The sequence below is a fragment of the Trichosurus vulpecula genome, chromosome 7, assembly GCF_011100635.1.
Source record: "Trichosurus vulpecula isolate mTriVul1 chromosome 7, mTriVul1.pri, whole genome shotgun sequence".
Taxonomy (NCBI): domain Eukaryota; kingdom Metazoa; phylum Chordata; class Mammalia; order Diprotodontia; family Phalangeridae; genus Trichosurus; species Trichosurus vulpecula.
Window position 1 is genome coordinate 252,913,973 of NC_050579.1, and position 72,089 is coordinate 252,986,061.

Sequence of the window (72,089 nt, forward strand, 5' to 3'; positions counted from 1 at the left end):
CTTGTAGCACAATAATATTCCATCACATTCATGTACTACAACTTGTTCTCCCTCTCCTTCCCCTCCCTTGTCCCCAAGACAGTTTGCAACCTGATATAGGCTCTACAAATACTTTCATATTAAATACATTTTTACATTAGTTATGTTGTAAAGAATAATTAGAACCAATGGGAGGAACCACAAGAAAGAAGAAACAAAACAAAATAACAACAAAAATAAGAGAGCAAATAGTATTCTTCCATCTGCATTTAGACTCCACAAAGTTCCTTCTCTGGATGTGGATAGCATTTTCCATCATGAGCCTTTTGGACTTGTCTTAGAACCTTGCATTCCTGGGAAGAGCCAAGTCTATCAAAGTCAGTTATCACACACTGTGGCTGTAACTGTGTACAATGTTCTCCTGGTTCTGCTCCCCTCACTCAGCATCAGTTCATGTAAGTCTTTCCAGGTTTTTCTGAAGTCTGCCTGCTCATCATTTCTTATAGTATAATAGTATTCCATTACATTCACATACCAATTGATTGGCATTGCTTCGATTTCCAATTCTTTGCCACCACAAAAATAGCTGCTATAAATATTTTTATACATGTGGGTCCTTTTCCCTTTTTTCTGATGTCTTTGGGATATAGATGTAGAAGTGGTATTGCTGGGTCAAAGGGTATGCACAGTTTTATAGCCCTTTGGACACGGCAGAATCCTAGTTCTTTTGCTCTTGGATATATAGTTCCATGACCTGCAGTCTTTTTGTGTCACTAAGTCTTATGTGATTCTAATTGTGGTAAGGCCATATTTAAATTGTCTTTTTTTTCTTGTTGTTCATAATATTTTATCCTTGAGCTGGAGGTTTTGGAATTTGATTATAATATTGCTGTAGGTTTTCTTCATAGGATCTTTTTCAGGTGGTGACTGGTGGATTTTTTCTATTTCTACTTTCCCCTCTTGTTCTAATGCTTGAGGACAATTTTCTTTAATTATTTCTTGTATTATTGTATCAAGATTCTCTTTTTGATCATAGCTTTCAGGTAGTCTGATTATTCTTATGTTTTCTCTTCCTGATCTGTTCTCCAGATCAGTTGTTTTTCTTATGAGATGTTTCACATTCTCTTCTGTTTTTTCACTCTTTATATTTTATTTTATTATTTCTTAATCTCTTATAACTTCACTGGCTTCTTCTTGCCCAATTCTGATTTTCAAGGAGTTGTTTTCTTCCTTAACATTCTCCTTTTCTAATTGGTCGACTTTCTTTTCATAATCTTCTTTTTTTTAAGTTTTTCCTCAATCTCTTTCATTTGATTTTTAAAGTCTTTTTTAAGTTCTATGAATTCTTTTTGGGCAGGTGACCATTTGATGTTACTCTTTGGAGTAGAAGAGGGTTTCTTTGCTTCAATATCCTCCTCTAAAGACAGTCTTTTCTATTCTCAGTAACTCTCTATGATCGTATCTTTCTCCTTTGTCTCTTCATTTTTTAAAAAAAATTTAATAGCTTAGTTTTTGTAATCACCTCTAGTCCCGGGGTATGGAGGATAGTACCTCTGGCCTCAGATCCTTCTCTAGTTATCCCCTTTGGCCTGGAACTGAAACCAAGATCTCCAGCCTCCTGTAAGTGCCCACAGTGTCCCTGCCCCACTGCTTCTGCATTCACCAGGTGGATGTGTTCTGATTCCTTCTCACTCCTGGCCATGTCTCTGAAGCATAGCTGGGTCTGGCATTTCTTGTCATCAGAAGTTCCCTTGATCTTCCTTCCCCTGCTCAGATGCCCAATTCCTCTCACTGTCCCAGGGATAAAAGTTCCTGTGGCTGGGGTGAGGCAGCCTCCCAGCCCAGCTAACTCCAGGGCAACTTGCTGCTTGTTGTTTAAGCAGTCCCTGGCCTGGAGGTGTTTTCTCTTCACAGGTTCAAAACCTTGTCCTGGGATTTTTCTTCAGCTCTTCTCTGATTGTCTCAGAAGGACCCTGTTCTACCCTAGTCTTATTTATTTGCACCCACTCTATATTCACCCTAAGGTGCTATTTCATCTCTTTTGTGGGGGGAAATCTTGAGTGCTTGGAATTTCCTGGCCTATTCCACCATATTCCCAGAATCCTCTCACAAATACCTGTTTCTCAAAGCTAATTAAGTCTGGTTGACTAACTGATATCAACTAATAATGGGAAAAGCACACTGATTGGTGTTGGTGAGCTCGAATATAGCTCCCTACCCCTGCCTTTCAGAGTTGGCCATAAAACCCTAAAGGGAAGAAGTAGTAACTGCTCTCCAGAATACCAGTGTTAGTAAGCACTGGTTGGAGAAGCCCAGAGAGTCTATAAAAAGTGCTGTAAGTGCCATGCTCTCTCTAGTTTCCAGAGAATTGGTGATCTATCCCTTAGCTTCACTTCTTTCTATGGGACAGCACGGGCTTATTACCAAGGGGTTATGGCTTTAGGTCTGAGCCCCCACCTACTGTTGTAACAGGAACACGTCAGCCATTTCCTGTAACTGCCAAAACTCCACCATCCCTTTCTTGAATTTTCTGTATTTCAGAGAGTCCTAGTCATATGACTTTAGCTGTTGGCTCTTTGCGGATACAGACGTACATGCTTGTGTACTGTATGTAGCATTTATTCAGCACAGCATCAAACATGTTAAATAAACAAACTAACAAGCAACACTTTCTGGGTTTTTCCAGATCTTGGAAGTCTCCCAGACATAGGATTCGTCTGGACCCAGTTCTAGGAAATGTATCATTTGAATTTGTCTAGCTCCCCACTATTACCCCTTCCTTTCTGCTTTGAGTGTTGACAAAGAGGTAGAAACACTGGAGGATCTCTTTACAAATATCTCATTTGATCCGCAAAACAACCCTGTGAGATAGGTGCTATTATCTTCATTTTACAGCTGAGGAAACTGAGGCAGAGATTGTGACTGTAGGATTGTGACACAGGAGGCCTGGCTCATCAGGATATTTAAATCCTTAGCCTCCAATTACTCTCTTGCTGTGCCCTCCACTAATCTAGATAAGCTACAGCTAATCCCAGATAGCGCTGACACAGGTCTGTACATATCGAGGCCACAATTTCTACCTTCTTGCTGATTTCTACAGCTTCTCCAGGAAACTCCACTCACCCTGACATAACCCCAAAATGGGTAGTCCTCACACAGAGGCCAAGTCCCTATATATGGTCTTCATCTTCTGACAAACCAAAGCTAAATTTTCTTCTTGAATGTATACAGCCCATCTTGTTCCCTCTTTGGGTGCACTCAGTCAATGCTGTTCCCAATGTCAATCTCAGGTCCCAAGACCATTTGTCCCTCTTAGAGGAGGGGCTTTTGGCAACCTTGACATGACCTTTCTTGGTGGTATGTGATTGGTCTGAATAGGACTTTCTTTTTTGTCTATGGCTCATATTTGAGATGTTTTAGAGCCACATAGATCAAATGTTAGTTGTTTTGGTGTAGCCAGAATGGACTTTGTTTTCTTTGAATGACTCAGCTCGCCTCGTTGAGCTTCCCTGGTAGCTGGGGCTTGCTCTTCCGGGGCAGGACCAGAGCTTCCTGTGTGATGAGTCGTGGTGCTGGCTGAGGGGAGGTGTGTTAACGTGGTCTACGCTGGGGGAGGGGCCAAGTCAAGAACCAATCGGCCCTGGTCATTCAGGCAGCGCTTGATGATGTCAAAAACTCTATAAGAGGGGAGAGGACAGCTTGAAGATCCTCCTTTCCTTTTCCGGTTGGAGCCAGAGACACCTACAGCCGAAGCTGAGCTGCCGGTAGCAGAGCTGACTAGAGGCTAGTGGGTAATCTTCTTACCGTAGAGGGGAAGCATGTATACGATTTTGCCTTATACCATCTCGCTTCTCTGTGGCCTTCTGATTACCCTTGTAAGGCGGACTTATTGGGCCTGGAAGCTTTTGATGAAAATATCAAAATGGGGATGCTGGTTTGTGGGCTTGTTATTGTGGAGTGTAAATACATGCTTTAGTTCTCCTGCCTTCTGCCTAGAGAATTCCTTATATCCTGCGGTTCTGGACCTTTTAGGCACATATGAGATTCTCTTTGAAATCATAAATTCTGCCTTCCTAATATAATAGATCGAATGTTAGTTGTTTTGGTTAACTCTGTTAATCATTGTTATCCTGACCAGCTGCACCAACTCTACTGTATTTAGTGGGCACATATCACTAGTCACACCTATATTGTTTGAGGTATACCAGAGCCCTGATCACTTGAACCAATTTAGTGTAGCCCATAGTCTCCATATATTTTTTTATTACTACTCTTTGAAGCAGGCCCTCCAATCCTATCACAAAGTCAGAATCGTTTTTCCATTCATCTTGAAGCTTATCATTCTTTCTATGTATGCTCTTAGTTTGACCAAATTGGTTTCAACCATTTAAATATCATGACATGGGGGTACTACATCTTGCAAGAGCAGGTGAGATTAAAGGCATGTTCCCTGAGGCTCTTCACTGGTCTCTCACATTTCTTTGCAATGGTCACCTGCCATTCTTGAATCACTTCCATGGCATGTTCTACCTGGGCCTTGAAGGATTTCTCTGGTGATAGATCTGAAAATTACCAAGTCTTTCCAGATTGAGTCCCTTGTATTTATTGATTGTATTGGTTCATCTGTTCCTGCGACTAGCTCCTGACATCATTGGCAGGGGTTCATCAGTTGCTGAAGAGGGCTGTTCTCAGTAAGGCCTTTTATATCATACCCAGTCCATCTTGCTCTTATTGCGTGGGTATTAAACTTGTTCATAAGTTTCTATTTAGCAATTGGAAGATTTAATAATGAAATTCCAAGTATCCCCATTACCAGTTCTCTCTTTGGGGATTTAGTAATGCCTCATAGTTCCAGGCAACTCAAGTAATGTTGGGGCTGCCCCATCTTTTCTCTTGATGGATAGCTGTCAAATCTAATACTTAAACAGCTGTCACTGTCCTATATCATCACTGGTTTTCTGATCAAAAGAGGCCTGTATCTCAGATACAGTTATGGTAGACAAGATATGGCCTTGGCACCAGGAGACTCAGGTCCAAGTTCCTGACTCTGACATGTATGACTCTGGCCAAATCACCCAACATCTCTCCGATCTAGGCAACTCTCCTAAGACTACAACTTGCAGAGAATGACAACATCCATTGGTAGAGGGAATTTCTCATCCAGGGAGTTATCCACACCAATGCAATCATAGGTCCAATCCTATCCCTATCTGAATCAAAACTCTGAAATGTTTTTCTCTAATCTGAAGCTTTCTGACCTCTGCTCCCACCTTTCCTCCTCCATGGTCTTCACTTTACTGGCTGTACTGTTAGATATATCTTCATGTATGTCCTACCTCTTTCTCTACTAGCCTGTAGCAAGCTCCTTGAGGAAAGTGACTGTGACTAACTAAAGCCTTCCGTGAAGACCATCCTCTCCCTGCCCCATAGCTGAAAGCATTCTCTCCCTCCAAGTTTCTTAAAGCCTGTCAAATGGATCACTCCTTTGCTTTTTTGACATTCCACGTTATATCATATTTCCTGTGTGTATGCTATTTCCCAACTATTATATTTTGAGCTCCTTGACAGCAAGGAACTATGTCATCTTTCATTTCTGAAATGCCAACATTGAGTAGAATGCTTGACATGCACAGAGTAGGTGCTTAATAAGTGATTTTGAATTACTTTAGTGTTTTTGGATGCCTTGACCTGTGATTTAATTGCCACATGAACTCCTAATGTGGAAACATCCTCCACTGATGGAGATGCATCTCATTTGATGCACTGAGAAGTTAATTGACCACGTCAGAAGCAGGTGTTAAAACCACACTTTCTTGACTCTAGTGACAGCCCTCTATCCACCAGGACATTTCTAAGTGTCTACTCTGTCAAGAATTGTGTGAAAACCTGTCAGATTGGCTAACATGACAAAACAGGAAAATTATAAATGCTGGAGATGTGGGAAAATTGAGACATTAATCCGTTGGTGGTGGAGTTGTGAACTGATTCAACCATTCTGGAGAGTAATTTGGAACTATGCCCTAACGGCTATAAAAATGTGCATACCCTTTAACCCAGCAATACCACTTCTAGGGTTGTATCCCAAAGAGATCATAAAAATGGGAAAAGGACCCACACATACAAAAATATTTATAGCAGCTCTTTTTGTGGTGGCATGCAAATGTGATGGAATACTATTATACTATAAGAAATGATGAGCAGGCAGACTTCAGCAAAACCTGGAAAGACTTATGTGAACTGATGCTGAGTGAGGGGAGCAGAGCCAGGAGAACATTGTACACAGTTACAGCCACAGTGTGTGATAACTGACTTTGATAGACTTGGCTCTTCTCAGGAATGCAAGGTTCTAAGACAAGTCCAAAAGGCTCATAATGGAAAATGCTGTCCACATCCAGAGAAAGAACTTTGGCATCTGAATGCAGATGGAAGCAGGCTATTTGCTCTTTTTTTTTGTTTTATTGTTTTGTTTCTTCTTTCTCATGGTTCATTCCATTGGTTATAATTCTTCTTTACAACATGACTAATGTGAAAACATGTTTAATACGAATGTATATGTAGAGCCTATATCAGATTGCATACCATCTTGGGGAGGGAGGAGGAGGGGGAGAAAATTTAAAACTCCAAAGGTTGTGGAACTGAATGTTGTAAACTAAAAATAAATAAAATTTTAAAATAAATTAATTTTAAAAAAAGAATTGTGTGAGAATTTCCGAGCAAAGTTTGGATAAGATACGATTACCATGTAGATGACAGAGACTTTTAAAAAAAGTTCTATTTTATTTTCAGTTCCAAATCTTCTCCCTCCCTCCTCCCCCTGCTATTAAGAATGCAAGAAAAATAAAGCCTATTACAAATTATAAATATGTCTAGCCAGTGCAAAACAAATTTTTGCACTGGCCATGTTCCAAAGTCCAAAACAGAAAGAAAAAGAGCAAAAAAACCCATGCTTCAAACTGCACTCTGAGTGCATCAGTTCTTTTTCTGGAGGTAGATGGCACATTTTTTTAAAAAGTCAGTTCATTTCATTTAAAAATTAGCAGGGAGCATTGAACATTATTCATTAATGATAACAAATGTTCTAAAAGGTACTTATAATCTGGTCAGTTAAGCCGGGGTGGGGGCAAAAGATGAGTGCTAGAGAGATAGGAAGGGGGGGATGAAAGAAACAAGGGGCAAAGTGAGGGAGCCAATACAGGGAGAGACAGGCACAGAAGCTACGGGAGAGAAGGCAAAGGAAAGAGAAGCAGGAACACAGAAGCAGGTTCAGAATTTAGTGTTGGTGACGATTTGGCTGACTTGATCAGCTGTTTACTTGAGGTGGGAGGGGTCCTGAATAAGTTATAATTTCTCACTGAAATAATTATTTACTGTTTATCTACTACTTATAGACTTTTAAATGTTTTGTTTATTCCCAATCCCTTTGGAATTCTGAAATTCAGTGGCATGAGCAGAGAGGTACTACCCTCAGAACAGATGAGCGGACACCATGAGCCAGGCATCCTAGAGTCTCCTACCCACCCCAAGTTCTGCTATTCTTTTTCTCTGCTACCTGGGATGAATCTTTAGGCCTCAATATCCTGGTCTACAAAAATCAATGAGAGCTTTCTTAGAGATCTCTAAATTTCCTTCTAGCCCTAGACCTTATGCCAGTGTCCTAGGACAGATAAAAGAAGAGGTCTTGCTCACAGTTAAGAACCTGAGCCCACAGCCATAAGACAGAGTCCCCCGAGTTCTCAAAAGGGAGCAAGCCATCAATAGCAGGAAGGTTGCTAACTGACTTGCCAGTACTGTCTTCAGGGACACAGTGAGTCTAGAAGTCTAGGAATCTATGTAGTAAGAAGTACCTTCTTCCATCCCAGACATAGTTGGCGTCCCCAAAGGTCCAGTCCCAAAGGCTTAGCCCCACACCCTGAGCAGCACTAGGGCTTTTTGGCCTCCAACTTTAGAAGGCTCCAGGGCCCACTCCTCCCACTTGGTGCAGTGGGAGCCTAGCATTATCTGCCTGGAAACTGCTACTTGGGCCAACAGGCTCAGTTGACAGAAGATCTGGAGGAAAGCTGACCTGGGCAGAAGTTTCCAGAAGCCTGTTTTTCAGAAAAAGTTTTCTTTTTCAAACAACTAGTAGTTCTAATGTGAATTTTCCTATATCTTCATTTATCTCTACAACAGAAAGCAACAGAGGAAACAAGAGCCATGGCCTCCAAACCCATCTAGTCTCTACTCAATTTTCTCTTTTGTTAATCCTCAAAATCCAAACCACCTAGTCCAGATCTTTACTGACTCCTGTATGACCTCTCTTTCCATCTCTGGGATTTCCTCTTCGCCTGAAATGCAAACTCTCCGGCCCTCTGGCTCTCCATAATCCTAGTTTATCCTTCAAGATACAAGACCCTGTCCCCTTCATGAAGCTGTCCCCAACAGCTCTAGACCTTCTTAATCTCTCCCTCCTTTCAACTCTCACAGACTTCCTTATGCCTCAGTAATTCTCTCAGTGTGCCCTCAGCCTTCTTGAAGGGCTGCATGTGCATGTGTCTTATTTTGTCCTGGGATTCAGGAGACCTCCGTCCTAGTTCTAACACTCATGCTGTGACCTTGGAGTCCCTTCTCTGGGCCTCAATTTCCTTACCAGAAAATGAGGGGGCTGGCCTACATGAGCTCTAACCTTCCAGCTCTGACACTCTTTTAAGTCTATGATTATGTCTTCTGCTTTTGCTGTATGCCTAGAGGGCCAAACTCCATGCTAGACCCAAAATACCAATGCTGTAACTGGGAATTCTTGCAGTACCTGGAGCAGACTGGCATGGGGTGTATGGCAGCAGTGGCAGGCATAGAGGACAAGATCATGAATGATACCAAAAGGAGGGTAGTTTTCTTCACCCTGAAGTGTCTTCCCCAAGCCTCTCTGGGGGTTGAAGGGAAGGTAGGCCTTGGGAGGAGGGTGTCATCAAGGCTGTGCTGGTAAATATTTAAACTGGCTCTCAAACCAAAAAAAAAAAAAGGGCACAGAACACTTTTAAGTTTGATCTGCATCATTAACAAATATTTCCTCCAACACCTTCTGAAATCTAGAAAATTCACAATTCAAGCCCTGATTTGCAGCTTTTGCCACAGATTTCTGAGTAGTGAATATTGATAATGAAAATTTAGCAATCAGCTCATGAGCCCAGTTTGAGCTGACTCCATCAAGTCAGGCCGGTGGCATAGACTGGTATATGGCAAAGTGCTTCATGGAATGGAGTGGCTTGGGTCTGCCCAAGTGGAAGGCTTGGGTTCAAGTCCTGCCTCGGACAAACACGGCGTACATGGCCATGGATATTTCTTTCATTTAAACTCTTAATGTCTTAGGTAATTGTCAAAGACTACAAATTGCTGGAGAGTCAACAAATCTGCTTTGGTGGAGGGAGTTCCCACAAAACTTCGAGTTCCTGACATACTGATGAAGTCAAGGCTCTGGAAAAAAAAGGGGAAGATCATAAAACTTGTACCACTTGCCTAACAGGGGTTGTTGTGAGGAAAGTTGTTTGTAAATTTCAAAGTATTATTTAAATGCAAATTATTTTAAACTATTAAAAATCAAGATGTTTAGCTTCAGTTTTCTAACTGTGGATCTGTGTTTTCCAGAAACATGCTTTATGAAAACAGAGCATTAATTGATGAGTTAAAAGACCTATTAGCCCCTTTTTCTCAATGCAAGTTTGTGTATACTAAATCAAGAACTTACATTTCAGAAAGTGCAAACGTTCAAAGAAATGAAAAGAATTGTGGAATAAAGTGCATTGGGAGGAATGAGCATTGACTTTCACCAAACAATAACTGCTTTCTGTAGAAAATTTTGAGTAATCTTCATGACTTGTAATATAAATCAGGATTTCACCTCATTTGAAACTGAATCCATGCTGGCCCCAAATAGTTCTTTGAGACTGTGGGTAACCACTGAGGACTGAAAAGTAGTATCTAGTGACAGTCAGGGCTGGTATGAGTGCAGAGGGTGAATTTGTGGTGAGTGAGAAAAATTGGTCCAGGATTTTAGAATACTTACATAGAACTTGTGTGAGTGAGAACTGAGGTAATAGGTGATAATGGTGAGAAGGTAGAAGGTCGATAGGGACATTGGTTCGAGTAGGAAACATTTAAAAAACTTATTAGAGGTAAACAGAACTTTTAAGAATACAGTAATACTAACAGATTAAAACTCACAGGGTACGCAGATGGCTGATTCTGTGACACAAGAGTTGGATCAGAGAATTAGAGGAACACAAAGAATAGTAGTGATTTATTGTAAAGCCCAGACTGTTGCCACACGGCACCTTGTGAACCAAGAGGGAGGTAGCTGAAATTCCCAAAGTCAAGGAAAAATGATAAAATGGATGTGGAAACTGAGCCATGTATCACAGGTGATTTGTTAAGCTAGAAATTAAAGAGTCGAGTAAACCACTGAAAACATTTACCACCATATGCATTTTAATCACAAAAAGTAAAAACAAACTTTACATAAAATTTTGATTTATATACATACATTCTTTACAAGATGAAAGTATTTACAAGTTTGCAATATATTAAGTTACTGTAAATAAAATTTTGTTAGGTGTGTATTTGATTAACAACCACAAATATTCATAGCATATGGAGTTCTAACACTTAAGTCACTAACTATGCACAAATTACTACCACCTTACTAAGTTCTCAGTTTTCACAACACACCCAACTTCTCCAAACAAAACAGAGTACTGAAAATGAACTGCAGCTGCTTCCAGGCTCCAAAGCAAAGCAAGGGCCCTGACCTAGAAACACACAGAAGAAACCAGTTCTGGAGCTACACTCCCTGCCAGGTACCCTCTTCCCTGCTTGATTTCTGAGGGGCTGATAATTCAGTCTGGATTTTCTAGGGCTTCTCAAATTCCTCTCCTTCATTCTGCATGCCACAGAAAGGCCAGGCACCAGAGGGGCAGGAAAAAGGTGGGCAAATCCCACTGCTTTTGCCACATGTTCAAAACTGATCAGGTAGCTTTGGAAGGGGAAGAAGGTTGAAGCCTTATCTGTTTAAAATGAGACTAGGGATTATCTGTGGCTTCCATTGATCTGTCACTCATACCACAGATTACAACAGGAAGTTGGCAATACCTAGCTGACTGGAAGGGAACCAAGTACAGTGACAGGAAAAAGGCCACTCACTGTAGGTGGATAAAGGTGGCTTACTGGATGCCTTTTCTAACATCACCATTCATGAGCTTGTTTCCTCTTTCTGTTCAAGAGCCTTTGCAGCAGTGAGTTGGTAAGTGTCTGTTGACTGACACACACCAAAAGGTAGAGAAGTGGTAATTATATAAGCAGAATCACAATACCACATGTATCTACTTACCAAAATTATTTAATAACCCTCACTAAAAAAGCATGGAAGTTTTGAGGTCTCAAGAGAAAGGAATAGCAGACCAAAAGAACTCTCACATTATCCAGGCCATTATGGGGCCAGATGTCTAGAAGTGCTGGGTGGTGGATGATTTCTGAGCATGACTAGCTGACTAGCACTTAAGCCCTCACTGCTCACAGGGTGTGGTGCACTTGGATGTGGTGCATAAGAAACACCACCTGTTAAGTCTTCCAAAACTCACTCCCCTTCCCCAGGAATGTTTTTACAGTTACAGGATCTCAGTGAGGAAGAGGTTTGCTAGGATAGTTAATATATGCCTCCCATTTCCATAGATTCTGCTTACCTGACTCCCATACTTTAGTAACCATGACAGGCAGCTTGAAGTTGTGCCTGGAGTCCAGAGGTGAGTCTGTCTGTCTGAACCACTTGGGAATCCTAGTTTACAGATCTACTGTGGCCTTGCTAGGTTTTTTTTTTTGATGTGCTGGTCAGTTTTCCTGAATTATGTTTTTCCCCTTTAAAAATTGTTATATAAAGGAAAACTCTCTGAGAAGGGATGGGAAGGCTATATTGGGAAAAGTAGGTGATGTTAAAACAAAAAGTATTAATAACAATTTCTCATTAAAAAAACCTAGTGTGGCAAGGCCCCGCTGGGAAGAAGACTCAAATCCCTCAGGATGAAGGGGCAGTGTGATCGCCTGACAGATGGGCACCATCTAAATTTTTCTCCATCTTGCCAGAGAGGTTGCTCAGGCCTTCACCGTTTCAATCCACGACAAGAGTTGGCTGAAGTTAAGGAAAAGGAGGGTGTGCAACAGTTTGCAGGAGTCTCTTTCTAAAATTTTGTCTTTCTATACACAAACATTCTGGAATTGCAGTCTCTTGGAATCAGTGCCATGCAAAGAGCAACAGCTTTTGGGGGGGAAGAGTGGGTAGAGAAATGAATGCTGATGGCAGTGGGGAGAAGTATATTATAGTACCACAGCCTTCCCATTTAACATCAACTTCAAAGGTTGTACACCCACTCTCATATTTTCCTCCAGGCCCTGACTCTTAAGTGTTTCATGTATAAACTTTTCAGGGATCAGACATGAGAAGAATCATTAATTTAAAATCCTCCAAAGCAATTTAGAAGTAGAACCCTGTTAAGCTACAGAACCACCACTGGGAGACGCAAAGGGGATGATAAAACTTGAAAAGTGAGGAGATCTCTTCAGTTTCTAACAGAGGCTCCAAAGGAGAAACACACCCCATTGCCTAACTGCCAGGAAGTACTGTTAAATCTCTATGCAACTAGGGCTAGGCAGAGCTTTCTACCTCTGACTTCACCAACTCTCCTCCTTTCCCAATGTGGCCTTTTTCAGCTATGTAAAGCAAAAGAGAAAGAGAAGGAAAGAGACTAGACTTTGAATGATCAGTATAAAAACTGTAAAAGCCCCACCCTTTTAACATTTATTAAATGATACAACAATGACAGAAGGGAAAAAACCCCAAAGCTATGGATTTCAGTGTTGACTTCCTAGTGCCATTCCTATAGCAAGATACTTTTGGTTTTGAAAGCACTGCTCCTGCCTCAAGTCCTGAAGAGGACCCTGGTCATGGAAGGTTCCCCTCCTTTGCAGAAGGGAACAGGGAATTGAGTGTTGAAAAACCAATCTTGAGAGGACCACAACTAAAACCGGGCCATAACCTTGCCTGGTGACATATCTGAAAGCACCTGGGTCTGGAGAATTGTCTTGGACAAGCTCATCTTCTAACTACCATATTGTGTGATTAAATTTAAAACTGATCGTCATAAAAGACAAAGAGCCTGTTTTCACCTGTTTTCCTTTGTATTCCTTCCTAGAAGATTCTTGTAAAAACAATTTTTAATAATTTTTTTTGATCCTCTTCCCCCCACCCTCTTTTCAGCTTCTTCCCTTTGTATATTGTCTTCACCTATTAGATTGTAAAGTCCTTGAGGGCAGGGACTTCTGTTTTATATTTGTATTTGTATCCCCAGCACTTGGTACAGTGCCTGACATATAGTACGTACTTAATAAATGCTACTGACTGACTAATACATTTTAAAGCTTAGGAGCCTCCGTGCCTTTCCCCCCAGATAGCCTAATTCCAAGGTATACAAAAGTAGGTACACAAAAAAGTAAAATAAGCTCACCTAAGCCTCTGGCAGTGGCCATCTGAGAGCTGCAGATGTCCTGTTTGTAGATGTCCTCTAATACCAACTAACACTGTGACCTTAAGAATCAGTATTTTCCAACACCACAGTTCTTTTCTCCACCAAAGCAGATCATGGTCGCTTCTCCCCACACCTTAGTGGATAGTTTTTGGGGGTTGCTATGGTCAAAAAGGAAAATCACTTGGTGGTCAGTCCTCTGATGACAAGGTGTTTAGGTCTTTTCCTAGACCTGATTCTTCTAAGTAGAAGGCTCTGGAAACCAGCTATATGTCCCCCTTGCCATCCTCATCTTTTCTCTCAATAGAGATATTTAATGTAGTAAAAGGGACCAAGCTGGAACTAACCGGATTCCATACTAAAGTAGCTAATATCCAAAGTCAGTCAGAGATAAAGACAGTTTCTAGTGATGAAATTATCTCCGCTGTGAGAAAACAAAAGCCTGATCTTGTAACACGTATAGGTCTCAGTGTGCAGCTTAGTCTGTACAATGGCCACCTCATTTCTGGATAATTGTACCTCCAGAAGCCAGGAACAGCCAACTCAGTCTGGCTCAGTCAATTCCAATTGTGAATTTCAGAGGTCTTAGGCAGATGCTTCACCATGGCATGGAGGTGACTCCAGGTGAACTCAAAGGTATTGTTAACAAAGGCAGGTATTCCCAGGTTGATAAGGCTTTGAAGATGGTCCCAGGTTTGGAACAAAGTTTATTTCCTGAGGACCAGCCTAGGAATAGAGAGGCACAGCAGCCAAAGGCTGGCCAACAAAGCTTTTTTTGGCCACAGCAAGCCATGAAACTGGTAAAATTTAAATGGGCCTTCAGCCTAGTCCTTAAGACTTACAGTTTTCAGACCATCAAACAGCTTCAAAACAATGGTACAATTTAGAGGTCTACATTATTTCTAATAACTTGTTGCAATGGTCCTTTGTGGAAGTGGCAAAACTACAGCCACTGGAATATCCTGGTGGGTCACCGTTTAGTGATGAGTCTGCTAAGACCTCCATTGCTTAGTCCTTCAAGGTCACTGCTTCATGTAAATGTGATGTTCCCCAGAGCCTTTGAGCTCTAGTCGGACCTCCTCTGGGTGGAGGAAGAAAGCTGGGGTCTGGAGTGAGAGCTCCTGAGTTCAACTCGTGCCTCTGCCCCTGACTGTCTAGGTGACTATGGGCAAGTCACCGTGCACTGTGGGCCCCTCCATCTCTTCCATAATCTCTGGGGACTGGATGAAAGGGTCTCTAAGGTCCCTTTCAGTTCTGAATAGGCTCTAAGAGCCTATGATGTGGCTACGTTCTTATCAGCTCCTCCAAGAGACAAACCTAGGAGTCCCATCTACCAGAACAATTGTTGTGAAGTAGCCCTTTGAAAGCAGGGAGAAGATGGGCATACACTTGGCCAGAGGTGCCAAAGACATCTAAAGCTGAGTCAATAAGTTTTATTCCCCTTCACGCTCCATATGGAGTAAGCCACAAGGAACTTTGTATGTTTGCCTAAGTTCCCATCCGACCTTCTCTTCTGAATTCTAAAGCATACCCAAGTCATGATTCTAAAAGGACTGTATCTTCTATAAGGAGATATTGGTTTGAGTTTTCACATACTGATATAAAAAGTGGCTGCTTCTTTTAACCAATGGCGCCACTGAATATAATCCATTATTTTTTCTAGTCTAGGGCAGTTTATCAAGAACAATCTAGGATGGTTAAAAATGACTCATCTACACAGCAGCTATGGAACTACCACTCTAAATTCTTATGTCCCTTTATAAAACAATAGGTAGAACTATAATATAGGAAATCATGTTAAGTAGAAAAGAAGGGACCACATGATTCATAAGACTGACAGAAGAACCTGGAGCTTTGAGCTTTATAGGGTTTCTCCTGATGTTGAGAATGAGGCCTTGCAGGCAGCTCCTGAGGTGGACATCAGGATGAACTGCCCTCAACACTAGTCTCTCTAGTCAGTAACATTAGTCTCGAGAAAAAAGATCCGTTCTAGACACTGACTTTCTGCAGCTCCAAATACAGTCACAGAATGGTTAGTCTTGTCTCTTTCTGAGCAATGGCCTGCCTACCCACTGGGTACCGTAGGTGTCTTAACATTTTCAAGAAAGGCAGCAGAACAAGAAATGAACCTTACCATTTACACTGTATTGTTGGTGCTGAATTACAGCATTTCAGAAAATTTTTTACTAGACTCAAATGCCCAATGAAAACAAAACAGCTTTACGAGACTGAAAAAAAGCAACAACCCACCTTATTTCTCAGTAAAACAGCAGCCTCACACCCCACCAACATTAGGCAGCCAACAACGCATGTCCTGAGTTCCTCCCCTAACCACACTATGACATCAGCTTGACACATCTGTAAACCATCTTTCATAGAAGAAATTCAAATCCTAAAGATCAAGGCCAGGAAGCAAACTGCTTCCCAGGCTGGCCTACTTTAGCAATACTCTCCCTCTGAAAGACATTTTGGTAAAGCAAAACAGAATCTCTTGACACAGGTGGGATTATGAGATGTGTTACTGAGAAAAAAACCAGATACAGAAGAAAAAGAGAAGAAAAAAAAATAGAATCTGAACAATTTGGGAGAATACTGCCCCTAGGAACTGCCCAATCAAATTACCATCATGCTCTAGTCAGTGTCTGAAGTTCCTAAGGTCGCTAGGAAGGATACTGGGAAAGAAGTATACTTGCTAAGTATGCTATCTGAGGACATGTTGGTTGCTCAGGGTTTATCTTGCTAACGTGGGCTACTCTATAGTCAATATTACTGAGGATAATGATGAAAGCATCCCTGAGGGAGCCTCTATTATAGATCTGTAAAATACAGAAGCCTAAATAGGAGAGAGAGTCAGGAGAGAGGGGCCTAAATATGCTTGGGCTCTGCTCTCAGGAGGATGGTCTTGTAGCCTCTATGGCAGAAAGTTGTAAACTTAGAGTTAGCAAAAAGGGCAGAATCTACTCCTTTTTTCTATGCAGAGCCCCTTCAGTGGGACAGTGGTAGGGCTCAGCTGCCAGATGTCAGGTCAGACGGGTGCCATCTTTTTGAGTGTTCCCTTTTCTTGAGAATTCTCCAAGGAGTCAGACAATCTGGAGCTCACCAGGAACATAGGATTTAGCCTGAGCAGCCTATGGGGGAAGTGAATTCTTCAGAGTCTGTCTATAGAGTGAGTATGACTATGTCATACACAAGGCTACATAGATCACATCAACTACCTGAATCACAGAATCACACATGCAAAGGGTAAACTACTAAGGAACCAACCCCTGAAAAGAAATTTCATTGTTTCGGTCTTTTTTTTATTTCCCGCCCCGCCCACCCAATCAACCTGATCTTCTCTTCAGCTCTACCAGGTTCTCCTGGGACAGAATCCTGTTTCTCTACATTTCTGAGTTGGTAGTTCCATCACAGATCACCAAGGGCTCTGTTCCTCTTGGCCCAACACTTATCTTCCAATAATCCACACTGGCATAGCCTTTGGGAGCAAGCAACAACAGGGGATCGTATCATCATTTGTTGGTATAAAGATGGGTACAACATCAAAATCAAACTGAAAAAGCCAGTAGTCAATGCTGAATGATCCTCCAGTACATTACAAGATATTGCTTCTGAGTCTATTTGGATTTAAATAAGCACAGCATGTGAAGAAATTATTTGCTAACCTTGTTTATTTACCTCTTATAGTTGTCTGCAGGACCGTGCAGAGCCCTGAATTTCCTGTTAGAATTTACAAAGTAGAATGGGCTGGTACAGGAAGTAACAGCATTATTCTCAAAGGAGGTCTTTGAGCAAATTCTGGGTAACCTCTTATCAGTTATGATGCTGTAGAAAGGAAGCCTGTTGAGGTATGAGTTGGACTGGATGGCCTCTAGGTCCCTTGCAGTTCTGAGATTCTATATGATTCTGATTCTGGATCAGAAGACTTGGGTCCAAGTTTCAGCTGTGATAATGACAAATTCTGTGACTTTAGGAAAGGTTATTATTTGGACCTCTACAAATAAGGGTTAAAATCTCTGACCCCCCTACCTCACAGGGTGATCAAATGAGTTAAGAAATGTAGTATTCTCTAAATGGGAAATCACTATGTAAATATTAATCTACTATTATTATATGTTCTCAAATTCAACAAGAAACCTTTTAAACTAAAACATTTAATTACAATTAATCCAGGTAAAGTGTAAACTACAAATATAGCAATTTGAGAGGGGCACGCTTAGAGTAATCCTGTACTTATAATTTATAATCATGTAAGAATGTTTGAGATCATCTACCCCCTCATTTTACAGGTGAGAAAACTGAGGCCTAGAGAAGTTAAGAGTTCATTCCTTTCCTTTCTGGGCCCTTTTGCAGCTGCCTGTGAATTTGGGAAACATTCTCTATATCAGGTGTGATATAACATCTTTTGTTTGAAGTGCTATAAATTCTCAGAACATAAAGACACTACATTCAAATGTATTCAGGTACAAAAATTTAATATTCCAGACTGAAATATACCATTGTCATCATGAACTAGAGGTCATTTTCAGTGTGGAGAAAATTAGTTTGAAAACTTGAAATCTCCTATATTTAGGTCCTTTCTATTACAGTAATCCCTGGTTATCTCTATCACATCTATGCCATTTTTTTCCCACTAGATGTTCCTGATCTAGTGTCACTGGCAAACATCAGTCCAATCAATGTTCATACTGTGTTGTCATTGTTATGATTTAATTTTTAAATCTGAAATAAAATTTCAAATCTGATTAGATTGTGTGCACTTAAAATTCTCCCTGACAGTGGTAGCCTACATGTGATAATGTGAAGGATAAATTTTTCCTCAATCCCATCCTTCCAAGAGAATCACAGTATCTCAGAGTTAAAAGTTAAAATGGAACTCAGAGAGATACCTAAACAGGTGCAATGTGTGTGACAAGTACAGCTTTCTCCCAAAGACCTCAAGTGAAGAGAGGAATCCCACACCAACAAAAAGACAATAATAATAATAATCTAAAAAACCTGAAAAGACAGTAACAACAGGGTCATGTAACAGTGTAACTGACATCAGGTGCTTTTTGTGCAATTACGCATCTGGATTGCATTTATTTTTGTAACGACTATCCTCACAAAAAAGTTGCACCTCTTTTCTCAACCTCCCCCCCAATCAATAAAAATTCATGATGAAAAAATACTTATTTAGGGAGATAGAAACTCAATTGATCTCTCTCTCTCCCCTCTCTCCCTCCCTCTTCCTCTCTCCCTCTCCCAGCATAAAATATGTTCCCTCCTGTCTAAAAGAGTAAGTAAGTAAGGCTCAATGATCTTCCCACAGAGCTCCATACATACCGATGTCCCCTGGCTCCAGCTGCATCACCACAGTATTACAGTGCCTTCTGCACTCAACAGGAGGAGTGAGGTACATGATGCCCTCACCACTGCCGATGACAAATAGGTCATGAACTGCACGCATCTGCAGAAGGAAGAGTACAACATAAGGGAAACAAATGGGGGCAAGGTGCATTGGACAACTTGAATGCTACCCGATTAAGAGCTAGGCACTGAAAATGAAAGATGTAATTCTTCTACCTAGGAGGACGTTATAATCTGGTTGAAGAGACAGAGGCAGCACTGCACAGTGGAAAAAAACACTGGGCTTGGGAGTTGGGAGAGATCTGGGCTTGAATTCTAGCTAAGATTTAAAAGTTTTGTAATCATGGGCAAGTCCTTATGGAAACTGAGAATAAAAATCCTTGCTCTCCGGGTTATTGTACTATAGAACTGTGAGTGACACAATCAAGACTCACTGTATAACCCAAGCCTCAGGCTCAGAATCTGTAAAACAAGGGATATTCAGGCTATCTAACTCATAGATACTACTGTGGAAAGAAGACTCTTACTTCTGATATTCAGTATCTTTGTGACCTTAGGCAAGTCACTGAAGCACCATGAACCTCAGTCTCCTTATCTGTAAAATGACAGGGGGTTGGGGGGGAGGCTGGCCTAGTTGACCTGAGGTCCCACACAACTCTAGGTCTATAAGCCATTAATATACAGCGCTACAGAAATATGACCAACGATCACTGTAAGAAACTAAGAACAAATACGACAGAACCTCACCTACTCAGCTCCTGCTCTTTCGGAGATCTGGAACAACAGGGCAGGAGCCATTGACTTGTGGTTCCCACCCATCACCCTCCCCCCACAGCCATGGGCCTCAGCTCCTGCCCTGTTTACCATACCACCACCACCACCACCACCACCACCACTACTACTACTAAAGCCCACTGTAAGCTAGGCCAGAAAACCCCATTCCTACTGCTGTTGCCAAGGCAACATTAGGAACAATAGGTGCGACTATAGCAGCAGGACTGAAGCTAACAATGATGAGGGACAGGAAGTAGGGCTGGGGGCAGTGGGGAACAGGAAGATAAGAAGTGCACTGGGACAAGAGCTGGGAAAAGAGGAATTATCTGCTGTAGAGAGAAACAGACCATGTTTAGAATGTTTGCCCTTTGGTTCGCTCCTCTTACTCTGCTTAGTAATTTAACAGGCAAGATTCTACAACTGAGTGGAATGTGATGAAGGCCCTCTGTTATCTACAGGGATCCTGCAGTCAGGCTTCTCAGCATCCTTATAAGGCAGGTTGGTGTGACTGATCCTAATTTTCAAGTAAGAAAAATGAGGTAAAAACAGTCACTCATTCAGAAATACACAGTAATTACGGAGAAGAATTTATTATGCTCAGGACCCTAAGTTCTGGCCTGTAGCAGCACGATGGACTCTTTTCAAAGCCTTGGCAACAGCTCAGCATAGCCATCTACTCTACCACTGGACAAAAAGAGGGACCCTACTCCTAGGCAACGTTTTCATGAGCTTTTCAGCTCCTCACATGGTGATACTTACTTTATCCACAATGATTCCTCTCCTCAATAATAGCTTTAGGGGATGGGCTGCAAGGAGGTCTTGGTGGTCTGGGGGCACTGCTATTCCCAAGGGTCCTGGGCTCAGGGTCCTAGAATATCTCCTTCGGGGTGGGGTGAATGAGAGGGGGAATTTAAGGGGAAATGGTATCCAAGGCAGTAGAGGTTTGATTTATCTGGCATGTGCTGGCTTCTATCTCTCCCTCGGGGAGCCTTGCTGCTCCAGTTAGGCTGGCCTGCCTGCCTTGTGGGTAGCAGTTGATGGCTGGCCACCTCTTAACGAGAATTAACATGGGTAAGGGAATGTTAGGTGCACTGACAGGCAACTGGAAGATATTCTTAGGCAGACCAAATTCAAACCACACATAGGAAATATGTCTTTAGTTCACATCTTAATACTGCTGCTTTGAAGTGGGCAGAAGAAAAGATTCCTTCCTTATTCACATATGTAGCTCTTCTACATTAATGAACTAAAATCAGTATATAATGATGAAACAGAAAATGTCAGCAAGAATGTAGTCCTCAGAAAAGATGTTATTAGAATCTGCATAAATGAAACCCAGTTAATGACAAAGAACCATCCTTGCTGACCCAATATATAGAAGATTTTCATTCTTCTAAGAGAGAGGTATACTCTATTTCTTAAAATTCCTAGTTTCTTTCAAGCCCTTCTCCATGAGGTTTCTCTTCATCTCCCAGCTGATGGGATCTCTCCTCTCCAAAAAAATGACTTTTATTTTTCTCTGATAGAAGGTAAGCCCTTCAGGGTGAAGGATCATTTTGCATTTTTTTCCTTTGTATTCTCTGGCACACAATAGACCTGTAACAAATGCTTACTGTTTGACTGACTTCTCACCTTACTCCCTAGTACAGGTGGTTGGTGGGCGACAAAGCAGCTTTTCAAGGAGGCATCTTTGGGAAATGGCAAGGAATTGAACACAGGGAAAAGCTGATGTAGAATGTTTGTTCTATTCAGAGGTTTGCTCCTGTGAAATAGCAGACAGAAAAAAAGGTCACATTGGGGGAGTGGAACTGTTGCCATGCTCTAAAAAAGCAAAATAAGGATTGGAATAATATAGGGTGGGTGGAAAAATTACAGAGCTTATCTCTAAAATCCATTCCATTAAAAAGAACGATTATAAATTATTTAACAAACGTAACACAAAGACACTCCACAACCACAATTTGTGTAAGCGAGTGGGATGTTGAAGAAGCCCAGTTAAAATAACATGAAGAAAGTAGCAAAAACAACTTATTCATCTCATTTTGGAAAACAGACAGAAGTAGTCAGGAAGGGGAGAGAGGCAAGAAGACAAAAGGGAAGAATGGTAGGGGAAAAAGAGAGGAAAGGAAGGAGTAAGGGAAAGGAGGAGGAAAGGGATACCCCACTGCACAGATAATACAAGCCTATCCCCTCTTTCTAACACTCTTCCTTGGGTGTGGTATACGAAGGGGAAAAAAAAGGAATTAAATCAGCTTGCTAAATGAAGTCAACTTGTACAACTGATGATGAAAACCCCAATTCTTTTTTAGGAGACACATTTATGAGACAGGAGGAAGAACAAATTAGCTGTAAATTTCACAAAAACAAATGGGGACAAAAAGCCATTTCACTCCATTTTCTTCTGAGGACATTTTCATTCTAGCAGAAAAATGGCTCGCCTCACCAAAAAGAAATAAAATGCCAAGGGCAAGGACCACTGTCTCTATCTGTCAAGGAGGCATCTTTGGGAAATGGCAAGGAACTGAACCCAGGGAAAAGTTGATGTAGAATGCTTTTTGCCAAGCAATTTCTAGCACTCTGAGCTCCACACAACGTGCAAACAGAAATTGGTACTGTGTCAAGTATTCCTCAGTTGTACTCTTCCTTCTCCTTCCTGGCCCTATTACTTCATACCACATCTTTTTCTGCTCATCAACTCTATCATTCATCACTATTTTTTAACTTTGCTTTTGAATATTATGCACTCAAATGTGTTCTTTCCCAGCACCCAGGGCTCAGCCCACTCATTCTTGAGACTCACCACGGGAAACTAAAAGGGAAACGCTGATGAGGGAAACAATTCCACCACCGGGTTAATATTCCTTCTGAGATCCCTTCTGTCAACTCCGGGTACTGGCACTGAAAAAGCTGAAGCTCCTTGGATGTCAGAGTCTGTCCAGTCTTTGGCAAAGCAAAAATAAAACAAAAAAACACAAAAGCCATTACTGGTTGTTGCTGGAAAGCACTGGGTACTCTCTCAGTTTTGACTAATTAATCAGCCAAAGAACCAGGCTTCTTTTTACCTTGATCAGCAGAGGCTGGAGTTTATCAAATTGGGAGGGTAACTCTGACATGAGTGGCACCACCTGGAGGCCTGTAAGCACTGCACAGCCAGTGCAGTTAGAAGGGATGGTAGAATTGTTTGGGTTGCAGTCTGTTTTCCACCAGTCATCACATTCTAGGTAAGGAAGGGAGAGGGAAGAAATACGTAAAGGGAGATCAACACCTTGTAAAGCCAAAAGTTTCACAAGTGAAAGCCAAATGTACAAATGCAAGTATCTGATTAAAAGCCAATGAGATGAAACTGAAGTCCAGGGGTGCTGTCAGGAGCAGGTGACACTGGCGCATGGCAGTGCTTTCCAACCTTTTCCATTACATGATGAGCCTATAAATTTCTCACACCACAAAGTGGGAAAATGAAAAGGTATACCTCCATGTGGATATGCATAGGAAGAAAGACTATGATAAGAGAAGAATGCATGAAAGAATAGAAAAAAGATGGAGAGAAAAGAGATTTGATTTACTAAAGACTTTTTGAGGATGAAACTTCTGGGTAAGAGGTACAGTACAGTTGATTAGACAAGAAGCCAGTTCACGGACAGCTAGTAGACCATACTTTGAAGAACTACTGCTTCCTAATTCAGACCCCAAACCATCTTTTCTCCAGCCCATCAGCTCAGACTGGATAGGTGAGAAAACACTCAAACTCTGATGAAAGAAGTGGTGTCTAACACCACTTCCTTGACAAGTAATCATCGACATTCCTTGCTCTGAGGTTGTAAACCTTTCCAAGATAATTCATCTGACCTTGCAAAAGCCTCACCACTGTTTCTGTCCTAATGTCAGACAATTTTGTTTATCAGGTTCTATTATTTTTGCCTATTTTTGTTCCACTCTGGGGTTCCTTGGTATTCCCTGAGGAACGATTTTGTGTTAAAATGTAACTCAGGTCCAAAATCCTTCAAAAGATGGTCTCATTAAAACCCAATGAAACAGAGGGAACATTAAGACCAAAAGATAACTGGTAGGTCAAATCTGGGTGATCTTAATTCCATTCTTAATTAATTAGCATGCTTTTAGCCTTTCTTACCTCCAAAACTTTCCGGAGTCTAAAAGCTATAAGGGCAGCAAATACTTTATTCTTTTTACTCCCTTTACAATAATAGTCAGTGTTCAATAAACATCTGTTAACTAAGACACAATTTTAATAATGTTACTTTTAAACTGCTCTGCTACAGCGAATAGCCTAGGTCTCCTGGGGATAGTATCCCTGTTCTCTGTCTTTCCAGCATGTCCTAAATTGCAGGCAGAACTCTTAAGCTCCCAAACTCCACATTGACAATGTCTTCTCTTATCAAATGGCCTTTCTTTCCACAATACCAGTAATGTCTAACATGTTCCTTCCAGGACAGAAACTTAAGGGAGATGACTACTGTCCAATCAAAGGAGATGTCAAATAAATGCCTAGAAAGATACTTCAGCAACTGTAATCTTCCCTGGTTTCTCCCTCCACCAAGCCTTTGTCAAACATATTGTGCCTTATGCCTGGAATAGGACGGCTGTGCCCTACTACACTTTTGCCTAAAGAAATGTTTCCCCTCCTTTAGGGTCCGGCAGAAGTATCACTTCCTTAAGAAAGCCTAGCTGCACCTGATACTTCCAGCTAGAAATTCTCTCTACTTCCAATCTCATAGAACCTGGGACTTATATTTTGCACTTAACTCTTTCTTATTTGCATTAACTTATTTATATGCATATCTTATCTCTTCTATTAGAAGATAAATCAAGTAAGGGCAGGGGTCCTGCTTATTTATCTTTGCATTCACCCAGTATAGGTGGCTGGGTGTATTAGACAGAGAGCTAGACTTGCAAACTAGAACCAAGCTACCCCTCTGCCTTACAACAAGAAGCATGATGATACTAGCAATTATATGGCACCTACTATGTGCCAGCTACAATGGGCAACTAGGTAGCAAAGTGGATAGAGTACTTGGCCTGGAGTTAGGAAGATTCATCTTCCTGAAACCAAATCTGGACACTGACTAGCTATACGACCCTGGGCAACAAGTACTGCAATGTCTGCCTCAGTAAAATGAACTGGAGAAGGAAATGGCAAACCACCCCCGTGTCTTTGCCAAGAAAAACCCAAAGAGGTCAGAAGAGCTGGACGTGATTAAAAAACAACCAACAATTACTATGTGCCAAGCACTGTGCTAAGCCCTTTACAAACGTCATCTCATCTGATCCTCACAACAAGCCTGGGCGGTAAGGGCTATTCTTATCCCCATTTTACAGATGAGGAAACTGAGGTAAAGAGTCGTTAGGGGTTACACAGGTACTAAGTATCTGAGGCTGAATTTGATCTCCTGACTCCAGGCCTGGTGCTCTAACCACTGCACTATCACTGTGACTGCACTGGCTACTGTGCCTGCCTATCCTATATGGCAAGTTACTTAACCTCTCAGTGCCATGGGCAACTCTTTGAGACGTTTTTGTTTTAGAGAGAGTGCCAACTTGCCCTGGGCAGAGAGAGTTCCTTTGCCATAAAGTATCAATTAAATGACAGATCAAGTTGCTCTCCCTATTGTGTCAGTGCCTGGCACACAGTAAGCAGGTTCTTAATGAGTGTGGACTTGAATTCCAGATGACGTTCTGGGTTCTACGCCAGACCCAAGATGAAAACGAATTTCTTTTTTCTGAATCTTTCCACATGTCTCTATGTCCATTTCACTGAGTTCTTGTCAAAATAAAAGAATATAATCTGAAAAATATATAATAAGGTATGCCTAGGAAGACTCCAGAAAAAGGAATATTGCTGATGCCATAGATTGGCTGATGGTTTCCTTCCTTCATTTAATGTGAAACTGGTTTGTACTATGTGTACATCAACCTTTATGAACCAACCACTTGATTTTCATGCAAATATATCTGTAATTACCTTTGCAATATGTAATGTGTTTCTGAGGCAAACATAAGATTCAGTTATATTTCGTTACCATGGTTTAAAAAAAAAAACCCTACCACAAAAAATGCTTCATCATCTCTTTTCTTTCTTGATCTAAAGTTTTATCCCAAGGGGAGTTAGGTGGCTCAGTTCAAATCTAGCTTCAGACACTTGACAGTTACTAGCTGTGAGACCCTGAGCAAGTCACTTAACCCTAACTGCCTTGAAAAAAAAGAAAATTGGAAAGGTGTTTCTGGACACAAGATAGAAAAAGAAGCATACATTTTTAGATAAGGCCACTTTGTGGATTTGATTGTTACAACCCCCCACCTCCCTTCTTGTGTTCTTAACGGGAGGAAGAAAGGGAGGTTAATGAAAGGTGGAGTTAGTAACAATGCAATATGTAATATAATAATAGGAAAAATGATATCTTAAAGGGCCATTGTAATGTTCTGTGCAAACATACACAAGGGAAGTCCAATTACTAACATGACAAGCAGAACTGTTTTGAAATGAAAGTAGTAGAATCTATAGTTTCATATGCAATCCTATTATTTTTGCATGTTTTGACTTACATATGGAAATCCTATTTATTGGTGTTTAAACTTAGTAACCAATTCAAAAAAGTTATAATTCAAAAAAATTAAAAAATAAGTTTTAGCCTGAACAATATAGCCATGCTATATTCTAAGGGTAATTCAAATAGAGGTTAAATTTTGCTGTTTCAGTACCCTCTAGTCTTAACTATGTAGGTCCAGCCACCAGTAGTTTAGTGGTCACAGTAACTCTCAGTAGAGATTTATTCCCTACATAAAGTGCTAGGTATCTCAGAGATTAACAAGGAAAACATGGTCGCTGACCTCAGGGGTTTCATATTATAAATATGAAACTGATATATTTGGTCACATAAGTTAGTTTCAAACAATGTAGAGAAGTGGACAGATTACTAGACTGTGAACCAGGAGGCTCAGATTCTAGGCCTGGCCCTGCCTCTGACTGGCACTTTGATACTGAGTGAGTCATTTTCCTCCATGAGCTTCAGTCTTCTCATCGTAAAGGTAAGAGGTTCACCTAGATGATTTCTAAGGAAGATCACAATTACAAAACCCTGACTCCAAGCTATTCTCACGTGGTACCTGTTAACAACGTAGAACGCAAGAGTCAAACAAAATAAGGAAAATGGGTAGTGCATTGTAAATATAGAGTCTAAATTTTGACCTTGGTGAAGTAACCAGCAGTCGTATGAGAAGAAAAAGGGGCTCTCTGACCATACTGGCTGCTGGGCATCAAGAAAATTGGGTTTTTCTCCTGGTTCTGCCACTAGTCTCTGGACCTGAGTTTCATTACCTGTTAAAATAAAAGGGTTGGATGGAGTGGTCTCTAAAAGCTCTTCCGTCTCTACTATTCTATCCACTATAAGCCAAATATAAATGGCTAACATTAACCGTTCTCTTCACCCAAGTTCTCCTCCCTCCATTTCTTTTCTCTTCTTCTTCATCTTTCTCTTTCTAGCTTCAGTTCTTTCCAACAGCCTTTTCTCACCCCCTCCCAACCATTTCTCTCTTTCCCTATTGCTATCCTCATGTTTTGTCTCTTTATTCTCTTTGCTGCTCTCTTTCCCATCTCTTCTTCTCCCTGAACCACATACCTACTTTTCTCATCTCACTTGGCAATGCCCTCCCCCTAGTTCAAGCCCTCATCAGTTCTAATAGGCCAAAAGACTTGCAATTGGTTTCCCTGCCTCAACTCTCTCCCTCTCCAATTCTTCCTCCATACAGGTGCCAATGTGATTTTCTTAAAGCATAGGTCTGATCACGTCACTTTCCTACTCAATAAAATCCAGGAGCTCCCTAGAGGACCTCTAGGATCAAATAGAATTTAGCATTTAAGGCCCTTCACAATCTAACCCCAATCTACCTTACTTTCCAGACTTATGCATATTCTCCTCCCTCATTCTACAGTCCTATTAAACTGGTGGTCTTGTTTCTCACTTGGAACACTCCCATCTTTTCTCCGGTTGCCTTTGCATGGCTTCTCATCCATGCCCAGAATGCACTCCCTCTCCGAATGTCCTTCCCTTCAAAGTCTGCTCAAGTACCGCATTCTACATGAGGCCTTTCCTGATCTCCAAATTCCTAGCACCCTCCCTCTCAAAGTTGCCTTGTATTTATTTTGTGTACATTCTGTATATATAAATAAGCTAAAACACTGGACATGGAAGCAGGAAAACCTGAGTTCAAATCCTACCTCAGACACTAGCTGTGTGACCCTGCAGTTTTCTCATCTGTAAAATGGTAATAATGATACCTACCTTCCAGGGTTCTGAGGATCAAATGATACACGTAAAGTGATCTGCAGACTTGAAAGCCCTATAAAAATCATTATTGCATACATCCTGTCACCCCTAATGGAAACTGAATTCTTTTAGGGCAGGCATTGTTTCACTTGTGTGTATCCTCAGCTCTAACAGCTCCTCACACACAGTAGATACCATTAACAAACGCTCCTTGTTTGACTGATTTATGTCTCTTCTAACTTGTTTTTCATTCTAGCTTGTCCTAAACTTTTCCCTCCTTTTGGGGGAGCTGTAGAGGCAGTATGGCAGGTGCTTTGAGTAGGAAGATGTGAGTCCAAATCCCAGCTATATGATCCTGGACATATCACCTAACCATTACATGCCTCATAATAAATCTAGGATTAATCTACTCAATCAAAGATAGGCTGTGATTTTCATTTGTGAAGGGAGTTCCCACACTGGGATTTGCCCCAGCTGAGTGTCACATCTCAGTGTTACATGGCACATCTACCCCTTACAGTTTTCTGCCTTTTATTTTTTTTCTTCTATTGCTACCACCTAGTGGTAAAGATTATAAACTACAGCATCACAAGGAAGAGGAAGGTTAACCTCAGTTTATGTCTGACTGAGTCGCAGTTAAGTTTTCTAAACATTATCAACTGTTCCACATGACTTACACGGATAAGGGCTGACTATATGGTTTTTATGTGTTATTGTTTTTTACAGTCAGAGAGGGGAAAAGGTACAAGAACTAACTACCTTTTCCTTAAGACTTGGGAAAGTTTGAAAAGAATGTTATTTTAGAATCAAACCCCCAGAAAGGTGCTATGCAGATTAAGGCAGCATTGGGGGTTGTCAACCAAGACAACCAAGCTTAGTTTGGAGCCGGTTGTCATTTGCAGCAACTTTCCCTTCTAATGATCAAAAGATAATGCTCAAAATAAAACCCATGTGCCAATTTCTTCCAACCACCCATGACGAGAAACCACAAACAAGTTCCTACTAGAAAACAGAGAAAGCAGATCTGAATGGGCAGATTCATCAGGAGCCATGAGAAAGAGGATACAGAAAGGGCAGACAAGTCAACACTGTGGGCACAGAGACCTCTGGTTTGCACAATCCTGAAAGTGTTCCTCTTGGAAAGCCCACCATATCTCAATAATAACTTACTTTGTGATTCAGAGATAAGAACTTAAATCACAACACCAGTTTCAAGCCTTGGTGTTGGTTTTCAGACTTCTGCCTTGCAGCAGAGGATGAAATCACCTAACACCTGATTTGAAGCCTCTTTGTTGTTTTTCCTTCCCAGAACCCTGTCTGCTCATTTGTTCTCTTTTCCCATCTCAGTGTTGTTTGGCAGCCAATGTCTTGCTTCTGAGGCATAGCTCTTCCCCAAATCACATGATCTTGTTTTGACAGTGGGTCCCATTGTGTATTATTGCATTAAAGGAATGACTCTCCCCAAGCAGCTGGGCCAAGGTCTCATTTTCCCCCTGACAAACATTCTCAACAGCTGCGCACTTCTATATGCCTGATAGATTAGACCAGAGTAACAAACAGATAAATTAATTATTCAACAATCATTTTTGTTTACATCAGCTCCACAGAGAATACCAGAAAAGATAAAATGCACATTGTAAAAAAAAGAAATTAAAAACTCTATGTAAGAGAGTAAGCATGTAGTAATTTTAAATAGCTCACATTTATATATTTAAATAGAACAAGGTGGGAGAACGCAGCCTGTGAAGTATATAAGACCAAGAACCATTTTTGGTTAAAGGATATGAACATATTGAACTTATCATATATCTAAAAAGAAAAGCAAGCTGTACATAATCGGAGTCATAGTTTCATGTACAAGACTCTCTGGAACTGCTCATTTTAGCTGAGATTTGTTAGGTTCATAATTTTTAAATAGGAAAAAAAGGATATGAACAAATAGTTCTTAAAAGAAGAATTGCAAACTTAACAAATATAGGAAAGATTGCTCCAAAGGACTAATGCGAGAAATACAAAATAACTGAGCTTTTACCTCACATCCAGCAAATTGATGAAGATAAGAAAAAATGGAAATAGTTAATATTGGAGGATTTGCAGAAAGAAAGGTACAGTAAAATATGGTTAGAGCTCTGAATTGGTTTAACTATTTTGTAAAGCACTTTGGAATTATGCTAAGAAAATGACTAAAATGTCCAGACCTTTGACTCAGAAATCACACTGCTAGGCAAACACTCAAAGGAAGTGAAAAATAGAAAGGTCCCATATACGTCAAAATATTTATGGTGGCACTTTTTCTGGTAGCAGCAAAGACCTGAAATCAAAGCAGATGGCCATAGAAGACTGGGGATAAGTTGTGGTATATATAAGAATGTGCCTCCTACTTTTCTTTGCAGAGGTAGGGGGCAATGAGTATGGAACAATTCATATACTGTTGAACTGGGTTGAAATGCTACAGATTTGCTGAACTTTTTTATTCTTATAATAAAGGATGGCTCTCTAGGTGGGAAAGGGATATATTAGAAGGGTGATGTAAAAATAAAATTTTTCAATAACTTGTTGAAAAAAGTACCCTTTAAGGTAGCTTCCTTGCTTAAACAAATGCCAACACAGGGCACCAAAATAATTTTTTTTCTTCAAGAAATCATGAAATAGGAGAGATGTCAGAGGACTAGGAATGAGTGAATATCCTGATTTTTTTAAAAGATAAATTTGTCAGGCATGGTAGCTCACGCCTAAAGTCCTTGCCACTGGGGGAGGCTATAGGCTGAAACCAATAAAATTTAATAAAACATTTAAATAAATGTAAAATTCTGCATTTGGGCTTTTTAAAAATCAACTGTAACATACTAGAAATTTGGCTTGATGGCAGTTCATATTTAAAAAAAAAAAAAAGGCCAAAGGATTTTTTAGCTAACCACAGGCTCAAGATCAATATGGTCTGTGTGAAAGTGCTATTAAAATGCTAATGCAATCTCAGCCTGTACTTGTAGAATTAAGGGGGTTAATAGCCATCCAGTAATCCCTGACCATCAGATCACATCTGAAATACTGATTCAGTTCTGGTGTCATCTATAGTAAACACCATCTTTAGAGATACACTGACAAATCAGGGAGCATCAAGAGGAAAGTAACCAGGACGGTGAAGAGTCTGGAAATCATGACATAAGGGATGGCCAAAAGAATTAAGGAAATTTAGCCTGAAGATAAGAGAAGGCTTATGGGGGAATAACAGCTGCCTTTAGAACAGGACTAGACATCTTTTCCTCCAGAGGGTAGAAGTAGGAAAAATGGGTGGCAATTAGGATAGTCTAGCAATAAAAAGGGCTATCTTTTGAAGAAATAGGCAGTCATTAGAAGTATCAAAACATTAAATGTCTTCATTTGAGTTGATATCTTATACACTCCTATAATAATGATATCTCACACACAGATAGCACTTTTAAGGTTTGCAAAGCACTGTACATACATTATCTCATTTGAACCAAGTTTCTTGAGATCTTGCTACACCATCCACATCCAAGAGTCCCTTTCCTAGTCTGGCATACTGCCAGTTGGGGTACCAGATTCAATGGTGACTAACAGATTTTTTTGCTGATTTAGCAAGACCTAGAGAAGTACTATTCTGGAAGACTTACTAGAAAAGCAAACATTAATTCCACTTCTTTTCTATATAGAATTTGGGGTGTTTAGTAGTGGTTTTTCTACACTGCGTTTCTTTAACATACACTACAAAACAAAATTAAAATGCTGTGGTATAAAGTTCAAATCTAGAACCGTAATGAAATCCAATGTCATGGAGCAGGTGTGGAATGTTAGTTCCTTGATTCACTCTCTTCATTCCTACTTTCCCTTTTGGCAGTTCTGGAGGCACCAACAAGTACACTATCCATCTTTACTCTTAATGTATCCTCCTGTTTAGTGGTCACTCCTAACTCAAGCGCCAGGGCCCTCTTTTTCCTTTTTCCAAGTCCCTCTCCAAATCCTAGGGCCAACTCTCTTCAAAGTCCCTCTCGTAAGGATGATGGGGAAAAACACCTGCTGTTAATAAAAGATTCTGTAGCTATGACAGGAACTGTTTCATAGACATGATCCCCAACCCAAGTATTTAGGTCTGGATTAACCCCAAACCCATTAAAGAAGCCTGACTGCTTCAAGAGGTCATGGCTATCCTCCCGCTGCTGGAGTTTTAGAAAAACAATGGGAGCAAAAGGGTAGATCAGATTTCTTCCAAACACATCCCAAACATCCCCTAATGTCCTGATTTCCTGAACTGCTAAAAATCCCAAGACTTCTGATTGCTTCAGCACTGTAGAAAATTCTCATCTTTTTGGTATCTAGAGGGGGAGTATTTCCTAGCTCCATTTCTGGAAAGTAGTAGTATCCAAGAGTCCTATACCTAATCTTCAAAATGCCCCCTTCCCTGCATTCTCCTTCAACTCAAGGGCCTCCAACCACAGTATGTTCTTGATTTCTTTCCCCCAGAACTACCCAGAATTCAGAAGAACAATAAGTTTTGAAATACCACTTTGGGAAATATCAAGGGGAGAACACTATAGTAGGGAGTGAAAAGCGGTCAGCTAGGGAAATAAGGATTTCAGATCAAATGAACCCTATTTCACTGACCTGGTCAGAATTAGTTCTACATAGAAGGCGTGCAGCGACTTACGCACTTAATCATACCTATAAAAGAGGGCAGAGCACTTAGTGAGACCAAGAACTTCATTGTGGACTATAGTCAGAGACCACCAAACTCAGTATCTCAGTATCCTTTTGCTATTCTGACTCTAGTTTTTCAACTAACAAGATTTATTCCTACTGGGAGAAATTTCTTAAATTATCCAGGAATGTTTTGGGGTTTTTTTCCCCACATACCACCCACATATGCTTTAGTTAATTAAAGGGTCCTTTTTCACCAACCTGTTCAGAGTCAATTCTACCCCGAAAATGGATAGGGACTCACTTCTAGCCACTGAACTGAACTTTCAAATTTGTATTTTTCAGAAAGCACTTTGCCACTAGCAACAAGCCATTCTTGGTGTTTCACTAGTTATGAAACACAGCTCTTATTTCTGGCACTTATAAAGCTGTTTCAACTATGAACTGCAAAACAAAGCCATGGTCTGGTATTCCTAATTCTTACCAGGATATGAAATTCATTTTTACTGTCAGTAAGGAATTTAAAAAACAATTCCCTGGACTAAATATAGGCCAAAGTAAAACTTCAGAAATGAAACCACCCTTCTCTGCAAATTGCCCAATTTGGAGAGAAGTAAAAGATAGAGGAGGGTCCTGGGCCTATTACTTGCTCTCAGGCAGCTGGAGAGTTGTTTACAAAAGGACTCACTGAGGTTGGGCTGATGATGTACAACAACTAATCCTCTAGGATTTCTAGTTAACAGGACAAGCCACATGCAGAATAACCTAATGACATTCAGCCAGAAAGCAAAAGCTTTTGTTTTAGAATAAAATACTCTGGGGATACAGGAGGTCGGGATGGTAGGAAGGGAATGTCATTTACTCCCTCACTGCCTACTTTTAGGAGGCCTTCCTTAGGCAGAAAGCTAAATCCACAGGGAAGAAGATCCTTAGGCAGAAAGCTAAATCCACAGGGAAGAAGATCCTCATTCCTCCCAACCCCAACACACCTAAAAGAATGCACAGTAGAAAAACACCTTCATAAAGAGAACTTGGAAATCAAGCTATTATTTGAACTGTGCCCAAGAGCAACTTTGCAACACCTGACACACCATTTGCTATCCTCACTAGTACACGGTAAATATAAAAATGTCTGAAATGAGGCTGAACTCTATAATCCACTTTATATTGTCCCTTTCTGGTTTCTCTGGGATGTAGACTGCCTATATTTCAGATGACCTCCCTTCAATGATATGGGCCTGGGTCTGTTTTATAAATCCTGGAGATCGAAGAGACTTTGAAAGATCAAAATTTTACAAAGTGTTTTGCTTTAGGAAGCATCCTATTTGAACCAAATAAAACAAGCAATAATCTCACTTATTTTCAGAGACTTCCAGAGACATAGTCTTCAGTAACCCAAAACATTTTGTTTCTTAGAGACTCAACACTTTAAACAAAAACACACTTTCCAGAATCAACAGAACCTTCCAGTAAATAAAGACTTACACATACGAAGCCCTGCTACTATAATGCCTGGGCTTCACTGGGTTTCCATACTCTGTACAGAGTTGTATAGATAAAACAGTGACATGTACACGTTACTGTCTCTTTACCTATGTTGCATGTTGTATTTTTTGCATGTACAAAGAAGAGTTAAGAATCTTTTCTCTGAGCTTTATAAAAGGATTCAGGAAACCCTTGGGGATGAATTACTGCAAACCAGATTTCTGACCCAGGTAGAGACAGGGGCTCTAGCCAAATCTCTCCTTTTCTACCAAATCAGCTGCTCAGTCTACTTGCCTACACCTAGATGCCACACCTTCTGCAATACTTGTGCTTTTCATCTCTTGACTCAATCAAACTTATTTTTTTTTGTGGACCCTGCACTTGTGGTCCTACTACTTCCAAGGTGGAGAAAACTTTGGATCATGAACTACGATCCTTAATTCTCAATGGGTGAGAAATGATGAGAACAATGGAACCTACGTGTATGTATTTTAAATGTGGACCCTGAACTTAGTTCACAAACCCAGAAACTACTGAAAGAGCACATAAAATGACTAGAAGGCTAGAATAGCTAGGAGGAACAAAGGGAAATGAATGGCAAGAGCAACGATCAGGCAGGAGACCCGCTTACCTCGCTAAGGCCTAGTTTCTTCTTTTACAAAATGAGAAGGCTTGGGTTGCATGATCTCAAAGACTCAGAATTGGGGGTGGGGGGGGGGGTTATTTCCAACATTAAAATCTTACCCTACCACAGATGTGAAAGGTGAGAAGGATGCACCAACAGGGCAAAGTGTGAAGAAAAAGAAATTCCTGGAAAAAAAAAAAACAGAAGCACTGGGAGCACTGTGAATCAAGAGAGCAAACACTAAGTTAATCAGTGTGTGGACTTAGTGGAGAATAGACTGAGAAGCTGGCTAACCCATGAATTTCTTATGCATCTAGCCTAGGAAAGGTTTTAGAAATGTTATGTTTATGTTCTTCATAAATAACACTGTATTTCTCATCTTGGTGCCTTTACATAGACAGTTCACTACCTCCCCCCTCCCTGCCCCAGCAGAAGAGAAACCACATATATCTCTTTATTCACTAACTGTGCTGTGTTCCTGAAATTTGCCCACTGTTCTTATATTTTAAGAAAGTTTGTTTCACTTTAAACTGCAGGCTGAGTGTGACGTCAATGATTAGTCATGATAGACGAGGGTTACTGAAGAGAATTAAGGGAAAGAGATTTGATAAAAAAAAAAAAAATTGAAATCTAAAAAAGAAAGCCCCTCTTTTGTTCCTTAGGTGCTGGCAGTGATGGGGCCATCTCCAGTCGTCCTGATCTATATCTTACCACTGGACCCTGATGGCTCCGGAGGAGAAAGCAAGGCTGGTGACTTTGCACAGCCCTCCCTCACTTAAATCCAATTCACTTGCAAGTCATGGCATCATCTTCCTAATATCATGGTCCTCTTTGAGAACAAAGGACAAACAACAACAGCTGGAAGTAAACAAGATCATCATCATGTGGTATTTTCATTTTTTCTATTTCTATCCTTAATGCCTAGCATGTAGTTGGCACTTAATAAGCATCTGTTGGTTGATCAGATGTAGGAAACCGATATAGAGGTACACCTGGCATTTTGTCATTTCTGATAGTCATGAGCAACCATTACGTGGGGTGCAATAAATATATGATGCGGTAAAGACGAGAGAGGGGCAGCCTAGCCTTTAAATGATTACAGTTACTGGGATCTAGACTTCCTCCTTCATATGGCTGTACAAACAACATTCAGATACTTGTATTTCCTACAGCCATCATGCTAATGATACATTTGTTTGAAAGACTATCCTAATTATTTTCTTATTATAACATCTAAAATAAAACATATTGTTAAAGAGCAATCAGTTTTAACTGCCCTTTCCTTCCTATAGCCTCAACATTGTCAGCACCTTCTGATACCTACTTCTCCCTCATGAGAGTTACTACTTAATCCTGACATGAATATGCCTTCTCCAATTTCTTTTCAAGAACTATTCAAAATACTTAGTTGTGTCTTTCTATTCCTTCCCAGAATTATTACACATAGTAATTAATGGACCATATTTAGAAAGCCACAAACATATATTCACAAGTTAGAACAGCACTTTAGCTGAAGCAACCAAAATAAAATTCTTAAACCACACCATCCTACTCCTCCCTTCTTGACTAAACAAAATGGACTCATTTTACTTCCATTTGCGTAAGGCCAGAGTATTTATTAGGAGGAGGGTGGATGATCTGGCTTGTTAACAATATCCTAATGTTTCTTGAATGTTAAAATTTTGGTCCAGGGAATTTCATATTCCAAGCCAGATGATGAATAATTATAGGTTCCCTAAATGTGCCAGTGTTTACTTTGAGGAAGACTGGTAAAAGTAAAGTGAATGCCACTGGACAGGATCTAAAAAACTGCTAAGTTGATCTTGGGTACCAAGGAGCAGAAATCACTTTTCAGGGTTTTATCTGAAAGAGAGAAAACTCTACAGAAGACACTGTGTCCTTTTGTTGTTGTTGTGCCATTTCATACGTTCGACTCTCTGTGACCCCATTTGGGGTTTTCTTGGCAAAAATACTGGAGTGGTGTGCTATTTCCTTCTCCAGCTCATTTTACAGATGAGAAAACTGAGACAAACAGGATTAAGTGACTTACCCAGGGTCACAAAGCTAGTAAGTGTATGAAGCCAGATCTGAATTCAGGAAGATGAGTCTTCCTAACTCCAGGTCCAGGACTCTATCCACTTAGCCATCTAATTGCCCTAGCTGTGTTATGAAGAACTTTTTTAAAAATGAATAAAGACACTGATATTTATCACCTCTGTGGATGACCTAAACCTTGGAGGTCTAGTTAATCAAATAGATAACAGAATCAGGATCCAAAATGAACCCAACAGGCTGGAATGATGTTTCAAATTAAACAGGCCTAAGCGTGAAGGTTAAAAAAATTTAATTGTTCTATACAGGACAGGGTAGATGTAATGATACTGGTTCACAGGAAATAGACTTTGAGATTTTAGTGGACTAAAAACTCAAAATTTTGCCTTGATTGCCTTGGCACCCCAAAAGCCTAATGTGATCTTGGGCAACAGTAACAGGAGTATAATTCATAGAATAAAAACAGTAAAAGAAGTTCATTTTTACATAAAGTTTTAAAGTTTATAAAATACTTTCCCTATAACAACCATGTGAAGTAGATAGGGAGATTACAATTTTACTGTACTTTTAGGTTGGTCATACCATATTTAGAGTATTGTGTAGCTTTGAGTACCATATTTTAAGAAAGACATTAACAAACTAGAGTAACTCCAAGTGACTGGGATGGCAACTAGATCGAGAAATCATGCCATGAAAAACTAAAGGAATTGTTTAGCTGGAAGAAGGTGACATAGGGGTGGGGGGGAGTGAGAGAATGACAGGGTTGTTGTTTTTAATATCTGAAAGGCTATTATTTAGAAGAGGGATTGGCCTTATTCTGTGAGGTTTCACAGCAGAACTGGGACCAAGGAATGCAAGTTACAGGGAGGTAGATTTTAGCCAAATGTAAGGAAGAATTTTCTAAAAATGAGATTTCTCAAAAATGAAGTGAGCTGCCTCTGAGTTAGTGAGCTACCCAAACACATTAGGAGTTCAAGCAATGAATGAAGGGATGTTAGAGAGGGAATTCCTGCACTAGGTTGAATTAACATAATAAAAATTATAATAATAACCGATAATTATATTCAGAAGCCTTAGCATGATGTTTTATGTTTAGGAAAAGATGTTTTCTTTTGAATAACATTTTCAAAAAAGAATGGATTATATGTATGACGTTAACAATAGTCCATTCATATTGCATTTTACAGTTTATACAGTAACACACTCACAATAATCCTGTAAGACACTGTAATGTCCTATTGCCTGAATATGAGTGCACTTGAAATTTCTGTCATGGTTTTTTTGAGTTTTTCTTTCACTTCCTCTACATCTTCTTTCTCAGTGACCAAATCAGTTTTCATGGTAATAATCTTCTCTAAGCAGATATGGGAAACAGTTATGCAGAATATCCGAGATTGACATTCACCCTGCATATTTCCACTGGGCTAGAACTAACTGTCATGTTTTATACAATCTTAACTTGGAATGGTGTGAATGAGAATACATGGGACCACTTTAGGGAATTCATGATTTGCACTAATCAGGACCTTACCATATTCAGGGCTGATGGCTCCTGAGCTCCATTTCCACATCAGCAACTAGCTGTCTTATAGGCATTCAGACTCAACACGTTCACAACAGAATACGTTATCTTTCCCCAAAGACTACTCTCTCTTCTTAACTTTCCTATCTCTGTCAAGGGCACCACAAATGCTTTCAATCCCACTCAGTTGCCAAGGCATTGATTCTACTGCCACAATCCCTCTCACATCTGTTCCCTTGTCTCCACTCAGATGGTCACCATCTTAGTTCTGGCTCCGAACAGCAAGCTCTTGCCCAGACTACTGCAATAGCTTGCTAAGTGGTATCCCTGCTTCAAGCCTCTCCCTTCTCCGAGCCATCAGTCTCACAGCTGACAAAGTGAATCTTAAAGTACAGACCTGCTCAAAAGGCTTTAAAGGTTCCCCATAGCCTCCAGGGCAAACTACAAACTCCTCTGCCATTTAGAGTCCTTGGTACTCTGGCTCTAGCCCATCTTCTTTTCAGCCTTGATACATAATGCTCCTTTTCCCAAACTCTGTTCCAGCTTAACTGATGTTCCTCATACACAATATTCTGTTATCTATGCATTTTGTAAGGATATGTTCCCTCCCACTCCCCCATATATCTCATGTCTGGAATTCATTTTCTCCTCATTTTTGCCTTTTAGAATCCTTAATTTCCTTCAAGGCTCAGGCAGCTTGGTACCTCCTCTGACACCTCTCCTGATGCTTCTGACTGCTAGTATTTCTACCCAAAACAAAGCAACTTCATTATCTCATTTTTATTTTGTATACCTTTCTATCTATTTATTATCTGCATACATGTTGTTTCTCCCTCAACAGAATCATTATGTCATATTCCTGGCACCTAGAAGAATGAATGCCTGGCACATAGTGGGAACTTAACGTTTACTGACTGAATAAAGTAGCTAAGATAATTATTATCTTTCCCATTTTACAAACCAATCAGTAAAGCATTTATTAAATGCATATAATGTGCCAGGCACTGGGATAGGCACTGAGGAAACTTTGGCTCAGAGAAGTTGTGATTGAACCAAAATCTACAGTAAGGAGAAGAGCTATAAAAAAGTTAGTTATTATAATATGAACGATTTTTGTAAAACAACACTGGATTTGGTAACGAAAGACATAGATTTACATCATCTAGGCTCAACGTCTCCCAGCTGTATAATTTTGAGCAAGACTTGTAGGAGCATACATTAAGAGCTGGAAGGGGGAGCCAAGATGGTGGCTGGAAAGCAGGGACTTGTGCGAGCTCCCTGCCAGGTACCTCCAAAAACCTATAAAAAAGGCTCTGAACAAATGCTAGAACTGCAGAACCCACAAAACAGCAGAGGGAAGCAGGGATCCAGCCCAGGACAGCCTGGATGGTCGCTGGATGAGGTCTATCGCGCATGGAGCTGAGGGGAGCGGAGCCCAGCAGACCCTAGTGCCCTGAATCAGTGAGCTGTCTCAGTTATCAGACTTCTCAACCCACAAACACCAAAGACAACAGAGAAGGTTAGTGGGAAAAGCTGCGGGGGACAGAGTGAAAAGAGTTCGAGGCTTAGCCACTGCCCTGGGAGCGGCAGGTGTGGTGTAGCTACAGAACTACAGCTGCAGCTGCTTCCAGCCCCAGGCCCACCTGGTGGGAGGAATTAAGTGGCAGATCAGAGCAGAAGTGCAGAGCCTGCTTAATATTTGCATCAGGTCTGGGTTGGTGGTTCTTGGGGAAGGAGGAGTGCTGGGGTAGCAGAGCTGGCTGTATAGAAATAGCTCTGAAAACAACAGTGCATCCCCTCAAACGTGGAACAAAGTACTCTTTACTCTACAAGTAGTCATACCCTGCTGGAAAAACTCAAGGGTCAATTAACTTGGCTGGGAATACGGCCAGGAAGCGAAAATGGACTCAGATTCAGTCTCAGACTTTGGAATCTTTCTTTGGTGACAAAGAAGACCAAAACATACAGCCAGAAGTCAACAAAGTCAAAGAGCCTACATCAAAAGCCTCCAAGAAAAACCTGAACTGGTCTCAGGCCACAGAAGACCTCAAAAAGGATTTGGAAAAGCAACATAGAGAAGTAGAGGAAAAATTGGGAAGAGAAATGAGAAGGATGCGAGAAAATCATGAAAAACAAGTCAATGACTTGCTAAAGGAGACCCAAAAAAATACTGAAAAACATATTGAAGAAAACAACACCTTAAAAAATAGACTAACTCAAATGGCAAAAGAGCTCCAAAAAGCCAATGAGGAGAAGAAGGCCTTGAAAGGCAGAATTACCCAAATGGAAAAGGAGGTCCAAAACACCACTGAAGAAAATACTACCTTAAAAATTAGATTGGAGCAAGTGGAAGCTAGTGACTTGATGAGAAATCAAGATATTATAAAACAGAACCAAAGGAATGAAAAAGTGGAAGACAATGTGAAATATCTCATTGGAAAAACCACTTACCTGGAAAATAGAGCCAGGAGAGACAATTCAAAAATTATTGGACTACCTGAAACCCATGATCAAAAAAAGAGCCTAGATATCATCTTTCAAGAAATTATCAAGGAGAAAAGCCCTGATATTCTAGAGCCAGAGGGTAAAATAGAAATTGAAAGAATCCAGAGATCGCCTCCTCAAAAAGATCCCAAAAAGAAAACTCCTAGGAATATTGTCACCAAATTCCAGAGCTCCCAGGTCAAGGAGAAAATACTGCAAGCAGTCAGAAACAAACAATTTGAATATTGTGGAAAAACAATCAGGATAACACAGGATCTGGCAGCTTCCACATTAAGGGACTGAAGGGCTTGGAATACGATATTCCAGAGGTCAATGGAGCTAGGATTAAAACCAAGAATCACCTACCCAGCAAAACTGAGTATCATGTTCCAAGGCAAAATATGGATTTTCAACAAAATAGAGGACTTTCAAGGTTTATCAGTGAAAAGACCAGAGCTGAATAGAAAATTTGACTTTCAAACACAAGAATCAAGAGAAGCATGAAAAGGTAGACAAGAAAGAGAAATCACAAGGGACTTACTAAAGTTGAACTGTTTTGTTTACATTCCTACACGGAAAAATGATGTGTATGATTCATGAGACCTCAGTATCATAGTAGCTAAAAGGAATATGCATATATATGTGTCTATGTATGTATATATGTAGCTATATGTATATATATGTGTGTGCATGTGTATATATATATGTATATACGTGTGTGTGTATATATATATGTGTGTGTATGTGTGTGTGTATATATATATGTATATATATATAGACAGGGCACAGGGTGAGTTGAATATGAAGGGATGATATCTAAAAAAATAAAATCAAATTAAGGGATAAGAGAGGAATATATTGAGAGAGGGAGAAAGAGAGAGATAGAATGGGGTAAATTGTCTTGCATAAAAGTGGCAAGAAAAAGCAGTTCTGTAGGAAGGGGGCAGGTGAGGAAGAATGAGTAAATCTTGCTCTCACTGGATTTGACCAGAGGAGGGAATACCATACACACTCAATTGGGTATCTTACCCCACAGGAAAGAAGGAGGAAGAAGATAAAAAAAGGGGGGATGATAGAAGGGAGGGCAGACAGGGGGAGGAAGTAATCAAAAACAAATACTTTCGAAAAGGGATAGGGTCAAGGGAGAGAATTGAATAAAGGGGGATAGGTTAGGAAGGAGCAAAACATAGTTAATCTTTCACAACATGAGTATTGTGGAAGAGTTTTACATAATGATACGCATATTGCCTATGTTGAATTGCTTGCCTTCTGAGGGAGGGTGGGTGCGGAGGGAAGAAGGGAGAGAATTTGGAACTCAAAGTTTTAAAAACAGATGTTCAAAAACAAAAAAAAAAAGTTTTTGCTTGCAACTAGGAAATAAGATACACAGGCAATGGGGCGTAGAAATTTATCTTGCCCTACAAGAGAAGAAGGGAAAGGGGGATGGGAGGGGAGTAGGGTGACAGAAGGGAGGGCTGACTGGGGAATGGGGCAACCAGAATACACGCCATCTTGGAGTGGGCGAGAGGGTAGAAATGGGGAGAAAATTCATAATTCAAATTCTTCTGAAAATCAATGCTGAAAACTAAATATATTAAATAAATTAAATTAAAAAAATAAAAAAAATTAAAAAGAAAAAAGAGTTGGAAGGGACCTCAGGGGTCATCAAGTCCAAAGCCCTTATTTTAGAAATGAGGAAACTGAAGTCCTTGACAGGATCACACTAAGCTAGTAAGTGTCTGAAGCAGGCTTTGAACCCAGGTTTTTCTGATTCCACGTCCAGTATTCTTCCTATTATACCATGCTATCCTTTGCCTCAGTTTTCTCTCCTGTAAAATTAAGATGAAAATACTCATACTGCCTATACCACAAGGTTATGAAGAAAGCACTTTGAAGCCTTAAAAATCTACAGAAATATGAGTTATTATTATAACTGACATGGTGCTTTTATATGGTGCTTTAAAGTTTTCAAGAAAAATTCCCTAATTCACATTCTCTAACTAAAGAGCAGCTAGAAGGCACAATGGATAAGACAGCCAGGCCTGGCGTCAAGAAGACCTGCATTCAAGTAGGACCTCAGACATTTATCTCCTGTGTGACCCTGGGCAAGTCTCTTTATCCTGGTTGCCTCAGTTTCCTCATTTGTAAAATGGGGAAAATAATAGCACCTATCTCTTAGGGTAATTGTGAGGATCAAGTGAGAAAATGTATGTAAAGCACTTTACAAATTCTAAGGTGCTATAAATGACAGTCATTATTATCATCTACTAAATTATAGATGGTTTTCTATCTCTGCAGGGGGAAGAAGATCACAAAACTCCTCATTCACACATTATCGATGATATGCCCAACACTGTAATAGACACTGTGGTAAATGTGTGTATAAAAATGTGATACAGTCAAATCTTTCCTTTCTATGGGCAAATATTGTAATTAGCAGTAAAACTCCATTTTTTTTCTTTTCAATTCATCTGGTGTCTAGAAAGAGATCTGGCTCATAAGTAAATGTAACAATCTACCTGGGTATCCGTCGTCGCTTGGGGGCTCATTATAATTAGACAGAGGAACAAAGTCCTTATTTTCAAGCATATACTTCTTGGCAATGGGGAGGGACATCAGCCTGATGTGATGGATCAGAGAGCGCCAGGTGTGAGCCCCAGAGAGGACTGGTTCAGGTGGTAAAGGGCTACAGGGCTGAATCACAAAGTAGGCAGTGAGCAGGGTTAACCCCAGTGTGATCAGGACCTAAAAGTAAAAACAGACCAATACATAACTGTTGATGCAGCATCTTAAATAAACATTTTAAAATGCAAAGAAATGGATATTCTAGTGATGAGTTCAGGCAGGTTTACATTCAGAGTACAATCTACCATCATAGGTAACTCATTCATTTGGGGAAGGGTAGTAACTACTTATTTCTTGGAAAACATTTTGTTTTGATACAACCAGCACTTTGCAACCAACATCCTAATGATCCCTTGTAAAAAATACTCCCCCTCAAGGTCCAAGAAAAGGTGCATAATAATTTGATTGTGACTGATACTAAAGGTCATCTTCTACTTGTAGTTTATCAATTGCAAACAGAAAGGAAGGATAAAGGCACTTCACTTAAACCATCTCTGATAAGCTTTTTAGATAGGCATTATTTTAATTACTGAATATCCCACTTTAAGATTTTATTCTTAAAAAAAAAAAAGATTTGATTCTGGACAAATTTATATCACTATTCAAAAGAACACCCAGCTAATCAAAAATGCAAAGCTTTCAACTATGCCTCTAAACAAAGTATTCAGACTTACTAACAAGAGTATGCTCCAATTTCTCCAAGGAAAAGTAAACACAAAAAGGTTAAGTGACCTATATATTAGGGTCATACCTAATCAGTCTAACAATACTGTGGCAGAATATTTAAAGAGAAGTATTTATGCTCCTTCCACAACATGTCAAAGTTAGAACACAACTTTACCTTGTAAGCAACCATGAGCAGAGGATGTCGAGGTGGTCCCCTCTGTGGTTCATTCTTCTCTAGCAGCTGTTTGATAAACTTTTCAATTGCCTTCTCTGACATTCCACACTGATGTCCTGTCTGCCTCACTAAATCGATGGTCTCAGAAAGTTTATCATAGATGCTGAGCTCATTGGCAGCAAGATCCATGTCTTCCAATATAAAATCCCTACAACACATAACAAATTTTTAAAAAAAGTTTTCTAGATGTTGTTCATGCTGGGCTCACTTTTAAAAAATGCAATGATACTATTTGGATACAAACATTTCCCAATGGACAAACATTTCCCAAAGGACAATCAAAAAAATGCAATGATACTATTTGGATACAAACATTTCCCTATGGACACTACAAAATACATTCTGCAGTTAATGGCATGATTGCAACTGATAGTACATGTCACTTTGCACTTATGTGGTGTCACAATTGTCAAGAGAAAGGAGGATGTGCTTCGACTTTGATAATATGCTACCAATATCATCCTTGGTATTTGACCTTAGTTTTGTGGCTTCTTAGTACTAACTAACTAACTAACTATATGTGTGTGTGTGTGTGTATGTATATATATATATATAAAATTTAATATATATTTATATATTTTTATTTAATATTTATATATATATATGTATATTTTATATATATTTTGGCTCTGCTTTCTCTCTGGCTCACTGCATACAAATCTTCTCATGTTTCTATGAATTCTAAGTCATCGTACCAGCTCAGTAATATTTTGCTATACTTATATGCCATAGCTGTCCACTTATTCCACAATGGGCATTTTTTTTTAATGAGGAGATCTCTGGGTCAAAGGATACAAAACAGTTAATAACTTTTCTTGACTAATAACTAATTTTTTCCCACTACAGCTGAAGCAATGCAAAGCCTCACCTAAACACATATTTATTAATTGCCTAAGTGTACCAAGCACTGTGCTAAACCCTAGAAATACAAAGAAAGACAAATAACAATCCCTGCCCTCAGGGTGTTCAGTCTAATGGGGGAGATAACATGCAAACAAATAAGTACAAACTACATACATATGGGATAAATGGGAGATAATTTTTTTAAATCATTATTTATTTATTTTATATTTTTAGTTTTCAGCATTAATTTTCACAAGTGTTTGAATTACAAATTTTCTCCCCATTTCTACCCTCCTGCCCACTCCAAGATGGCATATATTCTGATTGCCCCATTCCCCAGTCAGCCCTCCCTTCTGTTACACCACTCCCCCCCATCCCCTTTTCCCTTACTTTCTTGTAGGGCAAGATAGATGTTTATGCCCCATTGCTTGTATATCTTATTTCCTAGTTGCAAGCAAAAACTTTTTGAGTATCTTCTTTTAAAACTTTTGAGTTCCAAATTCTCTCCCCTTTTCACTCCCCACGCACCCTCCCTCAGAAGGCAAGCAATTCAACATATGCCACATGTGTATCATTATGCAAAACCCTTCCACAATACTCATGTTGTGAAAGACTAACTGTATTTTGCTCCTTCCTATCCTAACCCTCTTTATCCAATTTTCTCTCTTGACCCTATCCCTTTTCAAAAGTGTTTTTGATTACCTCCTCCCCCTATTAGCCCTCCCTTCTATCATCCCCCCTTTTTTATCTCCTTCCTCCTTCTTTCCTGTGGGGTAAGATGCCCAATTGAGTGTGTATGTTACTCCCTCCTCAAGTCAAATCCAATGAGAGCAAGATTCACTCATTCCCACTCACCTGCCCCCTCTTCCCTCCCAACAGAACTGCTTTTTCTTGCCACTTTTATGTGAGATAATTTACCCCATTCTATCTCTCCCTTTCTCCCTCTCTCAATATATTCCTCTCTCACCCTTTAATATCATTTTTTAGATATTATCCCTTCATTTCACCCTGTGCCCTCTGTGTGTGAGTGTGTGTGTGTGTGTGTGTACACACACACACACACACACACACACACACACATTCCCTTCAGCTACCCTAATACTGAGGTCTCATGAATTATATACATCATTTTTCCGAGTAGGAATGTAAACAAAACAGTTCAACTTTAATAAGTCCCTTGTGATTTCTCTTTCTTGTTTACCTTTTCATGTTTCTCTTGATTCTTGTGTTTGAAAGTCAAATTTTCTATTCAGCTCTGGTCTTTTCACTGATAAACCTTGAAAGTCCTCTATTTTGTTGAAAATCCATATTTTGCCTTGGAGCATGATACTCAGTTTTGCTGGGTAGGTGATTCTTGGTTTTAATCCTAGCTCCATTGACCTCTGGAATATCGTATTCCAAGCCCTTCAGTCCCTTAATGTGGAAGTTGCTAGATCCTGTGTTATTCTGATTGTGTTTCCATAATACTCAAATTGTTTCTGGCTGCTTGCAGTATTTTCTCCTTGACCTGGGAGCTCTGGAATTTGGTGACAATATTCCTAGGAGATTTCTTTTTGGGATCTTTTTGAGGAAGCGATCTCTGGATTCTTTCAATTTCTATTTTACCCTCTGACTCTAGAATATCAGGGCTTTTCTCCTTGATAATTTCTTGAAAGATGATATCTAGGCTCTTTTTTTGATCATGGGTTTCAGGTAGTCCAATAATTTTTAAATTGTCTCTCCTGGATCTATTTTCCAGGTCAGTGGTTTTTCCAGTGAGATATTTCACATTGTCTTCCACTTTTTCATTCCTTTGGTTCTGTTTTATAATATCTTGATTTCTCATCAAGTCACTAGCTTCCATTTGCTCCAATCTAATTTCCAAGGTAGTATTTTCTTCAGTGGTGTTTTGGACCTCCTTTTCCATTTGGGTAATTCTGCCTTTCAAGGCCTTCTTCTCCTCATTGGCTTTTTGGAGCTCTTTTGTCATTTGAATCAGTCTATTTTTTAAGGTGTTGTTTTCTTCAGTATTTTTTTGGGTCTCCTTTAGCAAGTCATTGACTTGTTTTTCACGGTTTTCTCGCATCATTCTCATTTCTCTTCCCAATTTTTCCTCTACTTCTCTATGTTGCTTTTCCAAATCCTTTTTGAGGTCTTCCATGGCCTGAGACCACTTCATGTTATTCTTGGAGGCTTTTGATGTAGGCTCTTTGACTTTGTTGACTTCTTCTGGCTATATGTTTTGCTCTTTTTTGTCACCCAAAAAAAAAGATTCCAAAGTCTGAGTCTGAATCTGAGTCCATTTTCGCTGCCTGGCCATGTTCCCAGCCTTGAGTTGAACCTTGAGTTTTTCAGCAGGGTATGACTGCTTGTAGAGTAGAGAGTACTTTGTTCCACGTTTGAGGTGATGCACTGTTGTTTTCAGAGCTATTTCTACACAGCAAGCTCTGCCACACCAGTGCTCCTCCCCCTCCAAGAACTGCCAACCCAAACCAAGACTCAGATCTTAAGCAGGTTCTGCACTCCTGCTCTGATCTGCCACTTAATTCCTCCCACCAGATGGGCCTGGGGCCAACAGCAACTGCAGCTGTAGTTCTGTAGCTGCTCCACCTCTGCTGGGGGGGGAGGGAGGGCGGGAGGCGGGGGAAGGAGGGAATAGCCAAACCTCCAACTCCTTTCATTCTGTCCCCCGCAGGTTTTCCCACTAACCTTCTCTGGTATCTTTGGTGTTTGTGGGTTAAGAAGTCTGGTAACTGCCACAGCTCACTGATTCATGGTGCTAGGGCCTGTTTCACCCGGCTCCTGGTCTGGTTGGTCAAGGTGCAGTCCACGCTGGGCTCTGCTCGGCTCTGCTCCCAGCTCCATGTGTGATAGACCTTACCCAGCGACCATCCAGGCTGTCCTGGGCTGGAGTCCTGCTTCCCTCTGTTATTTTGTGATTCTGCAGTTCTAGAATTTGTTCAGAGCCATTTTTTAGCGGTGTTTGGAGGGTCCTGGGTGAGAGCCCTAGGCAAGTCCCTGCTTTCCAGCTGCCTTCTTGGCTCCACCCCTAAACTGGAGATAATTAACAGAAGGAAGGCACTAGCGTGAAGGGGTAACAGGAAATAAGGGGACGCCAGGAGATGCAGATGAGGAGCGAGAGAATTCCAGTGAAAATACCCAGAATAGAGAGGCATTCTTGCACAAGGGACCAGTGTCAGTGGGCTGTAAATTATGTGGAGAACAAGTAAAGTGAGAAGACTAGAAGCACGAAGGGACCAAGTTAAGAGTTTTGTCCTACAGAACACACCAAAAATCAAAATAGCATGTCTTCGTTTAAGGAGAATACTGAAAAGTAACTACTACAAGAAAAGGTCTCTGCCAAGATAGAGAAGCCATCAGTTCAATAAATGATGCAGTGAAAAGAGCAACAGACTGATTTGGGAGACTTACATCAGCTCTGCCATTACTATGTGATCTCAGGGAAATCACTTAACCACTGCATTCCAGTCTATGTAAAAAAAAAAAAAAGTTTAAGACTAGATGACTTCTAAGTTTTCTTCCAGTTCTATTAACCCACTAATCTACTCTAATCAAAAGTAAACTAATTAATATGGAGAGTACTGTTTGATCAACTGGTATGATTATTTAGCTCCATACTGAAGGTTCCATAAGATTCAAAAGTCTAAGAGAAGTCAGAGTGGTTCTACAAAATAACGAATCCTACACGGTAAAGAATTGTCACAGGACAGTTTCATGTACCAAGTTTTCTTTTCTAACCATGACATATGTTTCTGCCAGTAATAGAAGAAAAAGTGATTATTAATATTAAAGGGAAGATTGACTAAAACAAAGAGGGATATTAAGCAAACTCTTGGCCGGTAACTTCCAGATTACATGCCTCGGGCTTTTCTGCAAACATGACTCCTAACCAGAAGAGGGCACTTTGTAGTTTTCTAAGTTAAAGGAGAGAAGGTATGAAGGAGTAAGGAGGGGCTACTTAGGGAGAGGGTTTCCCCTTCTCCAAAAAATAAGAACAGAAGGCATCATAAACCAGCAGGGAAGCTTTGAAAGTTACCTGCTGAACTTATTCTATTTATCGTAATTAAGAAAAGCAAGATTTATGTAAGAGATTCTCAGTTTCACAGGCATCCCACTCCTACAACGTATATGAAAAACCTCATTACATTTGGTGCATATGTTCATAATAGAATTTTTAAAAAGCTTAAAGATGGTAGATCTGACATTTCTAGTAAACTGATTTCACCTGCCTACACATAGTAGCAAATTTAAATTGAATTTAAATTAAAGAATAAGAAACTAAAGAATGAGGCAAACAATCTGGACTGTCAGTATGGTTACATATGTACCTACATAAATAGTATGACACAGTATGACACAATGAAGTTTTCCCTTCTTCAACTGAAGAAGGCTTTCGATTAACCACGATCCCAAATGCAAAATAATGTTTTAATACTTGGGAAACAGCTGCACAAATTGTGGCTGAAAATATACGAATGCAACGTAAACTATGATCTCATAAAAATAATAGATACGCAGAATTCAAAGTCAAATGGCAAGAACTATACGAAATGATGTAAAGAAAGCAGAACTAAAAGAATAAGTACAATGACAACCTTACAGATCAAGATAACAGTAACTGCAACAAAACTTCAAGTGCACAAAAAATAAGCTGAGAGGGGTTCCCAGAAACAATCAGGTCATTACTGTCTTGTTAAAGGTAAAATATCCATATTTTGCTTTGTATTCAACAGTCTGCAAGTAACAGACATTTTGGGCTACATCATTTCTAATACCTTTTTGTTCTATCTGAATACATATATTTGTTAAACTGAAATAGCCTCTATCTTGAAGGGAAGAAGAGGAGAAGGTTGGGGGAGGGGGGGAAGAGGGCTGTTACTCTCTCTCTATTTTGTGGGTTTTATGCCAAGACATAGGATGAGAGGCTCCTGAGAGACACTATTTAATAAAATACTCAAGAAAATGCTCTGTGCTTATATAATTTTCATCCCAGAATACTTTGTACTAATTTAAAATAGTAAATTTATACGAATATACTTTATTACCAAGCTGTTACAATCTCTAGGGTAGAAAATATTTCCAGTTTGGTAGTAGCAAAAAAGAGGCTTAATAGGTGAGGTATTTATTAACCTTCCCCTAGAGCACCTTTTCATGTGCTTTATGAAATTTCAGAGCTCACAAATAACTAACAGCATGTGGCTTTTGAGGGTAATAAGCTAAGTGACAGTCAACTTAGAAGTTTAGGGAATTTTGCCATGGTGCGAAGGCAAGCAAAAGAGAGGGGAATACACTAATACAGAAGGCCCCACGTAAAGTCTTTGAAACTACAGGAACTGATTATTTAAGGTCAGATAGGGAAAAAGGTAATGGCACAGGTCTGATTGCCAAACCACACCTTTAGTTTTCATTCCAAAGTTCAGAAATGGATGGTATTCTTTTCTTTTTTTTTGTTTTGAGGGGGGAAGGAGGAAGGCAGGGCAATTGGGGTTAAGTGACTTGCTCAAGGTCACACAGCTAGTAAGTGTGTCAAATGTCTGAGGCTGGATTTGAACTCAGGTCCTCCTGACTCCAGGGCCAATGTTCTACTGACTGTGCCACCTAGCTGCCCTGGATGGTATTCTTTAATTTAAAATAAAATCTATAAATGTATAATGTATAAATTTCTGACAGTGATAAGCAAGGGACTGATTATTCACACTGTAAAAGAACACTTTTAATAGAAGCTCCCCTAATGCATTTACGTACCTGTTGACAGCTTAAAAACTATTTATTTGAGAGGAAAGAAATTTAAAGTATGTTAGATGTAAAATACTGAAAATCATCCAGAAAAAAGTGAAATATTGGTTGACAATAGCTTTTAATAATAATAATACATCCAGGAACTGAGTGTTGTAAACTAAAAATAAAAATCTTAATTAAAAAAATAATAATACATCCAGAACAATCATAACTATATAGTCATAGGCATTCTGTCCAGCCCACAAGAGACATGTGGTACTATAAAGATACAGAGATAGAGATATATATGTGTGTTTATATACATATGTACACACACACACAATGTTTAAAATGACATCTAGTTTCACCATAAACTTTAATATTATACTTGGAAAATGCATTGATTGGACAGAGAACCAAGAAAACTGGGCTTTACCTCCAGCTCTGGAACACAGAAACAGAGGATTTTTTTCTCTGGGGGCAAAAAGTTTTGTTTTAGTTAAGGGAGGAAGGGAGCAGCAGCAGCAGCAGACAGGGGAGGGTGAGTGTTTAAGAAGGAAAGGCAGCTCTCAAAACTGTCTGACCACAGGTGCTGTTAATTATACATCAGTCCCTACCCACTCCTGCTTATCCTGCAGCCCCACTTCTCTGTCCTCTATTGGGGCCTGCGTTCTCCCTCAACGCTAAGAGCCAGCAGGTGGTGAGGCACAAAAGCTAGGACGTCATCCCCCTCTCCCTTCTCCACCATGGCTCTTGGTGCAAAGTCCTGAAAAAGTCCAAGAAAAGGCACCTAGGTACACAAATATTCATAGTAGCATTATTGATGCTAACAAAAATCTAGAAAACAAAATACATGCCCAATGGATGAGGAATGACTGAACAAATGTGGTTTGTGAACGGAGAGAAACATTTACTGTGCTGTAAAATACAATGAACACAAAGAATTAGGAGGAACATGGAAAGATAGCCAAGCCAAAGAACAATATGTGATTACAACAAAGTAAACAAAGATAAAGATAAAACAAGAAAACTCAAGTCAAACAAGGGACAAAATCTGTCCTAAGAAAGCCCCAAATGAGGTCATGAAAAGTCAGACACTATTGAAATGACAGAACAACAAAAATGTGCCAGGCACTGTTTTAAATATTATAGATACAAAGAAAGGCATAAGGCAGTCCCTCCCCTCAAAGAGCTCACCGTCTAACAGGGGAGATAACACACAAAAAGAAGCTGAAAAGGGGAGTGGAGGTTACCCAACACAATGGCATAATGAAGCCATGCAAATGGCATGGTAAATGATCTAAGGAGATGAGTTTATGAGGTGATTTCATCTTGCAGAATGACAAGTCTCTGGTTATGGAGAAATCCAAGAAAGAAGCTCAGTAGAAAATGATGAGGATTCCCTGGGTACCATGCTTAAGTGGTGGGGGAATCTGGGAGGAGCTCTCCAATGTTCTTCCTCCACTCTCTCCAATCAAAGGGAGGTAAGGGGTCCAGGAGGAGGTCAGTTCTCTTGTTACAACTTTCAAGAAATCTCAAGAAATTGACATGTGCATGGAAGACATCTTGTTGAAAGAGAATATTTTGCTCTATAGAATCAAACGATATTTTATTGTCAACTAACAGTAAGTACAGGGCAATCTTGTATTCTGTATCATTTTCAGCCAATTGGGTAACTGAAAATGTGTTGTTGTGGAATATTGTTTGCAAAAGTCTGTATCTGCTCTTTCTCAATCCTTCAAGGATATCCTTGAAGCAAGTATAGGTAATTTTCAAAAAGATTTTGTAGAGATGAGGAAATTGATAGAAGGATATCCTTCCTTTAATGGAATAGACATATTCCAAAAAAAATTAAACCTATTTTCTCACTAATTCTCATGAAAAGAAAGATGTCTTCTGCTGCAAAAAGTTTTGGTCTCTGTATATGACAAACAACATTCTAAAATGTTGTCCATAGCCTTTACAGAATCACGAAGAACCGAAGAGATGTTTCAAGACTAGAGAACGTTGTTCCAATTTTCCAAAAGGCCAATAAGCTTGCTCCACTCCAGGCAAACTTCTAAAACAGATTATTATTTTGGATGGCTTATAAACATTTAAAAGGGGGAATCATAAGGGCTCAACATGGGGTCATTAAGAACAAGTTATGGAAAGCTAACCTTTTATCATTTTTGGACAAAATTACTAACCTTCTAGAGGTGTTTGACATAGCAGATAGTCCTTACAGTCATAACAACCTGGGTTCAAATTCCACCTCTAACACATAATGACTGTGTGACCCTGGACAAATCAACTCAGGGTACAAGTCACTCAGGGCTCTAAGCAAATCTCAAATATTCTAAGTTGAGCAAAAGATTCTGATCTGCAATGGTAGAATGAGTTTTCTCACCCATGAGTTCCCTAAAGCAATTAAATCAGAGGTCTTGTAGAAGGCTAATAAGGCTTTCCTCTAATAAGAGGAAAGGAATGTTGTAGGTATAGCATATCTAAATTTTCACAAAGATATCTCATAAAGTTTCTTATGGTAATCTTGTGGACAAGATGAAGAAATATAAGCTAGAGGATAATACAATAAGGATAGAAGACAGATTTCAAACTGTCTGAATGACTGAAAAATATTTTATTACAATAGATTCAAGTTAACTGGGAAGTGGTTTCTACTCAGACCTGTTCTGATCACCAATTTTATCAATAACTTTGTAGAGATACTGATGGCATACTGACAGCATTGAAACGAATTTAATCTTGGACTACTTTAACAATACAAAGTGATATTTATCCAGTGCACAGTATCCAGAACAAGGGAGGTCATTGTCCTGTTTTCTGTGATAGCCATATAACAAAGTGTTATGTTTAGTTCTGGGCACCAGATTAAGCAACAATAATATACTGAACTATGTTCAGAAAAGGACAATCAAGATGTCAAAGGCACTCAAAATATTGTCATGTGGGAGAAGACTAAGAGCAGATATGGTCAATGTTTTTAAATATCTGAAAGGTTATCCTGTGGAGAAAAAAGAATTAGACTTATTCTGTAAGACTTCTGAAGGCAGAACTAAGACAAAAATTAAAGGAAGACAGATTTCATCTTAATATAAAGATTAACACACTGACTAGAAATGGAACCACAATGGCCTTTTTAAGACCCTCTACAGTTGGAGGTGTTCGAATGGACTCTACTTCATGGAGGAGTACTTCATATTCCTTTGTTGGGAGGAATAAAAAAGATTCTTAATTTAATAAACAGTTGTGCTAGATAACTTCTAAGGTCCATTTCAATCCTTGTGTGAGCTGAAGAGGCATTATGATGTAGAAGAAAGAGTACTCTCAATGAAAGTCATGAAAGATTTCATCCTTGGTCTGGAATGTATAACCCTAAACAAGTCATTGAACTTTACATTCCTCAGTAAAATGGGGATTATACTTTTTCTGCCTATCTTATAGGAAAGTGATGAGGAAAGTGCTTTGTAAATATTAGCGCCCCTTAGAAATATGAGCTATTGTTATTCTATGAATAGAGTAAATATGTTTTCTCTCCACCATTTAAGATCTATTATAACCTTGAGATAGCAACTTTCATTGTAATTCTTTTACTGAAGATACCAATTAGAGGCAGCTTCACTAAGGGTTAGGAAGCCAGCCTTAGAATCAGTAAGACCTGAGTTCAAGTCCTCTGCCACACACTGGCTGTGTAATGCTGAACAAGAATCATATTTTCAGTGCTCCAGGCAACTCTGTCAAGACTAGCAATTACAAAACAGGTATAGGCTCCGCATTGGTACAGGAAATTCCTTTCCTAGAAATCCAAATATCGATGAAATCACAGGTTCATTAAAAAAAAATCATTACCTAAAATCTTAATGAAGTAAGGCTTTACCATTCTCCCCTCAATATCATATTCATTGTGTTCAGAGGCAAGTATGGTGTAAAAGAGGTCTGGAATTTGGAAGTGGAGGATCTAGGTTCAAATCCTGGCTCTGCTACTGACTAAGTAGGAGACCTTAGGAAAAGCACCTCCCTGGAGCTCAGTCTGCTCAGCAATAAAATGAAGGGATTGGAATAGATGACTTCCAAAGTACCGTGCAGCTAGAAATCCATGATCCTGTGATATCACACTTAAGGAGAATAATTCTGATAAGACTTTAATATGACATAATAGTAGTCCATGAAATAAAAATAATCCAATCATAGTCAAGGAAATATAATGTAGTAGAAAGAGTACTGCATTTAGAGCCAGAGGACCAAGGCTCAAATCTTAGCTCCCCTACTTATTAAGAATACGACCTTAAACAAGTTAACCCTGCCAGACCTCAGCTACCTTATGTGTAAAATGAGGGGGTTGGACTAGATCAGGGAGTCTGACAAGTTCAGGAACTTGTTTTTTAAATATTTTGATAATTGTATTTAATCTAATTGGTTTTCTTTGTGATCTCACCTATTATATGTATTTAAAAACATTATTCGGAGGGGCCCATAGGCTTCACCAGACTGCCAAAGGGGGCCATGACTCAAAAAAGGCTAAGAACCCCTGGCCTAGATTAATTCTAAGATCTGGTGCTACTCTAAATCTTATGATATATATGCTCACAGATACCTCTGACTTCAGATCATATATGCCTCACGTTTTGATAATACAGGATTCATGCCCCAAATTTCAGTAATTTGTCTAAGATTTTTTGTGAATAATAAAACCACTTTAACCTTTCTAACTTTATTTACATCCATAGTGGTTTTTCATTTATTTTGTCTATTTCCAAATTACTTAAGTTCACCAGCATCCTTTTTGACCTTTCCCCAACAAAACCTGTAGAATTACAGTGAAGCAGAGATAGAAATGGCCTGAAGTCCAGAAAGACCTTTGTCCATGTTCCACCTCTGACTGACACATACTGGCTGTGAGACCCTGCACAAGTCACTTAACTTCTCCGTGATCTAGGTAACTCTAAGACTATAAGTGGAAGGAGAGGTTCAGACTTGCAAAAGAAGGTTTCCTCATCCAGGAGTGCCCTATAACAATGAAAGCAAAGGCCCAGCCCCTCTCCCTCTCCCTAATCGAAGCATATAAAAGGCCTGAAAGAAACAGATGGAAAGTCTCCCGAAGAATTCACAACCCAGCAGTGGCTAGTATATTATATAGAATATATAATAATATATATAGTGTGTACATAATATGTTATATATAGTAATGCAATATATATTATATAGTATTATTTAATTCTTTTCCCAGTCTAATTTTAAGTAATCAGTGTTGCCCTTAAAGGGTAATAGAATGTCAAAGCTGTTTATAATCAAAGAAATGCTGTTCTGAGAGTCTACTGGGTTATAAGAAACTGTGCCTCCTAGTCTTAAAATAGCAGCCAGAGATCCCCAAATTCTGCACATTAAGGAAGGAAGATCAGTTGATTGTGAAAATTCAAATTCTCAATAAATGAGCGCACACTGACCTTTTTTTGTAGAATGATGCCTGCTCATGAGGGCTGGGCCCTTACACTCAAATTAATTTTAAGTGATTGATTTTCTGTCTAAGTAAGCATGATGTCTATCGTACATTTTTCCAATTTTAATCTGGGAACTATTAAATATAACTTCTCCCCTTCATCCATGTGTCACCTGCTAACTGTGGGTGTCCCCCAGGGCTCTTTCTTGGGCCTTCTTTTCTGCTTCCTCTGTTTTATTTCACTTGGTGATCTTATCAGCTCCCCCAGATTAAATTATCATCTCTATGTTAATGATTATCAAATGTACTGATCCAGCCCTAACTTCTCTGCTGACTTCCAGTCCTACACCTCCATATGTCTACTGGACATCTTGAACTAGATAGCTTGACCTGGATGGATCTTTACCTCAATGAGTCCCTACCCCCCACCCTCCACCCCTCCCACCATCTTCCAAACTTTCCTATTCCTGCTGAGGGCACCATATCCTTTGGATCACTCAGGTTCACAATCTAGGTGTCGTTCTCTGCTCCTCTTTCTAACAGCCCCTCCCCCATATCCAATCTGATGCCAAGGCCTGCTGATTCTACCTTCACAACATCTCTCACACAGGCACCCTCCTCTCCTCTGACACTGCACCAATCTCACGCCTGGACTATTCCAATAGCCTGCTGGTGGGTTTGCTTGCTACAGTCTCTCCACTTTGATCAATATTCCGCACTACTGTCAAGCGCAGGTCTGATGATGTCACCTTCCTGCTCGATACACTCCAATGTCTCCCTATCACATCTAGGATAAAATATAAAAACCTCTGTCTCACGTTCAACCTCAACCTTTCCACCATCCCCTATGCATCTTGGGATCCAATGATGGGCATCCTTGCTGTTTCTGAACAAGACAACACACGGCCTGACTGCTGACATTTTCGCAGCCTATCCCTCTTTGCCCAGAATGCTCTCCCTCTCCTCCTCTCTACCTCCCCGGCTTCCTTCAAGTCCTAACTAAAATCCCACCTTCATCAGGAAACCTTTCCGATCCCTCTTAATTCTGGTGCCTTCCCTCTGCTGATTATTTCCAATTTATCCTGTACACAGCTTATTTGTCTCCCCCACATGGACAAGCTTCTTGAGAGCAGGGACTATCCTTTATCTTTTTTTGTAACCCAAGCACTTAGCACGGGGCCTGGCACACAGCAGGGCTTTGGGTCTGTAAGAGGTGACTGCAGCCCAATGGTGTTTACAAAACAGACACACATCTGTGAGTACCAGGGTCTGTCTAATTTCACACTGGAACAATAATTTGGAAAAAATAGCCCATTCTCCTTTTCCGCTTCCTGGCAATGACAAATCTGACAACGTGCGCTGCTTCTTAAACACCACAACACATCTGGCAGTTATTGTCGTGGCTCAAAAAGATACTTGCAAGTTTTAAGTTTTATCTTGTAAATAAATAGTATTCTATTCCCCGCTGAAGTCGGATACCTTGGGTAACATACACAAGTCTTTATTAACAACATATTGGCCAGGACTGCCATTTTTATAACAATTACGGGAAAACGAATTTAAAGCTCTGCCCCGTGGAGCCAAGGGAGGAAATGCTCCCCCCACCCCCCATCATCTTGAGAACACAAGGAAACGCGGACTTCATCACAGTCACCCATGGATCTGCTCTGTCCCGGCTCTGCAGTCTCCAAAGGGAACTCGAGAACAGCACTGATCCCACACGTCTCCTCTCCCGCTGCCGAGGGAAAAGCGGGTGGTGGAAGAATGACCCCTTCGGGTGAAGCAAATGACAGCGGGGAGGAAAAGAGGGGGAGGGGCGAGGGCACTGGGAAAGGCTGTCAGAAGGACCGGGAGCCGCGGTCTGGGGCGGAGGGAATAGACAATTAAGAGAGGAGGGAAGGGAGGTCGCCCGAGGGAGCAGAGGGAAAGGGATGCGACGCTATTACAAGATGGGGGAGGGAAGGCGAGGCTGACAGGAGGGGGGAGGGGCAGCCGTTGGAGGGGGAAGGAGAGGGGGAGGGGCGGGCTGAGCCGGGTCAGAACGAGGCCGGGCAGGGGGTGGGGAGCGGTCTCTTTCCTCCCCCCAACCCCTCGCCCCATTCTCCCACCCTCCCACGTTACTGCCCTCTCCTCCCCCATCAGAGCTCAGGCCCCGCCCCCGGCGGTCTCACTTACATACAGAGCCCCGCTTCAGCCCGCGCCCCCGGGGCTGCCTCCTGCCTCGGGGGACTGCGGGAGCCTGGAGAGATCGCCCGGGCCGCTTGGCTGGGAGGCCCGCCCCCCCAGCAATTTCCGGCTTCCACTAGACTTCCGGTCGCGCGACCGGGATTCAGCCACCATTCCCCTCCAGCTCTCCCTTCCTGCGAACTCGCCCTCCTTCCCCGGCCGCCAAACGTCCGCACATTCAAGGAAACAAAAAATGGCTTCTTGCGGTAACGACCCGCCCTGCGGGTTTTGGCGAGAACTGCGCGTGCGCGAGTGACCACCCTCCCCTCCTCTATCACCTCCCTCTTAGGTAGGGGCCTTAGGAGGGGGTGACCCTGGTGAGGGTGTTGGCAGAAGCGTTTCCAACAAGGAGATTAAAATCCACCAAAAGCCATTCCCCGAGAGATAATGGGTCTGAGAATGCAAGCAGTTCTCAAAAAAAGAATTACGGGTTATTAGCAAGCGTATGAAAGAACGTCCTAAACCACTAATAATAAGAGAAATGCAAACAAAAACAACCCTGAGGTTTTCCCGACATGCTCTGCAAACTGACAAAGAGAACAAAGATGATTATGGGAACATTGAATGTTGGAGGGGTTGTGGGAAGATAAATGCACTGATACATTGTTGGTGGAGTTGTGCATTAGTACAATCATTTTGAAAAGCACTTTGAAATTGTTACAATGTTCAGAACGTTTGATCTAAAGATTCTATTGCTGGACTCATGCACACATGAGGAGGCTTTGAGAAGAAGGACTCCATATGCACTACAATATTTACAGCAGCACTTTTTGTGATAGCAAAGAACTAGAAGAAAAGTAGTCGCCCACAAATTGTGGTACATGAATATAATGGGATATTTAATAGGCTCTAAGAAATGTTGAATGTGATGGATACAGAGAAGCATGGAAAGATCGACATGAACTGATGCAGAGTGAAGTAAGTAGAGCCAAGAAGACAGTTTACATAATGACTACAACAATGTAAACAGATACACAAATCAAAAGTGAATGTTGCAAAAGTATAAAGAACAAGCATTGATTGAAAGGAGAGATATGAGAAGATACCCCCTTCCCAACCTTCTGCAGAAGGGAGAGCCCCCAAGTACTGTACATTGCACATAGTTTCAGACTTTTTTGATGGATTGATCAGTTATGCTGATTTCTTCCTTCTTAAACTTAAAAAAAAATACTGTTTGTTATATGAGATGGCTCTCTGGGAAGGGAAAGTTTGGGATATTGAGTTCAAATCCAGCCTCATACATTTACTAGCAGTGTGACCCTGGGCATGTTACTTCACCTGTTTGCCTCAGTTTCCTCACTTGTAAAAAAAAAAAAAGGATAATAATAGCACTTGCTTCCCAGGGCTGTTGTGAGGACCTAATGAAATAATATTTGTAAAGCACTTTGGAAATCTTAATGTGCTATATAAATTAACTTAGCACATAATCACAGTAGCACATAGTAAGTACTTAATAAATGCTTATTGATTTCACTGATTAAGTGCATGTTAGGCTTCAAAGATCTCAGAGAGTTTACAACCAATCTTAAAGGGGAAGCCATATTGTGTGGGATGAAAGACCCTCACCAATTAAAAGTTAATAAGGAGCCATGTCAGGGTGGGAACAGAAATAAATATTATTCAGTCCTCGAGAATTGGGTGTCTTCTGCTAGCACAGAGCAGAACCAGTAAAAGAGGCGCTTTACAAGGGGCGAAGCACCAATAATTATACCTAACACAAGAGAATTCCCGCCCACCTCTGACCCTTCTCTCCGTTGGCTAGGAGGTGGGCTTACAATCTGAGCACAAAAGCTAGACAAAGAACTGGGAAATTGAGGCACAGAAACTCCAATTCCCATTCCCTTAGTTAATGATTACAACTGAGGTGACATCTATAAATCTAAAGGAGAATAGGATAAGGGGAGGGGGAGACCCTCTTCATACTTTTACAGTAAAGGAAAGCAGGTCACAGTGATCCTATCCTTACTGAGCAAATCTTTAAACCAGAACTAGAAGAAAGAATAAAAAGTTTCAGGGTAAACTTTCTCAGAGGTTGCGCCATCAGACTCTCAATGCCCTCAGAATTTTTCCACTTCCCTATTTCTTGATTTTTAAACATTTCATATATATGTATATATATGTATATATATATATATACACACCTATCTTCTCTGTGAAGTCTTTACATTTTATTTACCTCGCACAATATCTAAAGGAAAATATAAAGAAAAATAACAGAGTAAGAGGGAGTATGACATAAGGTAGAATGTGATCACAGGGGTAAAAGAGAGCTCTAGACAAAAATCTATAGGAAAGTTTGAAGATGGAGACTTTATTTCCAGCTGAGAAGATCAAAGAAGGCTTCCTGAGGGAGGTGGCACCTGAGTCATTTCTCTTAATGGAGAAATGGATTACAACAAGTAGAGGTGTTAACAATGCCCATTACATAAAAGGAAGACAGTGGAGGTAGCATGGTACAAAGGGAAGGGCACTGTCTCTGGAACTGGGGCCTTTGATTAAAATTCTTCCTCCAACACAGTCTAGATGACCTTGGACGAATCACTTAACTGACTTTTGTCTCAATCTTCTAATTCGTAAAATTAGGAGGTTGCATTAGATGGCTCCCTGGGGTCCCTCGACATCATCTCCTACTTTCATCTTTTCTCCAGCCTCTCATGAAGAGGTGGCTCTTCTCCTTGCCCACTGTGGTCTCCAGCAGATAGTCTAATTCCTCTCTCATATTTTCAAGATCTCTGGACCAAATGGTTCCTTTCCTACTTCCTATAAAATTTCCACGACTCCCCTGCTGAAAAACAAAGCAAAAAATTTTCACTAGACTGCCTTCCCCTCCAGCTATTTCTCTTCCTTTTCTCACCCAGACTCCTTGAAAAGGCTATCAGCATCCACCTCCTCTCCTCTTACTCCTCAGCTCTTTGCAAAGCACTTCCCACCTCACCACTCAACTAAAACTGCTCTATCCACAGTCGCCAATGATTTTAAGAACTTTTAAACATAATTTTATCATTTTCTTTTCTTTTTACCTCATTTATATTTCCCTCCTTTTTATCCCCTTCTTAGTCCAAATTCTCTGCCTCAAAGTGTATTTGACACTGTTGACCACCCTCTTGTCTTGGATACTTTCTCTTCATTCCTCTATTCCTATTTTGTGATATTACTTTCTCTTGGTTTGCTTCTCACCTAAGTTTCCTTTATTTTCTCATCACTTATATCATGCTTTCTAACTATGGGTATTCCCTAAGTTCTGTCCTAGTCCTATTTTCTTCTCCTTCTATATACTCTCTGGGTAATCTCATTAGCTACCAAAAGTGTAATTACCATCTCCATGCAGATGACTCCCAGATCTATATGAATAGCCCCAGTCTTTCCCCTGAGCATTAGTCAGGCAACACCAATTTCCTGTTACACATTTCAAATTGGATGTCCGAGAAGCATCTTGAACTCAATTTGTCAAAAATCAAACTATTATCTTTTCCCCCTAAACTTGGACCTCTCCTATTTCTAGGGAAAACACCACCATTCTTCCTGTCTCCCAGGTTCATAATCTTGGTCTTATCCTGGACGCTCCACTCTCCCTCCCTCACCCCATGTATCAGATCAATTGCCCAGTTTGGCTTTCTACCTTCACAACATTTCTTACATCTGAACCCTTCTCTCTGTTCATACCACCGTAGTTCAGGCTCTTACCTGCATTACTGAAACACCCTCTGGTTGATCTCCCTGCCTCAAGTCTCTCCCCATTCCAATTCATCTCACACAATGCTGCCAAAATAATTTCTTTAAGTGTATCCTGACAATGTGGCGCCCCTATTTGGTCAATTTCAGTGGCTTCCTATTAACTCTAGGATAAATATTACCTCCTCTGTTTATCTTTCAAAGCCCTTCACAGCCTGGCTCCAACCTACCTTTCCAATCTCACTCCCTTATACTCCGTGATGGAGTCTCATACATGACATGGAATCCCCAGGTCTCCATTGTCTTTGCATTGGCTACCCTATATGTTTGGAATTTCCACCTCAAAGAGTCTCTCTCTTCCTTCTTCATGAAACCTTTTCTGATCCCCACTCCTCCCCTGCCCCAAACAACTGATGGTTATTCCTTTCCAAATTACCTTGTATTCAACTATTTGGTATATAATTATATTTATTAACTTTATGTTAACACTATATATATTTTTATATGTACTTTATATCTCCCTCATTAAAATGTAAACTCCTTGCAAGGAGGGATTATTTCATTCTTTGTACTTATATTCCCAAAGCCTAGCACAGGGCTAGCTTATAGTTTGGTTAACCTGAGGTCCAAAGTTTGAAGTATTCTGTGGGTCCTAGGCTGTAACTCATAAGCCCCTACCGGTGCACTTACTTTTAATGATGGCCAGTAGATACCACTAGCTCAAAGCAAAGACATTTACTAAAATGGCATCATAAGAACAGTAGTGATACAACACTCCCTTACAAAAGTGGGGTATATTTTACTGTAACTATGCATAGTGTCAGAGGAAAGAATAGTAATACATCTAAAATACATACATAGCAAGGAACACATATAGAGAATGGCCAAGGCAACCCACATGGCCAAGGCAACTCACCCCTCTAGTGCTTTAGGGCTCCAGTGTCCTTTCTTTTTTCCATGGTATCCTCATGTTGTCTCCGTTGGGCCAGAATATCATTCATCTGAGCTCCCTGGGCCTGCTTCTTTCTGTAGGTCAACTAGTGAATGCCAAAGCTAACTATTTTCTCTCATAGCTGGCTTTCATCTCTGTTGGCAGGGGTCATACTCCTTGGAGCTGCCTCCATTCACTCTGTTTAGGGAGTGTATCTTTTTTTTTAGGTCCAGCAGTGTTGTATCTGATATGTGGCCAGCTAATGGCAAGCTGCCATTCCAATTCTATTAAGAAAAAATTTCTTCATATAATATTTACTTTGTTACCTGTGATTCATCAGCTTTCCTAGGGAGGAAAGTAAATTGGTTAGGGGTATCCTAACCAACTTCCCTGCCTCCTCTGTATAGTTATAAGGCAAAATATGAAGTGCATTAGAGAGTTGCAAAACAACAGAAGGGACAATGAGAAAGATGGAATTCAAGCAGGTTTTAAAGAATGAGTAGGAATTCAGAAGAATCCCCAAGAAGGGGAAGGAGGGCATTCCAAGGATAAGAAGCATCGTTGGCAAAGACATAGTGAAAATGCAGTTTGGAGCATAGGTAGTTGTCCCGTTTGGTTAGAGCACAAAGTGTACGGAGGGAAGTAGTAGTATGTAAAGCTGGAAAGGTAGGATAAATTGTGGTGAGCCAAGCAAAGAAGTCTGAACTTTGTGGGTAACAATAGGGAGCTTCTGAACATTTCTGAGCACAGGAATAACATGATTATGCATAAGAAAGACTTTTAGGGGGGCAGTAGTATGAAGAATAGGACAGAAAGGGAAGAAAATAGAGGCGGAAAGACCTTCAAGGAAACTACTGCTATAATTTAGGTATGAAAAGCCTGTGTTAGAATCCTAGAATCTCAGAAGTTGTCTAATGCACAACATATCTGAAAGGAATCACGTCAATGAATCTATGACAAAGAGCCAGCTAGATTTCACTGGAAGACATCCAGTGATGTCTCTTCCTTTAAAATTCATTGCATTCATTTATATCCTTCTGTTCAAATGCTTGTTATCATTATGTACTCACCTACACTTCCTTTCTCAAGGAGTTTATACCTGACTCAAACTCTTCCTGTCTTCATCCACCCCTGCCTTCATATTTCACATATCAGACACATTGGCCTCCTAGTTGATCAACTTCATCTAGGGGGTTGATTGGGAGAGTTTAGAAGTTGGTGAGTGTTTGGGACTTCCTATGGAGAGTGTGGATGTCTCCAATGACACCTGTAGATGAATTGGTATCTTGTTGAGGATCAGTGATTGAGTCTTATTGACTAGGGATGGATTGGTTGACTCAGAGGACTATTGTGGGTAGAAAGGCTACCCCCTTGTGCTAGACCTATAAAAGTGAGTCTTTGTGTCATGCTAAAATCTTTTTCTACCTTTTTGCCCTACAGATCCAGAGAGTCTTTGGTCATTGCAGGGGTGCATTGATATAGCCCTGCAAACTGTGTTCTGGTTCTCAAGACCTTAACATAAGAGTTTCCTTGACCTTACTACACACTAAATCAGATTACCTTTCTCCTACTGGTCACTGTTAAAATTCTAAAAGCAGTACAACCTTCATTTGCACTGCTTATCAATGCTTTTCTATCTAGCTTCTGTCACCTTTGCCCAAATGAAACTACTCTTTTCAAGGTCAATAATGGCCTCTTAATTGCTAAATCCAATGCCTTTTCTAAGTCTTTATCTTCCCTGGCCTTTCTGCAGTATTTGATGTCTCTCCTTCTGTATAATCTTTCCTTCCTTAGCTTTTGTAGTACTGCTCTTTCCTAGTTCTCTTCTACCTATCTAACCTCTCCTTTCTGGGTTATAGTTATCTTCTTGTTCTTTAAAAGTTTTTGTTGTTCTGTCTTGTCCCACTCTTCATGACCTCATTTGGGGTTTTCTTGGCAAGGATGCTAGAGTGGTTTGCCATTTTCTTCTATATCATTAAGGCAAAATTCATGACCTCAAAGAGGACCACAAGCATGCCTGAATGGTTCAAAATCACAGAATATAATGAATTCTCTAGGTAAAAGGCAGAGGAAGTAATATTTATTTGGACTCCAAAGAATCAGACCCAAGGACCAATGCCTTCAATCTGATATCATGGCAACAACATTCCAAAATCAATAAACCCACCTCACTATAGTAACCAGGAGATTACAGCAAAATATTATAGCAGCAAGCCAGACCATACTTGTGCTTCCCCTCCATGCTAGGGCCCTCCTATAAGAAGATCACTCACAAGTCCCGAGTTCCTGCTCAACAATCTCTGCTAGGGCTCTGCTGACTCCAAGTTCAGAAACTCCCTCTTGTGTTCAGCACTCTCTGCGCTGGCCTCTTCCCTTGGCTTCTGAATCCTACTGCTCTGCATTTCTCAGTTTCTTCAGCTTCTGCCCTTTCCAAGCTCTGTTCTCTCTTTTTATATAGTCCTTGCTGTCATCTGATTAACTAGAGCTCAGGCACCTACCATTGGCTCTGGTCTTAGCAACTCCCCTTCAGGCCCTGAGGGCTTCCTGCCTCTCTCAAACTAGCTGTCTAGTTTGCTAACTGGTCTGGGGCCTCACACTTAATTAGTTAAAGGGTGTGGGCCTCTCTCTAATCAGACCTCCCTTTGTTGGCCCCACTAGAAGCCTATTCAATGGGTGGGGGAAAGATCTTTTCACTTACTGATTGGCTTTACACCTTCTCCAGCTCATTTTACTGATGAGGAAACTGAGGCAAACAGGGAGTCTGAGCTTAGATTGAAACTCATGAAGACAAATCTTTCTGATTCCGAGCCTAGTGCTCTATCTACCACACCATCTAGGTACCCTTATTCTTTAAAAGTGTATTATTCTTTAAAAGCTTTATTCTTTTTGCACTCTCTTTGTTGTCCATTGTTTCTATTCTCATGACCTTGATTATCATTTCTATGCAGATGACTCATTATTAAATATCCCTATAAAGTAAGCAGAATTAAGATAACAAATTATACAATTTATCCATCCACTATAACACTTTAACAAGTTTGAAAGACTTAAAAAACACTGGTCAATGCAATAATGAACCAAGACTCCAGTAGATGGATGAAGAGTGTACTTTCTATCTCTTGGAAGAATGGTGAAGGACTGTAGCTACAGAATGAGATGGATTTTCACGCAACATTTTAGTACAAAACAAATCTGTTTTGCTTGACTATATCGATTTGTTACAACAGAGGGGTTTTTTTTTTTTTGGTGGATGAGGATAGTGGTAGTGATGAAGAAAAAGAAAAGACCATCAATATAATACATTAAAAACACTGAAGAAAGCAGAAAGACGTTTAGAATGCCATACAGACAAGGGTAATATGGATACTTCCATGTTAAAGTTGATGTATGCAAGCTATTTATGGTAGATTCGTGGTATCATATGCAATCTATTTTTTCCCTGTCCTGTATATATGGGAATGTTCCTTTGGGGGGGGATTACTATCGAATTTGTGATAAAAAGATATTTATATTAAAAATGAATTAAAATAAAGGCAAAATCAAATATGTTTAGTTCCCCTTATGGGCTTACTGCCCCAACTCATACTAGTACTGGCAGTTCAGATCTGGGGGGTGCTGGTAAATGTGTAACAACAGACTCTCCAGAAAAATAATGTAGGCGTGACACTTGTAAAGTATAATCTTAATTATTAATAAGTTTAACATTTCTTAAATCTAGACTGTCAACAAAACAACAAATCAAGCTCTGATTTGTAGCATTTGTTGATTCCTGCAGGGTCATACTGAAAATTTAACCATTGGCTTTCTTGAGCTAGTTTAAGCTGTATCTAGCACACCACTGGGTTGGATACCCAGGGGTGATGGCTGCTACTACTCTCAAAGGTCTTAGGGTAACAGTAGCTCACAAGCCTCCATGCATGTATTTCTCCTGAACAATCAGCCAGTAAACTCAAAAAGCATTTAGAAAAAGCATGGCATAGCAACAGCAATAGCTAACAAAGCATTTCAGTCTCTCCTGTTAGACAATTCCTCCTAGTTCTGAGGTGGCTTTCTTTCAGTGAGATAACCTGCCTTTAGTTATAGTGATCTGACAGTTATACTTCCCAGATTCATGTTGGGGTCTCATTAGAGGCAGAGGTATGGAGGCAGTCTGTACCATAGAGGCAATCTCATTGCCCATACTGGCCTATTCTATTCAGTGGAGCAATTCAAGCATCAGGTCTTTTCTAGGATTTGAAGTGTTTCCTCTGTTTTAGAGGGCTTCCTCTTTACATTTCCTCCTTAGTTTTTATTCAAGCTTTAACCAAAACAAAATAAAAATAGAAATTCCCATATATAACATTCTCTGTTATGTGTACCTTATCTTTGTTTTTAGATATATAATAAGTTCAACATGTAGCTTTCAAAGCTCTGCTGCTTTTCTTTATTTTCTAAAAATATGTCTTTATGGGTCTCTTCCCCCCCCATTCCTATTCTATTCCATTCCCCTTCCCCTGCAAGTGGAAAAAAGAAAACAAAGCATTTATAACAAATATACATAGTCAAACAAAACTAATCACACATGACACTGGCTTTCTTGCTGTTTCTTTCAGGAGACACTCCATGTCCTGACTCTAAGCATTTTCACTGGGTGTCCCTCTGACTCCTGGTTTCCCTGGTTTCCTTCAAGTCTTAGCTGAAGCTCTATCTTCTCCACCTTCTCACTTCTCCTTAATCTTACTGTCTTGCCTCCAATATAACCCTCAGTTTTTACCATATATCTATTGTTTGTACATAGTTATTTGCACGTTGTCTCCCCTGTTAAACTGTGTGCTCCTTGAGAACAGAGATTTTTTTTTTTACTTCCTTTGTGTCCTTGTTGCTTACATACTGGTCAGCATGTAATAGGCACTTAACAAATAAATACTGGTTGATCGACTGACACATAGGCTGTGTATGAAAATGCATGTCTTACTCTAGATCTTGAGTACATTACCTTTCTGCCAAGAGGTAGGTGGCATGCCTTCTCATCAGCCCTTGAGAACTGTGGTTGATCGATCAGAATCTTTCTTTATAATGTTATTATTGTATAAATTGTTCTTCTGGTCCTGATCACTTCATTCTGGATCAGTTTGTACAGATTTTCTTAGGTTGCTCTGAAACAGTCTGAAACAGTCCATTTCATCATTTATCAGAATGCAATAATATTCTATTACATGCGTTCCATTGCATACATACATTCCATTACATACCATAAAACTTGAAGCTATTCCTTAATATATGGTCATCTATAAAAAAAAATCAGTTTTTTTTATTACTTTGATTTATTTTTAGTTTGACCACAGGATTATCTCCCTTCTTTAGGAAGAGCTAGTCCTACTAAGCCAGACTAACATAGAGTCTCTTAAGTCTAGGTTACATATAGATTTAGCGAATAGATAGAGAAGACTTTATCATTTAGTAGCAGATAATTTAGAAGATGTTAAACCTGAAAGTTGGCTAAAGGAGGCAAACAGAGCTAGGTGATAGAAAAATCCATATTATTTATTTATTCATTCCCTTTAAGCATAGCTGACAGACATGATCATGGATTGAGCCAGACAGAGTCTGACTGACTTGTGCAGAAGAATGAACAGGTTTTTATATTTTTAAAACAGTCACAAGTCAGCATGTTTTTGTGTTCCTCAATTTTATGATCCCCATGCATGTTTAACCATGATACAAGACAATGGAATGGGTTTGTAAATAAGATAAGAGTGTTGACAAGGGTCAGGTAAAACTACAACCCAGCATTTCTGTGTGTAATTTACCATTAACATGCCATAATATAGTATATGCCCACAAAATATCAAACGAGGTAGTTTCTTGGGATTAGGGTCTCATCCTTTAAGGGTTAACAGGGGAAAGAATGTTCTTAGGTCAGCCGGATCTGGACTTGTTGACAGAGAAAAGGTATTCTCTGAGCAAACTTTAGAGAACAAAGAAGCCCGGGTGTATTATGAAGGCAGAATTTGTGATTTCAAAGAGAATCATATATATGTCTGATAGGTTCGGAACCGTCGGATATAAGGAATTCTCTAAGTAGAAGGCAGAAGAATTAAAGCATTTATTCAAGCTCCAAAGTAACAGACCCACGAACCAGCATCCCCATTTTGATATTTTGATCAAAAGCGTCCAGGCCCAATAAGTCCGCCTCACAAGAGTAACCAGGAGGCCACGGAGAAGTATGATGGTATAAAGCAAAATCATATACGTGCTTCCCCTCTACAGTAAGAAGATTACCCACTGGCCTCAAGTCCTTGCTCAGCACTCCTCGGTCCACATGCGGGTCGGCTCTGCTACGGGCAGCTCCTGCTTCGAGGCTTTATCTTCAGTTTCGGCTGTGGCTGTAGCTGTCTCTGGTTCCAACAGAACAAAAAGGATCTTCAAGCTGTCTTCTCTTCTCTTATAGAGTTTTTGACATCATCAAGCATCTGAATGACCAGAGCCCAGGCTCTGGTGATTGGTTCTTGAGTTGGCCCCTCCCCTTAGGACCCTGGGAGGTTCACATCCACATAGATTAGGTTAACACCCAATAGGGCATAGCTCCGGAGTTAACACCTCCCCTTAGCCAGACCCATCTTGGGCCCCGCCTTAGTTGCCAAACCGTACCTACTAAGGTTTTACACCTAATAGGGGTTTGGGCCTGGGGCTTAGCACTTAGTAAGACTCAATCAAAGACACTGAATTAATCAAAGAAAACAAAGGCCAAACTCTTCAAGGGCACTTGTTGAACTAAGTGCTAAGGAGCCCATTTTGATTACCAGCACACCAGGTCCAGGCTCTTCTTCCAGCTGATCACTAATTCAGGCTCTGGGTCTTATTGAAATTGCAAAAATGATATAAAATGGTATAAAATGTTCCTCATTTCCTCCTTTTGGGCAAAGGTAAGCTGAAAGCTTCACCTGAAGACCAATTAAGGTATGGAAAAACCTCTATCTTCCTCAGGGGTGAAGTTCTAAAAATCTTTATCTAGGTGGATTCAGGTTTTTTTTTTCTCTTTCTGTGGTTGGACATCCCCAGAGATGGGCAGTAATTGTAAATTAATTATACACAAACAGAGGGAACAAGTTGCAAGGGGGATCAGGGTAGGGAGCATAATGACTAAATGACCAAAGACATAGGCAAACAGTCTTGGGAATGCAAGGGACTCAGAAAGGGAAAGAGCAGTTCTTCATTCAAGTTCTGGTTCGGACTCTTGGGAGGGCTGCCTGTGTCTGATGTCATCTATTCAGGAGCAGGGGCAGTCCTCAGATGTGACAGAAGGATCAAGGAGTCCATATCCACAAGTTGGCAGCTATAGGAGTAGTCAGACCTAACAGGAGCTCCCAGAACACATATGATTTGATAATTGAGAGAAGAACAGCACAACATAGGTCCCACCCACACAGGGCTAAGTCCAACCAGTGCAATAAAGTTTTTCTCACAATTCACAAAACTGCACAATTACATTGAGTCAGGTACAGACCAAACCACTTAGATGGCTCACAATAGACTGGTATTGAGAAGGGGGAAATTTGCATGTCACATGTTTTACATTTATACATTAGATAACCAAGAGAACTTAAACATGAACCATACAAAGTAATGTAATCATTATTAACAATGTTGAACATCATAAACTTTTAGTCATGACATGTCTCTTAGATGGCATCTACAAAATAACCCGTAAGCCAATCATTATTAATAGCAACAGAGCTTTAGACAGGCATGGTATTAACAAAATAATATTCTCACGTCTTCATATCATTACCAAGAAATAAAACCTTAACGTATACAGGAACACTAGTTCTAGTCCTATAGCAATCTAAGATGTTCCATAATCAATTATTTTAATAGATTTGTTATTGCACTTACCAAACCTTCTGATTACAGAAATTTGCCCCTAAGAGATTAGGGACTTAGAGTACAGGGATGATATTTTCTCCAGTTTCCTGTCAACTCCAGGCAGAAGTTGTGTGAAATTGCAAGCTGCATTGAGCCAGGCTGCCAGGTTTAAATCATACCGGCAGTTCATGCCTGTCTTCCCTGAAAAGGGTTGCTGGCATCTGGGGTAAGCCTTCCTTGATGTTCATACCTGGAGTTAGACACAGAAAAAAATAGTCAACAGTCCCATTAAGTCTTTGAATGGCAAGTTCCAATGATCAGTTTAAGATGTGACTATAATCTCACATTGCTTAAGGAACGTCCTCAAGACTAGCTTTAAATAGCTTGCATGATGTTTCTGATTTAATTCCAGCAATTAATTGCACAATTTGTATGCAAAGTAACCTTAAATCCCAGTTACATATTCCCAACGTCCATTTAAAGCAGCATTTTTTTTTTGAATCCCAGATGCCTGATTGTACTTATCTGGTCCCTAGATAGTAAAAGAGAGTTCTGCTTCTCTGGTTCAGATCTAGAAATTCTCAGATAATTCTTACTTAATATAACTTAGTACAAGCACTTAAATTTGGTTTTCCATTTTTGAAACTTCAGAAAATTTCAGCTTATATATCATCTGCTGTTTCTATCCTTACCTAAATTTTGTACCTGCTATAAGAAACCTTTGAAATGTGAAGGTCCAACCATAAAATTGAACTCATCATCCTTTTAAAATTATCAGACAGATACTTTATAAAGGAGATATAATTTCACTTGTAATAATATACAATTTTCTTGTGCAAGAATCCAAATTTAAGATCTTATTACCAAAACATACTTATAGCTTGAATTTCCATGACTGATAAATTTTGGAGCCAATCATACACATCTATATATGTAATTCTTAAAGGAATCAATCTTATCCTATTGCCTTTCTCAAAATTTGTTATCCCCTTTCTTTTTTATTAGACATCTATCACATTACATCTTTGTCTTATTACTTTGTCTAATCATTTTCTCCTTTTGGAGGATGTTATCTCTGTATTATTTTAATTTTTATTTGGCCATGAACATAGGTTAAAATCGTAAGCTATTCATTCCTACATCCC

General features: G+C 40.1%; 1 protein-coding gene across 2 annotated transcripts; it reads right to left on the reverse strand.

The window, feature by feature from the left end:
* Window positions 1-10,418: 10,418 nt before the first annotated feature.
* C7H6orf89 (chromosome 7 C6orf89 homolog) lies at window positions 10,419-58,738 on the reverse strand. Of its 2 annotated transcripts, none has more exons than XM_036769201.1 (9): window positions 58,446-58,738; window positions 44,213-44,420; window positions 43,266-43,491; window positions 22,706-22,860; window positions 22,444-22,583; window positions 21,276-21,405; window positions 18,846-18,969; window positions 16,852-16,998; window positions 10,419-16,651 (listed from the first exon to the last, which is right to left on the reverse strand). In XM_036769201.1, coding segments are annotated over exons 1-8 (1,080 nt in total). In that variant the 5' UTR covers window positions 58,448-58,738; the 3' UTR covers window positions 10,419-16,651; window positions 16,852-16,903. The 2 variants fall into 2 exon arrangements, with proteins under 2 accessions (XP_036625096.1, XP_036625097.1); XM_036769202.1 differs by having other exon boundaries at window positions 16,874-16,998; window positions 58,446-58,684.
* Between the last annotated feature and the right edge of the window lie 13,351 nt (window positions 58,739-72,089).

What these genes read in the sequence shown, in the direction of transcription:
- C7H6orf89 (XM_036769201.1), bottom strand. An exon ending in CACCTGTACTAGGGAGTAAG is followed by an intron (nt 18,970 to 21,275) that starts GTGAGAAGTCAG and finishes TTCCTTCTGCAG; the next exon opens with ATGCGTGCAGTTCATGACCT. An exon ending in GCTGGAGCCAGGGGACATCG is followed by an intron (nt 16,999 to 18,845) that starts GTATGTATGGAG and finishes TTGCTCCCAAAG; the next exon opens with GCTATGCCAGTGTGGATTAT.